Genomic DNA, 72,089 nt, shown 5'->3' on the forward strand with positions numbered 1-72,089 from the left:
TGCTCCTGCCAACCTAGCAGTTTGAAAGCACGTCAAAGTAGATAAATAGGTACCACTCCAGCGGCAAGGTAAATGGCATTTCCGTGCACTGCTCTGGTTTGCCAGAAGCGGCTTAGTCATCCTGGCCACATGACCTGGAAGCTGTACGTCGGCTCCCTCGGCCAGTAAAGTGAGATGAGCGCCGCAACCCCAGAGTCGTCCACTACTGGACCTAACGGTCAGGGATCCCTAATCTTCAGACTGGAAAAAGAAGAAACTGAAATTGACATATTGACACATCTCTAACCACTTCGTTCTTCAACCTGGATAATATTTAGGGTCATCTGGAATTGCCTTTAGTTTTGTTGCTGCTGCTCCTTACTGTTCCTTTTGGAAACCCTGAAATTTCAGCAATTTGTGTTGTGTCCCCCCCCCCCCCCGTGCTCACTCTCTGTGTCACCACAGATAGCTTTCCCTGTTCTTAATTTTGCATTCCTGTGCACCATTGCATACACACATATTAAAGGAGGGGTCCTTTTAGCAGTGTGTATTGCCATAGTTGAAACACTTCAGACGAACCCTCTGGATGTTTCCTTACTTGCCTTCTTGAGAAAAGAGAAAGGAGAAGTTCCGTAATGCAGCCATGGAAGGGTACACTCTGAACTGCGTGCTATTTATCTAAACTGGGTCAGAGCATTACCAAATGAGCAAACATGGGAAATATCATTTTATAATGATCCTTACCAGAACTTGGAAAAGTTATACTTCGCCTGGCCACCTCCACCTGCCCATCTCAATGCAAAGAAATTGATTCTTGTAGGAGAAACATTGCTTGTGTTTAACTTTTTTTAAATCAAGGAAAGAGCATTTGGACTCTCAAATAATTTGTTAAACCAAACAATTGAAATGTTAAAAATGTGCAGAATGTCATGAGAAGTCCTTATTTATGGTGCCACTGTCCAATATTTGCCCATGACAGTTGTATCATAGAATCACAGCATTGAAGAGTTGGAAGGGGCCACAAGGGCCACAACCCTGAGATTAAGAGTTTCATGCTTTACTGACTGAGCTATATAATCACATTCCACATAGCATTTGGTATTGTACTTGACCCCCAGGCTGTGCAAAGTTGCCCTATTCAGGACCAGGGAGTCCCCCAGACTTGCCTGCCCCCTGTCTCCTAGAAAAAGTACTTCTGTCTTGTCAGAATTCAACCTCCAACCTCTTCCAGATACAGGACATTCACCACCCTCACTGGTTCTGGTTTAAACAAGAGGTAGAGCTGAGTATCATCTGTATACTGATGAAGTGTATTTACCAGTGCACTTGTGTGCCTCAATAAACGTAATCATTAGTACACTCTTTGAACATTAAAATTGTGCAGCCTCCAAAACACATACGCTTCCAAAACATAGAGTGTGTCATAAACAATGATTGAACAGTACACTGCTTCTCAATTAGCTACATATGGCGGACCCCCTGTTTTTCAAAGGCCAAGTCACAGACTCCCTATTTTTGAAATTTTTGATATCTCTGTGGTAGTTTTTGTTTCATGAATGGTGTCATGGACCCCCTGGGTTGGTACACAGGAAGTCCACAGACCATCAATTGAGAATCACTGGCACGGTACATTTGTGGGATGATATTCCTTTAAGAAGTTTCAACAGGAGGATGGATGTACAGGGCTGGAATTAAGAGGAGGTCTTATGACACTTTCACTTTTGTAAATCCAGTGTTGTGCCAGCTGTACTTAGGAAGCCCAGGGACAAACAACCATAAAGAGTGAAGTGACTCAAGGGTCAGATTTTTGACATAGTAGGAGGATAGAACAGAAGAGAAAAGGCGCTTTTTGCACCAGTAGTCTGCTCTGCACAACTAATCCAGAATGTGAGTAATGCTTCTTTACTATTCTCTAGAAGTGTGAAATTATATTGCTGCATTTGTAACAACAACAGAACAACAATGAATTTTAAAAATGATTCCCCCCCCCCCCCCGATTTCCAGGCTCTGAGACATTAGCCTTCATATTTAGAGGGTCAATCTGTAGAGGTACCAAGGAAATTTAGGACTGCTCCAGAGATGCTTACCACAGTTACTTTGAACATTTCTTCAGGAGTCATTCCAAATCATGCAATTTATCAATTTATGTGGAGGCTATTTTAATCACTAGGCGGCAGACACATTTTATATAAATACTTTGATAAGTCTTAACCATGTTTACCTGAGGTAAGTCCCCTTGATAGCCTGCTTATGAATTCAGGCTAGCTGTATATTTTTAAATGGGTACTAAAGAATGGAGGCCTTGTTTGGTAGATAAGAGATATTTATGGAAACCATATAGATCCATGTTTTGTTAATTATTTTGGCATTGTGTGTGTGAAGGGGCTGAAAACACCACTCAGAAGCTGCCACTGAGTGACACTTGAAGGGGGCTCTGCTGTTGCCCCAAAGTTAGAACTTAGAACATCAGTTGGTGATTGTGGCAGGAAGGGAGCAGGCATGGCATGAGGCTGCATTATGCAGACATTGTTGCTAAAGAGTAGCTGGTAGAGCTACCAGGATGAGGCACAAGGCACAAAAGCACCTGCACATCAAACCAATCAGGTTTGTGCTGCTCGTAGGAGCTGCCCACTTACACAAAGTCCCCATGTACCATCTCACCCAACACAAGGCTGATGTGATGGGCTGTCTTGGGGTGAAAGCCCAGCTGAGCACAACAGTGCCTTTGGAATCCATCAGAAATTCCTTCCCCTGCTCAGTAGGAACCTCCAAATTCACCTCAAATTCTGCCATAGATGGAGTTCAACGACAGTCCAAGGATGTGCGAAATTCGCCTGAGGACTTGTATTAGTCATCAACATTATTTTTGCTACCCTTGAAATTTCTGAGATACTTTGCCAGTTCAGGAATCTTCAAATTCACCTCAAAATGTTGCTCAAATTGAAACTCAGTAACAACTCTGGGTGAGATAAGCAACCAAAGGAGCATCTGGTTCTCCTTTTTGTTGTGAAGCGAGATCATCTCCATCTATCTAATCTGAATGATAATGGTCACAAGCAGAACATAAAGTGTGTTGCAGAAAGGTGCTTGGCTGAAGGTGCACCATTCAGTAAGTCAAGTCAAAACATAGATCAGGGCCACAGTCATAGAATCATAGAATCCAACCCCCGCAATGCAGGAATATTTTGCCCTACTTGGGGCTTGAACCTATGACCGTGGGATTAAGTGTCTCATGCTTTACTGACAGCCAATGTAACTTGGAGGGGTGGGGATCAACTGGACCCAAAACAAGTGAATCACTTAATCCCTTAGCACAAGGTAAACCTACCCACCAAGTCATCATAAAGGAGTTTTTGTTAGACACAATTTCCCCAACATGCTGTAGTAATGTATGGCAGAACTGATGTCCTGACAGAAGAAGGGGGAAACTTTCCTATCACTGGATTGCAATTGAGGTCCACAAATTTCATTCAGAGAGCTGCCCTGACAAGTTGAGTTTTAGTGCTTTGGGGACAATATCTGGAAGGTATAGTGTATTACTAACTTTGCTAAACTTTAAATAGACTAGGTCTGCTGTAGTTCTTTTTGCCCCCAAACCACATATTTATTTATTTAAAAAGTGGGATATCAAATTAATCTGCCTCCAGATTTACCGTACTTTTACAGAAGTTTGGAATGAGGGATTGGCAGGTCCTTGTGGAAGGCAGGGTGTTACATCTCAAAGCAAGGAGAGAAGATATGTTTTCCTGTGGAACCATTGCTACTTTTCTCCTCTCTTCTAAAGTTTGAACTACTTCCTTTTACATCTTGGGGTGTGACAGAAGGCAATCAGTGTTTTAATGTTTGTGCACCAGGTTTTTAAAAATGTAAGTTGAGTGGTTAATGTACATAATAACCGGCCATTGTGTACATTCACCACCCAGCTTAAATAGTACCTAACATATATATCAAATTAGATACAAATAAATGAGACTATTATAAAGCAGCATTCATAAGGTCTGTCCCCCTTTATAAACCATATTTCATATTTTCTTCCACGTTTTTCCATTAATGTTTCTTTTTAAGGCCTAAGAAAGGTCTTAAGATAGAAGTGAAGTTAAAATGCAGGTGTGCAGTTCTCTGAATCATCTTTATTCCTTTTCTTGTGAAATTAACTTCACTTCTACCTTAAGAAGTTTCAAGCACACTTCCAATTCTTCTAGATTAGTTCTTAAATCAGATAACGTGCCCATAAGTAGGTCATTGCTGCTGTATTATTAACTCAAGAACAAAGCCCACTGTATGATGGTCACTCTATTATTTTTTTCATAACTCTTAAGCAATTCTATGCTCACTTTTGACTCCTATCATGATTCAGAAACAAAAACCATGACTGCATGCAAGTGATGAGCGGAGGGCACCTCATGAATATTCTAAAAAGTGGTAATGAGTCTGGTTTGCGACTTGAGATTTTTAGTTCATTTTTGCAAAGCTTTATGGCACTTGCATCCAATAAATGCAATATACTTCCTGAATGGAGATTGCTCAGTTGGTGGAGCATAAGACACTTAATCTCAAGATCATGGGATTCATTTCTGCTAGTGTGCTTACACCATGCCAACCTCTCCACCTCCTCAACCCTTCCCATCTGCCTCCTGGTAAGTAGCAGTTATGCAAGCAAATGGAGGTCTGGTGAGTGGCAGCATTTACATTAGCCCTTTTCAGACCTTCAAGCTGTGTTTATTGGGCACACACGAGGAGGGGCAGAATATGAGCAGCAGGCATTTTTATTTGAAAGCTATTGAGTCTACATACATGCAATTGTAGGTTCGGATCTGCATGGAACGAGGGCCCTATGAGTTGTATGTGTATAAATTCTATGCAGACATAACTGTTGAAAGTGTAGAGTTCAGCAGTGAGGACAGCATATAGAAATCCCATTTCTCCTCTCCTAGAGCTACAATCCCTGAAAAGAGGAATTGACTGTCAAACCACTCTGTCAAGTATAGCTCTGGGAGGGGAATAGGGGACTTCTAACAGCACCCAGCACACTTAAGAAGCTACAGCTCCCAGAATTCTTTTGTGGAAGCCGTGACTGTTTTAAAGTGGTATATTGTGGTACATTGCCTAACATTAGTTTTCCAATCTCAAGCCTGGCTGTGGGCCACTTCATTCCCCACAATGCTCAAATTCCGAAGAAAAAGAAGGGAGGGTTAGGGAAATGGCAAGTTTCTCATCCCAGCTCCACCCTCCAATTTTAACTTTCTAAGAACAGTACCTGAGGGGGAGGGGAAGGAGGGAGGGAGGAAGAGGTGGTAATACAGAATAGTGCACCCAGCAAACCAGCATTTGAACAGTTAGTCTCTTACCAGCACATGTGCATATAAAAAAGGCTCACAATGGTATGGACCAACTTGATTTCTTTTTAAACACTTCATATGCATCAGAATTTTGCAGAATAACCATTTCTTAATATGATTAAAGCTACTGTTATCAAATGAAGATTTAACAGTTATAGCTCAATGTGCTAGTTATATATATACAGTGAAGCACGTTCAGGTGTACATGTAATTGGCATTTGGTTATATGTTAACAATATATTTCACATTACTTCAATTTGACACTATTAATCTTATATGTATATATAGAGGTAGATAATAGTGCAGATAAGAGGTAGAAAACTGGGTGACTTTGCAGAAGTACTAAAACTGGAAATGTGTGCTTGTGGATAACATGTGAAGAACATGTGAACAGGAAGTTATGCATTCCCCACGCATGCAGAGGAGATGCTTGAGTTTCCCTTTCACAAGGGAGAAGTGTGGAGAGTTCAAGCATATTCAGTAATGCTTGCTGCTTGCATAATTCACATAATACATGAAGCTTCCTATAAACTTAGAATTGTAATTTTGATTCCAGGTCAGCTTGTACAGTGTACCTAAAACAACTTTGAAAAGGATAGTTAGCTGTATTGCTTCACTCCTATGAAATTCAGGTTTTGTCTGTATTTTCCCTTGATCAAACACATTATCGGAATAACTCATCTGGGGTAGAATGGGTATCCTTAACAGCCAGGACAATTTTGACAGAGATAAAATGAACTGTAGTTTCATAAGGGATGGTACATGGATTTTAAATCATAGGAACATACTGGGTTTGTGCTCGATGAACTCTTGAGATGTTTAGTTTGATTGTAAGATTGGCAATGGAACCATAATTAATTGATGAATTAATCTTCAAATTTGTGGAATAACTTATTTACCGTATTTACTCAGTTCTAATGCTTACCTTTTTTGGCCAAACGACGTGGCGAAAATTAAGGTGCACATTAGATTCAATGGCACATTTCACCAGCAAATACTTTTTTTGGTTTCAAGGTTCTGAAAATTGAGGTGTGCATTAGATTCGATGGTGCATTAGATTCGAGTAAATACTGTAGTTGTTTCATTTTTTTAAAGATAAGGTGTTTAAAAAATCTGAATCTGTTTTTAGAAGGCTTTATGATCAGCCCAGATTCTAGGGTCACGACTGCAAATGAGAAGTACTTTGTAACTTTCTACTTTATTAGTCTGTGATACTTTCAGTAATAAATTAGCAATGGCCTTTGGTCCACCTTTGTTCTAAAGCGTATCTTACAGGGGTTTAATTTTGCAACAGCCAAGCCTTTTGAAATCATCCATTTTCACAGTCAGTTTCAATAACAGAAATCAGGACCATTTTCCAAGCAATTCCCCATTGTTCAGAGTGAAGGTGGTTGCCCGGTCAAAACAATTATTTTCTCCTATGCTTTTGTGAATTGTGGTTTGAGGGTGTCTCTTGCTAGTTCACTGCTTCTTTTTTATAGTCAAGACTTTTTGTGCTTTTTTGTGACTTTGTATTTTTTTAAAAAAATTCTATACAGCTTTATATTTTTAATAAAAATCTCAAAGCGGTTTACAGCATATTAAATCAATAAAATAATAGCCGGATGATGTTTGTATTTCATTCCCCCCTAAACTGCCTGGTGAATATTAACTAATTGTGTGCCGGGAAATAAAAGTTTATAGAAACTGCTTAGCTCCGACTGTGAATGGTTAGGGTATAGTGGAGGCAGTGATTAAAAACTGCCATGGAAAGGCTGATGGAAGCCCTTCCATGTGTGGCCGTAATGGGTGAATCACCATATAATACAGGTCTGGGTTTAGTGCTGGATTTTGATCTTTGCAGCTGGGTTTCAATAATCAACAAGCTGTTATAGTTCTGTTATCAGGTTGATGGTGATTGTTATGATTATTATTATTATTTTGCAACCCACAGTGGAAAAGATAGGAAATAGCCATAAGGTGGTTGTGGTAAAGAATGTTACCTTATCTCTTTCCGGGCTTCTAGTACAAACATATATATTGTTACCAAAGTTGAGTGTTTTCCCCCTTTCCCTGCCAAGCAGTGGCCAGACCCTATGGGGTTCCCGGGACTCACCCAGGGTCTGTGGTCATTTGGAGAACTGAGACACCATGGAGACTGTCATAGCTTTGAGAAATATGATTTATTCACCTATTTACACCTTCAGTCTGCATGGAGGGAGTCCAGATCTTACAGCACGGTCCTTTCAAGAGGGGCTTGTCCAAGGCATCTTTCCCAGCCAGCTCTGCAGTCAGCCTGCTAAAGATGGATCCTCCTTCCTCCTTCCTCCTCCCAGCAACCCTTGCTCAAAACTTCTCTTTTCTTGTCACCACAAACACACAGTTACCTTCCAGTCTGTTTGCACCTCACGGAATGGGGGAAGGATTGTTCTCTTGCATGCCAATGACCCTCTATTGTTCCTTAATGGCCCTAGCTTAGCCAGGTTGCTTTGCACAGGCTAGCCCAGGAATTCCTCTGCAGTTTATATTTCTCCCTTCACATCCCAAATAATCAAAATCCTAGCATTTAATAATTTCTAGGGTTTAAGGGGTCCCTCCGTCTATAACAATATACATACATACATACATACATACATACATATCTGAAGGAGCATTTCCACTCCCATCAGTCAGCACTGAGGTCCTCTTCTGAGGGTCTTCTGCTGGTTCCCGCAAGAAATGAAGTTACAGGGAACCAGGCAGAGGGCCTTCTTGATAGTGGCAGCCTCCCTGTGGAACATCCTCCTTTCAGATATCAAGGAAATAAACAACTATCTGACTTTTAAAAGACATCTGAAGGCAGCCCTGTATCAAGAAGTTTTTAGTGTTTGATTGTTTTAAGTCTGTTTCAATGTGAGCTGCCCAGAGTGGCTGGGGAAACCCAGCCAGATGGGCAGGGTATGTATGTGTGTATGTATATGTGTATGTATGTATGTATGCATGTATAAATATATATAGAGGGAGACATATATACACATGACACATCAGAAGTGTGAATATGACTGCAACCTTTGTCACCACAGCAAACATGGAGATTGCATTCCCTAGATGTGGCTTTAGCAGAGCTACATACCAGGAGAAGGACAGTTTACACAGAGTCTTAGAATCTAATCCAGGAGCCTCACTAGGTCTTTAAACAATTTAGGACACAGGCCCATAAGTTATTTTCTCAAAACATTGCATATGTGAATGTAAATTACGAGAGGCAAATTTTGGCTGACTTTCAAGGTGCAAATTATAAAAGTTACACACCCACCTACACACCAATGTTCCTAGACTGTGGCTTGGGTGTGTTCCTGGATTCTTGGGAATTTCAGGTAGAAGCAGCAGTCAGGAATGCATTCTACCAGCCATGGCCCTATCTAGAGCAACCAGACCTTACCACAGTTATCCAAGCATTAGTGAATCTCAGACTCAGCTATACAGCTGAAAATAAAACATTTTGAATGTGTTGTAAAGTGCAATACAGTGGTACCTCGGGTTAAGTACTTAATTTGTTCCGGAGGTCTGTTCTTAACCTGAAACTGTTCTTAACCTGAAAACCACTTAACCTGTGGCCTCCTGCTGCTGTCGTGCCGCCGGAGCACAATTTCTGTTCTCATCCTTAAGCAAAGTTCTTAACCAGGTTATCTTAGGGACTGGTTGCCCCTGTATCAACTGGTCCCTGCCTTAAGATGTACTTCACAGACCCTGTTGAGATCATAGAATTGTAGACTTGGAAGGGGCTCTGACTCCCTGCAATGCAGGAATATGCAGCTGTCCTGTACGGGGATCAAACCTGCAACTTTGGTGTTATCAGCACCATGTTCTGACCAACTGAACTATCCACCTGCAAATACAATCATTTTAGCTGTTTAAATGATGAGAAAGGGATGGTTTTTAAAAAAATATATATTTGAACTAATCTTTTAAACTTTGATGATATTTTACTGAACTTACGTTGCATCCCTTTTGCACAAGCTGCCTGAAGAGGGCTTTTCTCTACAAGGCAGCACAGAAACCTTTTCAATAAAACACACATACTACTAGGAAGTGGCAGTCAGCTGTTTCGATTACAGAGTCCCTAGCAAAAGGTACGGGGGGGGGGGAGCAACTTCAATCTTGCCAAAGGCAAACAAAGCATAAAAGGACATATTGTGACTGATCATAACCACTCTTATGGGCATTAAACAAAAATTTTCTAGAATGTTTGTCCCAGGAGAGATGCTATTTCTTTTACCCACACGCTAGATTTTCACAGCAAATGAGGAGGGCAAGACTAGACTCTATTCTTCCTTGGATACAATGAAGGAACTGGAGGCCCCTCGACTGTCCTCGGGTCCAGTATTGGACCACTTTGACTGGATATACCCAGCCAATGTGGACAGACTCCTCTGAGCTGGAAAGTCCACCACTAGTCCTCTCGACCCGTGCCCGTCCTGGCGGATTAGAGCGTGTCCAGATGAGGTGTGGGCCCCCCTGGGGGATATCATAAATTTGTCCCTTGGCACCGGGACATTCCCAGGGGAACTGAAGGAGGCAGTGGTGCGCCCGCTTTTAAAGAAAACATCATTAGATCCCTTAGATCTATCCAATTACCGCCCAGTTTCAAATCTTCCATTCCTGGGTAAGGTGATTGAGAGAGCGGTTGCTGAACAGCTTGGTAGGTTTCTGGATGAAACATCGGCTCTGGATCCATTCCAGTCCGGCTTCCGCGCTGGTCATGGGACCGAGACAGCTCTGGTCGCCCTAACAGATGATCTTCGTAGACAGCTGGATCGAGGCGGGTCGGGGCTGCTGATTCTTCTAGACCTGTCAGCAGCCTTCGACATGGTCGATCACGAACTCCTGGACCACCGCCTTGCCGACGTGGGGATCCAGGGCACAGTCCTTCAATGGCTGCGCTCGTTTCTCTCTGGTCGGGGACAGAGGGTGGCACTTGGGGGAGAATTGTCATCCCGCCACTCCTTGGTGTGTGGAGTGCCCCAGGGTGTGATACTCTCCCCGATGCTTTTTAACATCTTTATACGCCCCCTCGCCCAGCTTGTCTGGAGTTTTGGGCTGGGCTGCCATCAGTATGCCGATGACACCCAACTCTATCTGTTGGTGGACGGCCATCCTGACTTGGCCCCAGACACACTGACCAGATGTCTGGAAGCTGTGGCTGGATGGTTACGTGGGAGCCGGTTGAAGTTAAATCCTTCGAAGACAGAGGTCCTCTGGCTGGGACGGGATGATATGGGATTGAGGGGGCAACTCCCATCTCTTGCGGGGGTGCAATTAGTGCCAGCACCGTCCGTTAAGAGTTTGGGTGTAATCTTTGATACCTCCCTCTCCATGGAAGCGCAGATTGCAGCTATAACAAAGGCGGCATTTTTTCATCTCCGCCAAGCTAAGCAGTTGGCTCCTTACCTCTCTCGCCCTGACCTAGTCACTGTGATCCACGCGACGGTCACCTCCAGACTGGATTATTGTAACTCACTCTACGTGGGGCTGCCCTTGAGACTGACCCAGAAACTCCAGCGGGTGCAGAATGCCGCAGCGAGACTCCTTACGGGGTCTTCGCTGCAAGATCACATTCATCCGGTGCTATACCAGCTGCACTGGCTCCCGGTGGAGTACAGGATCAGGTTTAAGGTGCCAGTTTTAACCTTCAAAGCCCTATACAGCCTAGGACCCTTGTACCTATGGGACCGCCTCTCCTAGTATGCCCCACAGAGGAACTTACGGTCTTCAAACAAAAACATTTTGAAGGTCCCAGACCACAGAGAGGTTAGGCTGGCCTCAACTAGAGCCAGGGCTTTTTCGGCTGCAGCTCCAACCTGGTGGAACGCTCTGTCACAAGAGACAAGGGCCCTGCAGGACTTGACATCTTTCCGCAGGGCCTGCAAGACAGAGCTGTTCCACCTGGCCTTTGGTCAGGGCGCAGCCTGACTCCCTCCTTTGGCAATCTTTACAAAACTTTAGTTTATGGTTGCCATCAATTTTGATTTTAATTAATTTTTATAATGTTTTTATAATGTTGCACTGTTTTAGTGTTAGCAGCCCTGAGCCCGGCTTCGGCTGGGGATGGCGGGATATAAATAAAATTTATTATTATTATTATTATTATTATTATTATTATTATTATTATTAATAGTTGGGACTGATAAGATCAGGGGTCGGCAAGGTTTACCTCGCCTGGGCCGGTTCACTCCTGCGGAGATTGTTCCGTGGGCCAGATTGCGTCTTCACAGATGTGATTTCCGGCCTTTGTGCAGACGCGATTTCCGACGCCGATTTAGCGCAGCACGTGGGGACTCACCAAGCAGGCGGATCAGTTCGGGGGTGGCTCATGGGCCAGTTAAATGACCCCTGTGGGCCGCTTGTGCCGACCCCTGGATAAGATGATGCTATTTTCTATAATAAAGCACACATTGTGGTGTGGGATTACTCTAAGACAGAGCTTTCCAAACTGTGTGTCGTGGCATGTTAGTGTGTCAGCTGCAGTGCGTAGGTGTGTTGTGCAAACACTCCCTGCACTCCTCCCGGGGCAGGAAAGGGGTTACTTTAAGCTCCGGTTTGCTAATCAAACTGTATTACTGTGTCGCGAAATGGTGAATATCTAAAAAGTGTGTCACCAACATTAAAAGTCTGGAAAGCTCTGTTCTAAGATCTCCAGCAAATCATAGATCACAGCACCTTCATAGAAATAGATAGATTAGATAGTATATAATACAAAATTTTATATAAAATTAATAATTGTTGATACATTTAATATGAGTTAGACTCCCCCTTTGAAGGAAATGAGTCACTAATGAAGTGACAGTAATAAGTGTTTTAAAAATACTCTAAACCACTATGCAGTCAATCTGTGAGAGAAGAGAAATGCAAATATAGCTGTCTGTCTGTTCAGGATAAAGCTTGTACCACAACTTCCCGCTTCCTGATATGCACCAGTGATTTAAATCTGCTAGTCAAATTTTGTTTGTACTGGCAGTCTCATTTTTTGCTGCTGCCAGAAATGATGATGGATCTTGTGTTACTTTGATTTATATTTTTCTTTTGATGTTTGAAGTCCTGTCACAATAAACCATTCTTTGCAATCCCAAATCCTAGAAATTTAAAGCAGAAAGCGTGTTCTCCCTAACAGAGAGCACGTGTTGCGGTTGGGGAGCAGGCCACCCTGGCATGATTAGGCAAATTTGGTGGAACCCAGCCTTAAAGGGTTAAGTGGGTTACTGGGGAAATTTTGATGTTGCTAATTTGGAGGAGGGGTCAGAGGCTTTAAATACAGGGGCCAGACGATGGGACGTCTTCTTGGCCGTTTGGGATCGGATCACCCGCCCTCCCTCCCTTTAATTAGGGTGGTTTCCTCAGTTGACCTTGCTATGCCTGTCATGGGGTCGTTCGCCTTGGTGCGGGGGCCTGGTAGGAATTTTGCCATTTGGCTGATTGGCTTGTGCCATTTGGTTTTTGCCTACTGCGTAGCAAATCGTCACAACTTGTAAGGTTGGCGGTTAGGCATTGGTTAAATGGTGCTTGGAGGGGTAAGTGCCTACCCCTCCAAATGATGCGAAGGGAATTCCGTTAAAGGAATCCAGGGGCTTGCCATTCTTTTCGTCCTTGTCCATGGCGTTGGACCTGGGCCGTGCAAGCCCCGCAGGAACATGAGGGTGAGAAGTGCGGGACTGGTGCCCAGCTCCACTTTCTCACCCAATACTTGTTTCCCACACTGGATTCCGTTGGCGTACGGATTGCCAGCTCTGTCCCTGAGGGCATGGACAGATAGTCATAACCAATGCCTAAGCAACCACTCACATATTTTGTATTTGAATAAAGTTGTGGCCAAAATTATGCCAAAAACCTAAACAAAAATTGAAGTGTGAAGTGTGAATTATTTGGGGGGGGTGGCACTGTGGAACTCAACACGCAATTACAAAATGCACCATATTCTGCTATTTTTATTCCTACACGCAGTGCTTTTCTTTCTGGGGGTACGCATACCTCTAAACATTTTGTGAATCTACGTTTGGCCTCATTGAGTCTCAGTATTTCAATACGAGTAGGAAAACGAGAGTACCCCTAAACTTTTTTTTAAATAAAAAAGCACTGCCTACATGTGTGTGAGAATGACTCAACACATTTATGTTGATTTTTAGTATATATTTCTTATTCCCTTGCAGAAACAAATGTTTGTTGAGATAAGTTCCTTTAATAAAATGTTTGGTATGAGATACACCAAAATTTAAATCAATGGAAGTTTACTTTTACCGATAAGTCTTAAAATTTAGGATATCAGTGAAAAGTCTCTGAGAATTCTCGCATTTACTGGTAAACCTCAAGGCCAAGCAAATGACTTTTATTAAATTTCGTTGCCTTTTCAGTTTACCATGGTATGCTGGACAGCGTTCTGCATAAGCATTGTGACACAAACATTTCTGTACATTAAAGAAAACTACTTCATTTCCCTTCAGTAAATAACTCAATTTTATTCACATTTCAGTGATTTAGACTGTTTTGCTTGTCCCTCTGCACTGATTGTCTGGCTACTGTGACAGTGCAGAAAATTCTGAACAGTACAGCTACTCAGAGAACCAAGTCACCAATGACTGCAGTTCAATTTTTGTGAGGAAAAGGAACATTGTTGGTTTGATCAGGACTAAAACCTGACATAACCTCTAGGTTGGGGCCAGCATCAGGGGTTGGCAATGTCTGGCACCTGCCAATGCCTACATTAGGGTCCTCACTGCTGATTCACAGAGCTCCCTGGTCTTGCTCTTCCTTTTCCTTTTCCTCTTTGTTGCCTGTCCTCTCACATGTCCTCTCCAAACATGCAGACAGCAAGAAGGTTAAGAAGAATGAGCAACAGCCTCTACTTGCCTCTGCTTCTGGTGCTGAATGGGAGGATGAGCAAAAGAGCAGTGGTGACAGTGACAAGGAGGCAGGCCCACTCAGATATGAGGTGCCATTGAAGTATCTTGCACAAGCCCACACACGCCCCAATCTGGAGACAACACTGATGATGGAAACTGGAAACCAAGGGAATGGTAGGTGTAGGAAGATGAGGCTTGAGGACAAGGGTAGAGGGGAGAGGACCTTGAGGCAAGATGGACTGGTGAGAATAGTGTATCTGAAGAAATCCCTCTGTAGCAATGAGGGCCAAGAAGTCATTGGATGTGGCATTATATAGTTATAAAATTGTAGAGTTGGAAGTGCTGCTTGGGGTCATCTAGTCCAATTCCCTGCAATGTGGGAATCACAGTCCCCAATCCAATTAGAAACCGTACCAGACCCTGCTTACCTTTGGATATTATGCAGGAAACAGAGAATGATATGTTCAAGTAAGAGGGCTTTTGTGAGAAAACCTATTTAATCAACTGAGAAAATATTTCAAGCTTCCAGAGAATGAGAGGACCTTGGTTTAAAATATTTTAAAGCCAAGGCCATCTTGTTGGTTTTATACCAGCCTCTAGCTGGGAAGTGTTATAGAAGACAGAGGCTCAGAATCTGAAAGGACATTTTTTTTCATTGTCCAGGAGTTAATAAATAGCCTAAGACAAGTAGCCATTGAGCAACATCACAGCAAGAGGAAGAAAGAACAACAAGGCATCTTTTATGCAAAGGAGGAAATAAAATATTTTCACTGCTGGGAATTACCCCTTATAACAAAGTCCATCACCTGATGCCCAGAGAATACATTCTTCAGGCTATTTGCACACTGCTTACTTGGCATTGGCTATAGTCTCTGCCTGCATGAATGCTGCAAAACACCCCTTCCTGGCTGGTAAGATGACTTGGCTGCCATGACTACACACGCGCCCCTGCACAATTGCACTCACACCTATGCCTCTTCCCATGCGATTGTTTTCAAGCCTTGAGGAAATACAGTAGATCAGAGCGAAGCTTCAGGCTGCCTCAGGCCATGCCTCAAATTCAGTGTGAAACACTTGCAGTGCAATCCTCTACATGTCTGCTCTCAGGGAAAGGAGGGGCAAGCAGAAATTAGTGGGTTTTCTTGGTTTGTTAAAAGCCTTATGGTGGAAGAGGAAAAAGCAAAGATTTTGGATGTACATTCCATGATGGGAGACTTTGCAGGAGGGTTAGTACCTTACAAGAACTAACTTACTTGCAAACTGAACATGAAGTTGAACTGGAATTGGGGTCAAGACTTGGAATGAAGTCATATGTTCAGGTACAGGTTCCAAGATAAACAGCTGATACCCATACCCTTAGCCTTCTGAGCCTTTGGTGTTGCCACTGATTTTGCTCCTGAATGCATATATTGTGCAGCAGTAGAAGAGCTGTGTGAACCCATCCACCCACCCAAGGTCATAATGGGTGCCAAGGTGCGAAGGTGCCAAGGACTCACATGGGCCCTAGTAGCTATGGAGGAATTATAGAGGTGGGAGGGATCTTGCAGAACAGCTAGTCCAAACCACTGCTTGATGCAGAACATTCAGAGCTACATGAAGACTGCAGTCATACTCTCCCAATGGCATACTCTCCCGATGGCAGTGTTACATTTGCCAGGATGGGGGGGGGAGTGCAGGTTGGGGGAACTCTGAATTGGTGGCAGCTTCCTGACTGTGGGAAGCTGCTGCCATCAACCCAGAACTTTCCCGACTTCATGGCCACCTCACCCCATCCTTATTTCAGAGAGAGGCAACACCACCGCTGCTGAAATTTAGCCCCCTAAAATGCTGGTGATGACCCCATGAACGGCTGTCCATTCTGTGCTTGATAAGCTCTAGCGAGGAATAGCCAGCCAGCTCTGTAGGTAATAGATTCCATTGTCAAACACCTCTTACCATCAATAAGATTCTCCTCATGTTCAACCAAAATCTACCTCCCCCTAACTGAAGATCATTAGCTCTCATCTTGCCCCTGGGGCAAAGGAGAAAATTCAAGGCAAACACTGCCCTCTAACCTTTGTGTTTCTGACTAAAGGAGAAGAGGTGTAAAGGTCAGATCAGCTGTAAACTTAGAATGTAAACTCTCAGGATTTTAAGGAGTGGTTTTTGGCAGCTCTTGAGGTGCCTAACATTTAGCCTTCTTTCTTCTTATGTCAGCACGTAACAGGGCAGCAAGGAGAGTGCCAGAAACACTATTTAGGGAAGCGAGAGGTAGGTGGCAAAGACCAGTCTTTGTTTGTAAATGTATGTATCACCCTATTAAAATTGGATGTGGGTGGAAGAAATCGTCACCCTTTTGGTCCGATCCCTGAAAGGTAGAGAGACAGCAAATGCCTACTGGAGGGATTATTCCCAAATTGGGGTCTAATTTGTCATTGATTCAGATTTCTAGCAATCGAAAGTTGGAACCCTTTGAAAAAGGGAACTGGGTCCCATGTTTTGGTTCAGTCCGTTGCCAAACTTTATCATATCTACTTGATTAACCAATTTCTATTTAGACTGCCTTGGCTGCGTGTCCCTATGTTGTTCAGCCCTTTTTATTTCTGAATAAATATTTGCAGGAAATTTAAGACAATGTGATGGGCAAGAAGATAGAGACAGGACAGAATGCTGTTCTGCAAGCTGCCTTGATTGTAAGCTCTACTAAATGTAGGCATTAGAAATATTGAACAAACACTCTGTGTTAGAAAAACTCTGCAGGAATATTGTGAGTGAATGAGGGCTAAGAGAGCGGTACTGGTTAAACGCTGCTGCCACACACACACACATTCACACACAACAATTTCCACCATCACAATCCTCTGCTCGAGTGGAACAGGATAGAACAGCAGGGGATGTAAGGAAGCAAACATTGAAGGTGACTCAAGATGGAACATGCAACTTAATTCTGAGCAGAAATCTCTATCAACAGATGACAGAGCTGCTAAGTTTGGTGGCTCCAAAAACTTCAACATCGTGAGATTTTAAATGTTGTCTTCTCAATTTCCAGTCTTTACACCATCTGCATCAGGAGTGGTGATGGGCCGGATGAGGGCCAATAATCTGAAGCTGAATTTGGGAAGGGGTTGTAGCACAGTAGTAGTAGAACATTTTCCTTGTTTGCAGAAGGTCCCAGGTTCAATCTTCAGCATCTCCAGGTGGGGCTGGGAGGACTATTTACCATATATCTGGAGAGCTGCTGCCAGGCAATGTAGACAATACATGAACTCAATGTAAGGCAGCTCCTTATGTTCCTAATCCTGACAAAATGGAGATGATGTGGGTCAGTAGTTCCTGAGCAGCTTGGATCTCAAGTGCTTGAAGGAGCGCCTCCCAAACCAGACTTTGCCAGCAGTGGAAGAGACCCTGTTCGTGGTTCAGGAAACGGTGGCAAGTGAGGAGGACAGTCACACAATATGGCATTCCCCATGGCAGCACCACACCTATGGAACTTCCTTCTGGGTGAAATCAGGCTGTCTCCTCACTTTGAAAATGCACTTGTTTATCCAGCTATGATTCGAGTTTGGGAGGTATTGCCTGTTGCTGTTTTATTGCTGGGGGGGGGGGGGCTGGTGAATGCTTTTAATGTGTTCTTTGACATTGTGTTATCTGCCTTGTGCTCCCTTTTGGAAAGGAAGGTGTGGCATGAAAATAACAACTAAATAAATAATTAACAACACACTTTTTAAAGCATTGATATATCCTCTTATTCATAACACCAGTTAGGAACAAGCATTATTATATTTTTTAAAAGCCCAATGAAATAAAAGCATCAGCTTTGGCTTAGGTCTGAAAGAGTCCCTGGCATTCAACAGCATCGGGCTGGAAACATCCTTTTCTAGCTCAGCTATACATACTAGAACCCAGTATCCCACTTTGCACAACACACCAGGACAAACCATGGAGTGGAACTTGCACGCACTTTCCTTTTTTTTTGCTGCTGCACTATGCTAAACCAAATTTTGGCTTTTCGGTGTTTTCTTGAACTGGGTCAAGGCTACAGCTCAAGACAGGGGATGAAAGAGCTTAATTTCAAGTCCCAGTTTGGATGGCATACTAAGCTAAAACATGGCTTAGCTCAGTGTGACATGGCAGAGAAGGGGATGGGGGGGGGGGAGCAAAGCGAGCTCCTCTTTGGGAGCCTGCACATTCACACAGTCTCACTAAGCCCAGGTTTGGCTTAGGATGTTGTGTGAATGAGCTCAGTCTCTTGTTTTTCTTATTATGAACAGCTGCTAGAAGTCTCATGGCACTATAACTATATAATGCTTCCTGACTTTTATATATGTTTACTTGAAATGCAGTTTTGAATCATGAGAGTTTGAATAGAGCAAAAGAAGAGCAAAAACTTGGAGGGACAAAAGGGTATAGAGATAAGGTTTGGAGAGGTGACCCAGCAAAGAGTGGGGCAGACCACCCATAAAACTGCCGCTCCTTGGCATGATGTGAGCGTCGCTTCTGTTCTGATGACATATGTAGGCAAGAACATTGTTGCCTAGAAAAGTTTCAGTGTTGACGAAAATGATAATGGGGCCTCTAGATAAACTGAGATATAACAATCCCTCCTTGCCTAGGGGTTCTTTCCACACATCCTGCTGGAATAAATAGCAAAACTGCCATAGATTTTAATAGAAATGGATTAGGTCCTATTAAAACAGTGGCAAGAGTGTTTTCTGGTCTTTGGTGTATATTGCCAGACACATCTGTACATTTCGACTGCCCTCTAGTGCATCATTTTAGAATGTTATCACACAGTCAAATCTATGTAGTTCATAAATCCTTTGAACTTCTAAAAGTTATTTAAAACTTCCAACCTCTCTAACTTTTAATAAATGAACTGGTTAGTTAATTAGTATAGGTATTACTGTATGCAATGAATTTTGAGGTTGTTTCTTCGAGCTCATTGTTTCTCTTAGCTAAATAACAATGTTATGGGGAAATTATCTCAAATTCATTAACCAGAACAAGCGATATTCACAATGCCAGGCTGAACATTGCTAATGATTCTTATTTTTTATGTTTTCACTTAAGATTCTATGGAGGATTATTTAGTTGATGTACTATTGAAGCCTGTTTAACACACACACACACACACACACACAAAAATATCCCTATCTTAGATGTTGCCTATTTACAGATGTAATTGTTTCTTTTTGAATTTCAGTTTGTATGAGAAACCTGGGATCTCAGGTTTAGGACCCTTGAGTAAAATGGCCGTCCTGGCCTTCATCTTTTTGTTGGCCTTTGTCCAAGCTGAATCTGCAAGCCGTGAGTATTTAACCAACCACCAGGATATTAAGAACACTATACAGTGGTGCCTCGCAAGACGAAATTAATTCGTTCCGCAAGTTTTTTCGTCTTGCGAGTTTTTCGTCTTGCGAAGCACGGTTTCCCATAGGAATGCATTGAAAATCAATCAATGCGTTCCTATGGAAACCGCCTTCAGACCAGACGATTTTAAAGCTCCCAGGAAGGCAGGCGGGGGGGAGCAAAGACTTTTGCCCCCCACCAGCCTTCAGAAGAGGTCCAGGACGTCTTCTGAAGGCCGGCGGGGGGCAAAAGTCTTTGCTCCCCCCCGCCTGCCTTCAAAAGCCGTCCGGGATAGCGGGAAGCGCTTCCCTGCTATCCCGGACCGCTTTTAAAATGCTGGCGGTGGGGAACAAAGCCTTTCGGCCCCCGCCGGCCTTCCTGGACCTCTTCTGAAGGCCGATGGGGGGGGAAGGCTTTGCTCCCCACCGCCAGCATTTAAAAGAGGTCCCCGGAGATTTCCCTATGGGCTTTCTTCTTGCGAAGCAAGCCCATAGGGAAATTCGTCTTGCGAAGCAACTCTCAAACGGAAAACCCTTTTGTCTTGCGGGTTTTCTGTCTTGCGAGGCATTCGTCTTGCGGGGCACCACTGTACATCTTCATAGGGCAGTAACCCAAAACATTTGTACCCCTTAATATAGTTTAACCAACAGGCACTTGTGAAGAAACAAATACATAAGGAATGATCTTGCAAATCCCAGTACATATAAGTCCCATGAATCTTAATGGATTGATTTAAATTCATGGAACGTAAATATGCCTAACTTTGTTTGGGATATGTTCCTGTATATTTTAGTGTTTGTTCCAGATGGTACTAAAATTAATTCTGCTTATTTTTAAAAAATTATGATAACTTGGGTGAAATCATATGTTGATGTTTCTGAAGTGTAAACTACGAAGAAGTGGCCTCCCTCAGTAATATGTTGTTCAGCCTAAAAAGCAGAGACAGGCTTTATAGATGGTTATTATATAGATGAAAGTGAGGTGCTGTAAAGGCATTTGATACTGTCCAGCTGCCCTTTCTGTTTGCAACACAACAAACCTTTAATGTTGGAAGAACTTTTAGAATGCAAGGTGTTTAATCAAATCTGAAATAAGAAATCTGTATAAATGGGATTATACCCCTAGCATTCAATTTAACCACTTTCCCTAAAGGGCTGCTTTCTCCCATACAAATCTGCAGAGATCCTGAGATCATAGAACCTTCTGTGCATGCCATCTCTCAGAAAGGTCTGGAGGATAGTGAGGAGAGCCTTCTCTGTAGTGGCTCCCTGTTTACGGAAGTCTCTCTCAACGAAGGCCTGCATGACACCAACTTCAGCACCAGACAAACATGTCAGACCTTCCAAGGGTCCCTATTTTCCAGGGATAGTCCTGGATTTACAGAAGCCGTCCCGGTTTCTGCTTCGATCCCAGAATGTCCTGCTTTTCCTTAGGATGTCCCTATTTTCATCGGAGAAATGTTGGAGGGTATGGAGTTATCCAACCCCCAAGCCATCTGAAGACAGCCCTGTATAGGGAAGGTTTTTTTAATGTTTAATATTTTATTATGTTTTGATATATGTCAGAAGCTGCCTAGAGTAGCTGGGGCAACCAGTCAGATGGGTGGGGTATAAATAGTAAAATTATTATTATGTAATAGGATGTACCTATTTTCATCAGAAAAATGTTGGCAGGTATGACATGCTTGCTTTCCCAAGCATTTGGGATGCACCAATATGGTACTGTAGCATTAAAACAGTTTTTAGTATGCTTACACCATTTATTATTACTTACAAAAACGTAGGATCCTCAACCTGTTTGGGGAGAAGCTACAGATATGCAACATATAAGGTGTCAGGGCAGGGCAGAACAGGATTTAAGTTTCATTGGTCAGCAGATCACACAATCTGCATATGGCAGGGGCTCAATCTTATTTAAGGCTTGTAGTTGACTCCATAATTTCAGCTTCTATTTTAGTGATGGAGTGGCAGCTAGTGATGTGAACTGTTTGTTTCCCTTTTCAGTTTTAACTTCAAGTCCCATATTTGGACCACGGCAGGTGACTGGGTTGCTTGGAGGCTCAGTGACTGTGAAATGCTTTTACCCTCCCACTAGTGTGAATAGACACAGCAGGAAGTACTGGTGCAAGGAATCAACACGGCAATGTTCAACCATCATTTCTAGCAATGGCTATGTTGCTAGAGAGTTCAAAGGCAGAGCCTTAATAACAGACTTTCCAGAGAATGGCATATTCACTATATTAATATCAGAGCTTAGAAGAGGAGACATGGGGATGTACAAATGTGGTGTTTCCCTAAATGACAATGGACTGTCTTTCAGAGTGAAGCTGGATGTTTCTGAAGGTAAATATATAATGCTACTTTATTTTCTGTCAGAAGCAGGCTACAAATATCCAACTATCTATGGCTTATTGGAAGATGAGATTTCCACTTTTTCCTGCTTCATCCTCTGCATAACTAAATAATCTTATTGTTTTATTGTTCTATTCTGGGACAAACAAATTCTGAATACATATGAGCTGTGGATGGGAATGTAAGTGAGTGGGAAGGAGGGTAACATTGTGGTAAATGTGTCACTTCTTGACATGAACAGTTGTAGATGGGGAGGGAGAAAGTCCTTGAAGTCTCCAACTGTTTAATTACTTTTTTTGGAGTGGGGGGAAGAAATGTAGGAAGTCATAAGATGTAGAACCATGGAGCAATACATAGTACAATGCAGAACAACGTGAGGTTGTAGAACGGAGGATGGAAAATTGGTAAAGCTATGTCTCCTTACTATAGATTCAACAGTTCCGGATGAAGCTCAACTCATTTATGTTGAGCAGCATGGATCAGTGACTATGAACTGTGACTTGGGTGCGCAATATGCAAGTGCTCGGAAGTACCTGTGCAGGATGTCAAAGAATGATTGCTACACTGTTATTGACTCGTATGGAAAAATTGACCCAGCCTACGAAGGAAGAGTTTTGCTGACCTTTCTCGGGACTCCTGGATCATTCAGTATCGTTATGACCCAGTTAAAGAAGAAGGATTCAGGGTCATATCTCTGTGGAGCTGGGATCTATGGGGCAGGGGGAGAATCCAAGGAACTGGATATACATGTCTATGAAGGTGGGTAATGGGCTGGGAATTTTTGCAGTCCTAAATGCAAACAATGTGCCCTCTTAATCCTTGCCTATCATGTCTGATAAAATCTAGTAGGAGGGAATTGACTGGATGACTCTAGGGAGTGGACAATGTCTCACTGTGGAAAGATGTTATGCCCACTGCCTTGAAGGAGGCCCCTCTTTAAGAGGTCCTCTCTGGATCCAGAGGTTTTAGAAAACTACGATCCAGTCTCTAATATTCCGTTACTGGGCAAGGTGATTGAGAAGGTAGTTGCCAGCTAGCTACGGGTATGTCTGGAAGAAGCAGATTATTTAGATACATTCCAGTCCAGTTTCAAACCCAGATTCAGCACTGAAACAATGGGAAATGCGATCCTGTTGGTTTCCTTGACATCTCCGTGGCTTTTGATACCACTGTCTATGGTGTTCCTCTGGAGCAACTCAAGGAAGTGAGAAGTGTATTACAGTGGTTCTACTCCTATCTGCAGTAGTAGTACAGTACTAGGAGAATGTTTCTTAGCTCCATGGCTTTTGGGCTATGGGATCCCACAAGGGTCCATTCTGTCTACTATATTACAACATCTCTATGAAACCATTCAGAGCTATCATGTGGGGATTTGGAGCATGGTGTTATTAGTATGCTAAATGTCGTTAAACGTGGCTTCTGTAGTTGACCACTTTTGTAATGTTTTATTTTGAAATCTTTAAGATAATATTTCAGTTTTCCGTTAATGATGTTGCTTTGAATATACACTTGACGTTATTCCATAATGTTTTATTCTATATTGTTTTATCTAATATTTTAATGTAAACTGCTTGAAGATTTCCCCCCCTTAAATACATAAAGGGGTATAGAAATGAAATTAACAACAACAGCAACAATATAATTTCATGCCTTCTCTTTCTCCAGGGACTTTGGTGCCCAAAGGACAACCTGTAGCAAGAGGAGTCCAAGGTGGATCAGTATCTGTTGAATGTCATTATGATCCAAAAGAGAATTATACACGCAAACAGTGGTGCAAGTTAGAAAAAAACAGGTGCCTTCCATTAATAAATGACTTTGGGTATGTGATGGATTCCTATGAGGGAAGAATAGTGATGCATGATAACCCAAGTAATGGAACATTCACCATCCTGTTGAACCAACTGAATGAGAAGGATGCAGGGTTCTACTGGTGTGTAGTAGATGGAAAAGAGGAAAAAAGATCAGCAACAGAGCTGAAGATTGTAGAAGGTAACAGACCATGTTTCTTCTAATGTGCTTCTCAGCAGAATTATATGCCTCTTTTGTTCAGTGTTGCAGAGCCTAAGCTGACACAGCACAGCAGGATCAAATGGAATCAGTCCTAAATATTATACTTGTTTTTCAAAGGGACTTTGTTGCAGATAATGAGAATAATCCAGACAGGAGCAAGCTGGATATGACATGAAATGCATTATCGCATAAAACATCCAGTCTTGTTTTTGGTTTGTAAAAAAGGGGCAATATTCACTGGGGGAGAGAGCAGGATTGGTTCAATGATAGGTAGGGTTTGGGAAGAAGAATGTAACTTCTTTCCTGAGACCCTAGTGAAAACAACCCTCCCCCATTTGCATTAGTGATAATGGGAACTTTCTTGTAGTGGAAATCCTACATAGAGTGTGGGAGGTGGGTAGATGGATAAATTGCAGTTGGTAGGTGGGTGGAATGGGTTAGACTGCCCTTCCCAACCCACTGGGGTTTTGATCCTTGTAGGATTATTCTCACAATGGTAGTTTACACTAAGAAAAAGTGCATATTAAATGTCCCATTTAATTCCCATTAATTTCAGTAAGAGAAACCAACTTAATTCTATCATTGAGATGAATCGGAATGAAAAGAGATTTACTCCTGCTAGATAATAGCCAGTTACAGATAGGTAGCCGTGTTGGTCTACCATAGTCAAAACAAAAAAATTCCTTCCAGTAGCACTTTAAAGACCAACTAAGTTAGTTCTTGGTATGAGATTTCGTGTGCATGCACGCTTCTTCAGATACCTAGTGTGCATGCACACTTCATTTCGTGTGCATGCACACTTCTTCAGATACCTAGTGTGCATGCACACGAAAGCTCATACCAAGAACTAACTTAGTTGGTTTTTAAGGTGCTACTGGAAGGAATTTTTTTTGTTTAGATAATAGCCAGTTCTTTAAAATCACAGCAAATAGTTTCAGACAAATTCATTTGTGGATCTGGCTGTCTACACGTCCTTATTAGGGTACATTCAGAATAGCAATTCTTTGCAGCATCTGCTAAAGAAAATAAGCCAAGGATATGCTATCCAAATTTGAAATTTAATCACTAACTCTACTTCCTGGTTTTATTGTAGCTGTTTACCTCCTTGAAGGACTGCTCTGATAACTGCTTGTCCAGAACTGCCATTGTTGTACTCCTCTTCTGCATCTTTCTTTTACAGGAAATGTGTACCCAGTGCAGCCATTCCACTAGATAGCTTGTTAATTTCATCTGCTAATTTCTTAAGAAGCTAAGATAGGCTGTCTACACACAGGGGCGAAGGAAGGGGGGTGCGGTGGGGTTCGGCCGCCCTGGGTGTTACTACTAAGGGTGTGTGTGTGACAAAATGCCAGGCGGCACTCTCCGCGGGGCCTGCAGCATGCCCGAGCTACGCGTCTCTCCTGGGAGTGACGTGGTGGCTTGGGCGCCCGCAGGCTCTGCGCTGCCTCAAATGGTCTGCCTGCCACCTCCCCCTCAGATGTAGGGCAGCTAAGGGGGAGGAGGCAGGCAGCAGACTCGTTGGAGGCCCCGCAGAGCGTCCTGCCCCGGCTGGCCCCACCCCACGATCGGCTAGCCCCGCCCCATGGTGCTCAATCAGCTTGCTCCGCCACTGTCTATACATCATATATTTGAAGCACATTAAAAGCACATTTCCCCCTGTGCAGAATACTTGCGACTGTAGTTTACCCCTTATAGAGCCACAATTCCCATTCCCACGATCCTATTTGGGGAGTGTGCATGCTTTGAAGGAACTTTAAAGGTATGGCTTATACATTGCCTTTGAGCCTAATAATCAGCTAGCAGGCCCTGCCACTTCATAGACCTATAAACCTGGGGTTGGAGGTTTCATTTCGATTCCTACTATGCCTTTTATCTTTCCGTTGAAAGGGAAAAACCCAAAGTACATTCTACTTGGGTTTTCTTCAGCAAATACTATCTATAATTGCCTAGTTCATGCATTCTGTTTGTCACATGACATATTTATCTGCTTAGGAAGGTCTGGTTTGGTCTGGTCCAGTTAGGGGTGTTCGATGTGATATATTGTATACCAGCTATTTCATTTAATAATGCTAAAATTAGGCTCTCTGTCTTTGGTTTAAAGTGATTTACTGATTGCCCATTTACTTCTAATGCTTTCCTGCTTTTGAAACAGGGAAACCCAATTTAGTAATAGATAATGAGATCAATGCTGTTGTCGGTGCCCCACTGAAACTATCATGCTCTTACACATGTGAATATGCTGATTATGAGAAGTATTGGTGTAAGTGGAAGAATACTGGATGTGAACCTCTCGTCTTATCCACCCAAAATGAAAACGGCTTGGTGGTTAACTGTGATGCAACCAATAGAATTTTGTCGCTGAACTTTGACCAAGTGTCACGAACAGATCAAGGGTGGTATTGGTGTGGAGTCAGACGCGGAGGTCACTATGCAGAAACAACTGCAATGCATCTGGAAGTGCAAGAAGGTGAGCTTCAGTTCTGATCAGAGGGACAACACAGTAGGTTTCATATCCTGTACTGTCCACATTTTAACAGGCCTATTATGGATCACTTCCAAATCTTGACACATTATAATTAGTGAGCACTTCAAGAGCATCTAAAGATGTCCACTCTCAAGTTATGGAGCAGATTTATGCTTGTGGGTCTTTGCCTTTCACGGATGACATGATTTAGCTATGCTCCCAGTTTGCTAGAGTGCCATAATTCATTTTTAAACTACTCAGTTAAACAATTCGGAAGATACTTTTTCTATAATTTGATTCTGCAAGTAACACAGATTGGCAGCAATTAAACATAGGAGCATTTAAAGGCACTTCCACACAACAGATTATTGTGGATTACTGAGGCATGCATGCTCTTTTAGCCTCTGCATAGAGCCCTTCCCCTTCCTTTGCCAATAATGAATGTTAGTTTACAACAGCTTCCCATTTTGTCTAAAGCAGGAATCTATCATCTTAAACCATGGCTTGGTTTAATATCCTGGTTTAATATCTGTTTCTACGATAGTAAACCTTTTGTTTGGACAAAATGAGAAACTACAGTTAATTAAAGCCTTCTTGGTTTTATTGTGAATAATAGGGCAGGAATGAAGGGGGGTCTGTGTGCAAGCAATAAGCCAAGATACAACCATTATCATAAGGTACTGACTATTTTATTTCTTTCCTGCTTTTTGTTTTCTTATATGTTGCTTGATACCAATTTCCCAAACATGCCTAAATAGTGTTTCAAAACCCTAAAGAAGATTCCAGTGCCGACAAAGAATCCAGTGATATAATTCCTGAAGTCAACCCTAGAAGCAGGGGCCTTCCCTTAAATGAAGCTAAGGAGGCAACTGGAGTTGAGAGCCCCGTAGACAGGTGAGCCACTGTAAAAGCCTTAAGGATGATATGTGAGTGCATTGTATAAGAAGAAACAAGAGGATCTAAAAGAAGAAGCAAGTCACATTTTGTTACTGAATTTATCAGATACATTTTGAGCAATCAGATAAACTGACAGTTGGCACTTGCTGAGGGCCAGGCCTGCTCCCTTTGTGTAAAAATAGAGTCCAATTTGAAATACAAAGAGAACACACAGGGGAAGAGTGCAGAGCCAGTTGTTACCCTCTTCCTGTGATCTACCTCCCTGCAGCTTTTCTCCCCAGACATTTTTCTCTTTGTCGGAGAAAAGGGCTTCAGCTGAGGAATGAGAAGCAGAAGGGTAGGAGAAGGGTCCTCTATTTCTCACCTGCATGTCCCTTTGCTTTCAAAATTAGACCTACCTCCCTCTTTCTGTGTGATTGGGGCTCTTCCATGTTGAAAAACTCATGGAGCTACCATAAGCATGTAAAGTTTGCTCCTAATAGATTCTGGGAATGTACCTGAAGTCTTTAAAATATCGTAAGAATATAAGTAACACCATGTCAACAGAATGTTTAGGCAAGTTTATCTGTTTCCTATAATTTGTATACACTGGCTATGCATTCTAAAGTTACTACAGTGCCAATTCAACTTCTCTTCCAGCCATGAAGATAGCAAAAATTCCTCAGTTCTGGTCTCCACTTTAGTCCCCCTTGGAGTTGTGTTTCTGCTTCTTGTCGCAATTGGTATTGTTGTGCAGCGCAAGGTTTTCAAGCATTCAGGTGAATCTATACAAGTTCTAGGCTGTGTGGAATATAATTGTAAATTTATGTACTTTTTGTTATAATTTGAGTTATAATTTTAATTTTGTTATAATTTGAGCACTTGAATTATCACTTCCCAAACAATATATTGTGAACATTAGCAAGGTGAACTTCAGAAACGTTTTCCTTGGGTTCATGTTGCCTTGGGATCTCTCTTTGTCTCTTAACTCCTGTTAGAAACAACTCACAGGCCATGAATGCCCAGATGCACTTGAAGGCTCATATACTCTATGAAGCTATACTGGCGTCCTTTTGTCTTCTGGATCACGGTTAAGAATAAGAGTGTAATGGTCCTGGTATGAAGTATTCACATGGGTGGCACAGCAGCACAAACACTAATTCTACCTGTTAGCCTGATGAGAGACCCACAAATATTTTCTCTGGCTCCAATCCTATGCTTGCTTTCTTTGTAGCTGCAATGAATGAAGAGGACCTTGCTTCAGAATTTGAGATTGGTGGATATATCTCAGTATTTTGGCTTCTCTCCATGTCTCATTTCCCCCTCAGTCTTAAGTTCAGTTATCCACATTTCTACATCGGTTTGCATTTATTTATTTTTAAAAAAGTCCTCACGAAAATCCATCAGCATTTTTGTGCAAATTTCTCCCACTATGTATGTTTTTTATATGTAATTTTGCATAAAGTACACATTTTTTGCAAACCATTTTTTCCCCTGATATAATGCATTATTTTCACCAGTATATGTATTTATGTGCACAATTTACCAGAGTATTATGGATTTTTGTTCACATTATGTGGCTGAAGAACTGCATTGCATTTCCCCTCTCCTTTCTACAGATTTGGTCTCAGTTGGAAGCTACAGGACAAACATCAGCATGACAGATTTTGAGAATGTGAGACAGTATGGAGCAAAGGACAATGTATGCATGGAAGATGCTAATGAGACCCAATTAGGGACCATGGATGGTAAGACCCTTGTATAGCATTTACTCTAGCTACCACTAGGTGTTAATGGGGAGAGACAATGCAATATAGTGATTCATTTAAGAAAGTTGTGTATTCATGGAAGAGCTTTCTATTACTTTCATGTTCAGCCCCTTAACATCTCTCATTCTTTACAGAGAATATAACCAGTGGCAGTCCTAAGGAGACTGGTAAACCAAAGAAGACAAAGAGGGTAAGAGCGAGATAGATTAACAGGACTATAATAGTCCCTTGGTAATCCCAGTTATGAAGCGGGGGGGGGGGGGTACTCATTTTAAAAGCTTCTAGTGTTCTTTGCATGTTACTGTATTAAGCAAGGACTTTGGGGGCAGTTCCCCCCCTAAACTGTTACAGTCATTCTCTTCCTTTCAGAAGGATGCACAAACCTCCAGTTAGTTTAATTTGTTATTTCTCTTCCATTTTTTTTTAAAAAAGTCTATTTTCTTTTCTTTTGTTGTCTGTTGATGCTGTTGATGGTAGTTTCAGAATAACTGTTGTTTAAATTTATGTTTCAGTTTGCTAGCCCCTTTGTGAACCATTATGGATGAAAAATGGTATAGACTGTTGCAGGCAGTAAACTAGTTAGATCAAACTAGTTGCCTTTATGTGTGCAGCACATGAAAGGGTGCCCCAGGGAATGCTGGGAATGCTGCTGGCCTCACCCCTGGATGGCCACACAATGGTATGGATGCCTGCACTAAAGGAGCAATGCGTGTGAGAATCTGTGTGCATGTGGGCTTCCACATTACTGATCATGCAGGGGTGCAAATCATATGAAAACCTACGCATGAGCAGCTGCTTCTTTGATGCAGACATCTAAGATGTCTCTGAGTGCCTCACAAACTGGAGTTCTCTCTCAGAAAGCGGCCATTTTGTCACATGGACCAAATTAAAATAGTACTGGGGTTTCTGTTTGTTCTTTTAGGGCTCCACGGAGGAAATTGAGATGGCTTATACCACAGTCCTGCTGAATGAAGGCAACAAGACCCCTGCAAGAAGAGACCAGGAACAATAGAGCTTTGCAGATGGCTGAAGAGTTTGATTGCAAACGCTTTGGAAGACTGGTGGAAGCCAATTATGCAATAATGACTAAAGACAGCCTATGATTAGAATAAGTGAATAGCGAGCTATGCTGAGATGCTAAGATTTCCCCAAATTGTCTCAGTTTTGCCACATACTATACAATATTTCTTGATCAGCATATACTCCTTTAAGGGTCAATAGTTTCATTTCAAAGTTATATAAATCAAATTAATAAAGTTTTGTGATTTAGGAGAAATGTACTGATGGTAAGAGCAGTTAAACAATGGAAGCAATTGCCTAGAGGGGTGGTGGGACTCTTCCCTCACTGGAAGTCCTGAAGCACAGTCTGGACAGTCAGCTGTTGGAGGTGCTGTAGCTCTGGATTTCCTGGATGAAGCCTGGTGTTGAATTCGATCCTCTACAAATCTGTGCCTGATTGATTGATCTTCTTTCTCTCATCACATCAACATTTAAAGCACTATTATACCCCTTTAAAAGTCATGGAAACTGTATTTTGTTATGGGTGCTGACCTAGCAGAGCTGCATTTCCCAGCACCCTCAACAAACTGCATTTCCCATGAGTCTTCATGACTGTTCAAATAGTACAATGGTGCTTTAATTGTATGGTGTGGAAGCCCCCCACCCTTTTCCCACTTCACCACATTTTAGAGATTTTCATTTTATGCAATTTTATTGAGAAAATGTAAAACAAAACAAAATGAAGCAATAATCAGAAAAGCAATGAAGCTAGGATCACATAATCATGCAATCATGAATACAAGGAAAGGGATGGGGAGGGTGGGAGGACTATGATTCTGTACCTGATTATATCTGTGAAACGCTGAAACATTTTAAACTAATAGGTATTGATTTGGAAACTTTATACAAATGTTGTGTCCATCTGTATACAAAAACAACAGTTGCTGGACTCTGGATAATGAGAAAAATAATTGTTTAAAAATTAATTCAGTAAACGCAAAACATAAAAAGATTATTTTTTTGTTTGTGAGCCTGACTCTGTAATCTATAATCATCTGGAATCTGTGACTTTATTATTATTTGTATGCAATGTTTTTGAGCAGTGTGTTCTGGCATAAAAATATCCTGAATGTGAATTTGGAAGTTGAGTTTGTTGCTGATTTTGAGAGAGAACTCATGATTTTGAGAGAGAACCACATTGCCAAGATCTGGATATATGTATCCATTACTGGATGAAGTGATTATATTTTACAACAGGGAGACATCCCTGAATAGCAAATGCAACATAGTTCTGTTACACACTTGATAGAGCAAACTGGAGTCAAGTGTTGAGCATCTGGTAGCCACTCTTTCGTTCGTCATTTTTGATCTGTGGCCATTTCAACAGGAACCAAATCACTGTCGGGGGTGGGGGAAGAAATAAGATTTGCTTTGGTAAGAGTAAAAGGGGTTGGGGGTGCGGACAAGCACCTTTGTTTCAGGGGCATGCCAGTAGCATGATAGTTATAGATACAGAATGGCTCCCTTACTGTGCCTCATATATTACATAGTGACAGAGTTTAAACCTTTGGTCACACTGCAAGCCTATAGTACTATATCTATTTTGTGAAATTGGTCTTGTTCTCCTTCCTTCTACTTGGTTTATTTACACAAATGAGTCAAGTTGCACAACTAGATCTACAGGCTACATGTAAACATAATGAATAGGGTTCATCATCCCATCTGGACAAAGGATGCCAATCCCAGCTGAAATATTCCTATGTGGTTGGCGCTAATGCATCTATTGACCAGAATTTTTATTGCTGCAAGGTAGCTATAGGAGACCAGCACACTCTTTCTCAAATATCACACCAACGGTTTGTTTCTAGAAAAGCCATCAAATAAATCAAAATACGTAATCATTTAAATACTAACTTTTGGACAATCTGAATTGCCAAGTCTGCTAATTATATCACATCATATCATCTGATATAATCAGTAGATACGATGCTACAGTTCCTCCAATTGTATTCATTTGTACAGAATTTCAGTTTCTATGCATTAGAACTGAAAAGAAGTGTGTGGGGGGGAATTCTCAAGTTGTTTTTGCTGACATTTGGTGAATGTGTATTCCGTGAGTTTGATTCCCCACTTTCCTCATTTTATCAATTTTAGACCAAAGCAGATGCTTGCAGAAGCGCTTTGGTGGCTGGCTGCTGTGAGAACAGGACACTGGACTAGATTGGTTATTGGTCCAATTCACCAGACTGTTCTTATGAAATATTTCTGGAAAACCATGACAGAGTCTATGCCAAAGTCTCTCATAAAACTTTTTCAATATAAGCCCCTTTTCTACCTCAAATACATCAATGGACCATTCTCAAACCTGCCCCTCTCTTACACTGCCAAGTTTCCAATCACCCCTTTGAATAATTTTCTACCTATAAGCCATGAACCTACTGCTCCAGTTTCTCATTATAAGGATGGAATGTGATTTAGTTGACTCACAGACAACATAAGGTCACAGTCTACCGAACTAACTACCAAAGTTGCTATAAAAGATTGAGACAGCATCTCTAATATTTGCACTTGTCAGTTGTAATGGCAGTTTAAGCCAGGAGGGGGTGCAAGAGGCACACAGACTAAGAATGATTAGAGGTGTTCTCATCCCTCTCTCTCTTCCTGGCAGGCAGAGGAAGTATATTGTGGTCATGGCAAGCGAGAGAAACTGAGGCAGGGAACCCCTGTTAGATAATCTGTACAAGAAGCAGCCACCCATCTGACACCACTGTTTCTGTAGCTTTTGCAGGCAGTGCTGGGGAAGAATAAGGTGGCAATAAGGTTGGGGCTGTCTGGATACACTGGCAGGAGCACCAGATTGGCTCCGACAGTACAGTACAATTGCATCTTGCACTAGGGTTGCATTCTGGGGATGGCATGTATACACAAAAACATGTACAGTGGTACCTCGGGTTGTATACGCTTCAGGTTACATATGCTTCAGGTTACAGACTCCGCTAACACAGAAATAGTGCTTCAGGTTAAGAACTTTGCTTCAGGATGAGAACAGAAATCATGGTCCGGCGGCGTGGCAGCAGTGGGAGGCCCCATTAGCTAAAGTGGTGCTTCAGGTTAAGAACAGTTTTAGGTTAAGTACAGACCTCCAGAATGAATTAAGTACTTAACCTGAGGTACCACTGTATGCACAAACCACTCCCTTGGAACCACTCCATGGTCTTTGGAGGCACTGTTGTTCCTGAGAGCTGTTCTGCCTCTTCTTCAGAGGCCAAGGTCCCTTCCTGCAGGGCGGGATCCCTGCCTGTCTTCTGACAGATCCCAAGGTCCTGGCTACTACAGAGTTGTTGTTATGGGCTGTTCCTAAATTTCTGGGATCCCCAGATCCTCCTTGGCAAGCTATTCTGAGGGAAAAGAGTAATCTGGCGAGGGAAGAATATCCTGCTATACTGCATATCACCAGTCAGATGCTTAGGACTAGAAGACAAAAGCTAGATTTATCCATCTTCCCAAGCCTCCCCTCCCTGCTTCACAGGTGGTGGTGGGGAGTAGTAAACTGATCATCTAACTCAGGCTAGATGCATACAATAACAGATGGGGGCCGGAAAGACCTATATAAATGTTAGTCTTCTTATTACAGTATTTGGATGTTTCAAGACATAGAATTCCTTCCAAACTATTAGTTTCAAAATAAAAATTGAGTCAATTTATACATCATTTATGAAGTGCACACTTGCTCTGTCTGCTCATCTGAAGACATATCCCAAAACTAGAAGTGCTTCAGTCTTAATCCAGATTGTTGACCCAGATGGATTTCTGCTTGTGTTTTATGTATGTGTTTACAGTATCAATACACCACCTTTAAACAGTGCTTCTCAAGAGAGGCTGCATGCCAGTATGTTCCCTTCTAATCCCCTTAGGCAAATATCTGCCACAGACAGAGACTACTTAAAGGATTGATTTTAGATCTCAGATTAGCCCAGGCTCTAAATTCCACCACTCACCACTGAGAGCTGTAGAATGTTCCCAGCTGCTAAGTCTTCTTATAGTATAGCAATAACAAGCCAGCAGCATCCTACACAGGAATCCCCCCCCCCCAAACATTGTATCTGGATCAAAAACATGTGAAAGTCCAGGAACATTCTTTGTCAGAGTGTCACTATTTATAGACTATTATTGGGTTTTCAAACAAATCTGGGTGAATAGGACTATTACTACAAATTACCCTCAGGCAATAATTGGCCAAAGTCTTGGACCTGATAAGAATTGAGGCAGAGGTAAGAATGGACAAAGTGAGACACTGAGAGAAGTGCTTTTGGGTTCTGTAAACTAATATTCTGGCATGGTCACTGTCTCTTTCTGGAGAGCTGTGGTGAGATAGAGATGGGCTTTGGCTACTTGGTGGGACTGTTTTTAAAAGCCTATACAGTGGTACCTCGGGCAGGGGTACCTTTACCTTTACCTTTACAGTGGTACCTCGGGTTACAGATGCTTCAAGTTACATACGCTTTAGGTTACAGACTCCGCTAACCCAGAAATAGTACCTCGGGTTAAGAACTTTGCTTCAAGATGAGAACAGAAATCGTGCGGTGGCAGTGGAAGGCCCCATTAGCTAAAGTGGTGCTTCAGGTTAAGAACAGTTTTAGGTTAAGAACGGACCTCCGGAACGAATTAAGTACGTAACCAGAGGTACCACTGTATTTCATTTCATGGTGACTACTGGAGTGTTAAGCTGTTCATCCAGCTCTAATTAGCCCGAGTATTTGTAATTTACCAGCCCTGCGTGACCTCCTCAAACATGGGTAAGCACTATGCCTGGGAACTTCTCACTGCTCAGAGAAGTGTAGCAACTGTAGCAATATGTTCCAAGTCAAAATCAAAACTTCCTCAAATCAGCAAGCCAAATTCTGTGCACTGTACAGCTCACACAAAGGATTATTGCATTAGATTTGTTCTGAATAATTAAAACAATATGCTAGAGAAAGGCAGTAAAGTGGAGGTGCATTTTTGATCTTTCAGCTGGCATGTTGTACATTGACTATAGCCTCTTAAAACAGTCTGCATAGACAATTTGTGTAGAGCTGGCTTGAAATGGAACCTGAACAGAGATCCAGTGTGGTGTGAGAACCAGTGTGGTATAGTGGTTAAGAGCGGTAGACTCGTAATCTGGTGAACCGGGTTCGCGTCTCCGCTCCTCCAAATGCAGCTCCTGGGTGACTTGGGCTAGTCACACTTCTTTGAAGTCTCTCAGCCTCACTCACCTCACAGAGTGTTTGTTGTGGGGGAGGAAGGGAAAAGGAGATTGTTAGCTGCTTTGAGACTCCCTAGGGTAGTGATAAAGTGGGATATCAAATCCAAACTCCTCCTCCTCCTCTTCTTCTATCAATAAAAAGTGATTCAGGGTGCCAGAAAGATCAGCAATTCTAAATTACAGTTTAGATGAGGAAATCACTTCCTGAGATCCACCCAGGCTTAAGAAAAGTAGCGTGGGTGTGCATTCCATTGGGTTTATAAATAGAACAGGAGTATTTTAAGGTACTTCCACATTTCCTTGTATTTTCCTTTCACTCGGAAGTTATCTCTTGAGTATAATTGCCTCATCTTCATGTACATTAATTGTCAGAGGCCTGATGTTTTCCAGATAGTTCCTGGTTCTTCTCCTTGTGTGGCCTGTTTCCCAACAGGTGTGTACATCTCTCTGCTCACCTCCGGTGTTGCATCACTTTCTGTTAAGGCAAGTGGCAAGCCAGGAGACTGCTATACATAGCTGGTGACCTGAATTTGACTTGGTGGTTACAAAGTGTGCCATTGCAATACAGAGAATACCACAACCAGCTTTGACCATAGTGGTGTTTCAACAGTTGCATCTGAAAAGATGAAGCTCAGAGCCTAAAAACCTATTTCGCATCAGTTGTTTGCCAACAGGAACCACACTTACCTTGGATTGTTGTTGTTGTTTAGTCATTTAGTTGTGTCTGACTCTTTGTGACCCCATGGACCAGAACATGCCAGGCACTCCTGTCTTCCACTGCCTCCCTCAGTTTGGTCAAACTCATGTTTGTAGCTTCGAGAACACTGTCCAACCATCTCGTCCTCTGTCGTCCCCTTCTCCTTGTGCCCTCCATCTTTTCCAACATCAGGGTCTTTTCCAGGGAGTCTTCTCTTCTCATGAGGTGGCCAAAGTATTGGAGCCTCAGCTTCATGATCTGTCCTTCCAGTGAGCACCCAGGGCTGATTTCCTTAAGAATGGATAGGTTTGATCTTCTTGCAGTCCATGGGACTCTCAAGAGTCTCCTCCAGCACCATAATTCAAAAGCAGCCTTCTTTATGGTCCACCTCTCACTTCTATACATCAATACTGGGAAAACCATAACTTTAACTATACGGACCATTGTTGGCAAGGTGATGTCTCTGCTTTTTAAGATGTATAAGTTTGTCATCGCTTTTCCCCCAAGAAGCAGGCGTCTTTTAATTTCATGACTGCTGTCATCATCTGCAGAGATCATGGAGCCCAAGAAAATAAAATCTCTCACTGCCTCCATTTCTTCCCCTTCTATTTGCCAGGAGGTGATGGGACCAGTGGTCATGATCTTAGTTTTTTCGATGTTGAGCTTCAGACCATATTTTGCGCTCTCTTCTTTCACCCTCATTAAGAGGTTCTTTAATTCCTCCTCACTTTCTGCCATCAAAGTTGTCTCATCTGCATATCTGAGGTTGTTGATGTTTCTTCCAGCCATCTTAATTCCAGCTTGGGATTCATCCAGTCCAGCCTTTCGCTTGATGAATTCTGCATATAAGTTAAATAAGCAGGGAGACAATATACAGCCTTGTCGTACTCCTTTCCCAATTTTGAACCAATCAGTTGCTCCATATCCAGTTCTAACTGTAGCTTCTTGTCCCACATATACCGTATTTTTCGTCCCATAGGATGCTCCGTTCCATAGGATGCACCTAGTTTTTTGGGGGGGAAATAAAGGGAAAAAAATTCCCCTTTATTTCCCCCCAAAAACCAGGTCGGGGAACAGCAGGATCGCGGCGCTGCACCTCCCCGCTGTTCCCCAAGCTTGTGGGGCTGGCCGATGTCTGCCCGAAGCACGGGGTGCTCTGCTTCAGGGCGCCCGCGCACCAGGCGGCAGGCTGCTATCCGCAGCGTGGGGAGCCCTGCGGGAACTCCCACGGGCTCCCCAGGCTTGCTGATAGCTTCATGAAGCCTGGAGAGCGAGAGGGGTCGGAACTCCCGCAGGGCTCCCCCGCTGCGGATGTCTGCCCGGCGCGAGGGGCGCTCTGCTTCAGGACACCCTGCGCGCCGGGCGGGAGGCTGCTATCTGCAGCGTGGGGAGCCCTGCGGGAACCCCAACAGGCTCCTCAGGCTTGCTGATAGCTTCCTGAAGCCTGGAGAGCGAGAGGGGTTGGTGCGCACCGACCCCTCTCGCTCTCCAAGCTTCAGCGAAAGCCTGTATTCGCCCCATAGGACGCACACAGATTTCCCCTTCATTTTTGGAGGGGAAAAAGTGCGTCCCATAGGGCAAAAAATACGGTAGATTTCTCAAGAGACAGATGAGGCGATCAGGCACTCCCATTTCTTTAAGAACTTGCCATAGTTTTCTGTGGTTGACACAGCCAAAGGCTTTTGTGTAGTCAATGAAGCAGATGTGTTTCTGGAACTCTCTAGCTTTCTCCATAATCCAGCGCATGTTTGCAATTTGGTTTCTGGTTCCTCTGCCCCTTCGAAATCCAGCTTGCACTTCTGGGAGTTCTCGGTCCACATACTGCTTGAGCCTTCCTTGCAGAACTTTAAGCATAACCTTGCTAGCATGTGAAATGAGCGCAATTGTGAGGTAGTTGGAGCATTCTTTGGCACTGCCCTTCTTTGGAATTGGGATGTACACTGATCTTCTCCAATCCTCTGGCCACTGCTGAGTTTTCCAAACTTACAATAGGACATCTGAATAAAATTGCATAGAATTATGTTTGCAAAAGGTGTGCTAAACTACACTGTGTGATTGTGTTGGGCTACTTGGACAATTCCTTCCCAAGGATGCATCAAAATCTGAGTTGAGGGACAGTGAATGAAGTAAATGGCTCAATGCAAATAACTTCACCCTCTGGTTCCTTATGTGCTCCAAAGGTGTGGGGCACCCTTGGAGCACATCGGGAGGACATGGGGGTTGTAACAGGAGGAGAGAAGGGGAAGCCCTGTTGCATCTTCTGGCACAATGTTGGATCATGCCCATTCAGTGCAGCCCTAATTTTTACTGGTTTAAGTAGTTTTGTATCAGAAGTGAACTCTGAGGGGGTTAGAATGACCAGAATTTGACATCAAATAAGTTAACCGGGGGGAAAGAAGCAAAAGGACAAATACAAAATAAAGTTGTCTTCCCCACAAAAAAGCCATAGTATACTGATATTTACCTATTATAAAAGCCAAGTGCTTTTTCGTTTAAGCAATAGATTTGAGGCACCAAACCTTCATCATATGACACCCAGAAAAGTTCCTGTTTATGCTGCAACAGAAGGAAAAGCTTCCAACTCCCTTCAATTCTTCTGGGGTAAAGATCACTCATGCATGTTTTTCTAAAAGTATAAGAAGAGATTGCTAGGCACAAAATGTGGCAGCCTCAGGGCAAGAGCCAATTATGACAGAATACAACTTGCTTGGGACCTTCCCATAGGAACAAAAGTTTATGGTTGTGCAATCAATTTAACTCTTCTAGTACAAGGGATTTCCAGACTTACATGAAACAAAGAACACAAGAATGTTGGAAGTGCTCTGCTGGTTCACACCAAAGACCTGCCTAGTCTGGTATCCTATTAGCCACTGTGGCCAGCCAGATTCCCTTTCCTACAGTGGTTCCCCAGCACCTGGCATTTGGAAATTTACTGCCTCTGATTTTAGAGGAAGTATAAAGTCATCGTGAACAGTTTCCCTTGATATGGGTATAGATAGGTGTATAAGTCTACAAACACAAGGGGTTATAGATGTTATCAACATAACAATGAGCTACCCCCACATTGCCTTATTTTTAATACATTTACCATTGCACAATATTCATTAACTTATGTCGACCAGACTGGCCTATTTAAAATGTCGATTTTGCCCTTAGGGCACGATTTCCATAGTGATCTGAAAATAATTGAAATGTTTTTCACTAGTTCCAATCAATTATCAACTTGTGTTTCAAAAGTCCTGGCCTGCTAAGCAATGGTGGCTGATCCATTAGGATAAAGGCAGACTGCCCTACCAACCTCAGCTTTCCTCAGCCAGTCCTCACCTGACCACCTTCTTCTTTGCAACCAGTCCAGCGGGTAGGACTGCCTGACAGCTTCCTCCTCTTTAGTCTCAGTGACTTCAAGACTTCAAGAAGTGTGACTAGCCCAAGGTCACACAGCAGCTGCATGGGGAGGAGTGGAGACGTGAACCTGGTTCACCAGATTACGAGTCTACTGCTCTTAACCACTACACCACACTGGCTCTCAGAGGCCCTAGCTGAAAGAAGGAGAAAGGGAAATGGAAGGGAAAGAAGGGGGAAAGAAACCAAAGCTGTGCGAACAAGTATGAGACTGAAGAAACAGCTTGTTTGTGTCCAAGCTTTTTCTACTGTGTCCTCCTTACAATAACATCAAGGCGAGGCCAAAAGATGCCTCTCAGTTTCACATGAAAGCAAAAGGGAAAAATAAGTGACTCTCAAGTTACACAGGGGTTTCGTCCCGGGGATAGTGCCTAAAGCCAAAATTGCATATAGTCAAAACACACTGGTGGGGGGGATTGCCAAAGACCCCCCCGGTTCCTGCCCCAGTTTCCTCCCCTTTTGAATAGCCAAGCATGTAAAGCTGAATACACACAAGTTAAATGCACATGCAATTTACCTGTGAGGTGTAAGAGGTGGAGCTCACCCAAACTTTAACACTACATCCCTTTTAACATCAACCAACCAACCAACCAACCAACCAACCAATCTTCAATGCGCTCCAGCTATATAGGACAGGAGGGCGTAACTTCCTGCCTGATGGCACTAGTTTCATCATAGACCCTGGCTACTCTTGGAGAGGAGATACTTGGGATTTTTGTCAACTTTGGAAGGTTTCCCCCTCAAGTTGGTCCCTCTTCATTGGCAGTGCACCCTCCTTCAAGTGGGCCCAGTGGAAGCAGCACCCAGCCTCACAGTAAGCCATTACTGCAACAAGCAAAATAATAATAATAATTTAGTTATTATTATGATTATGGTTATGATTATGATTATTATTATTATTATTATTATTATTATTAAAAAATGCTGGTCTAGCTGGCAAATCCCCACACAGTGCCTCTGGGATTTCAACATAATATGACTTACTAGCCACAGTCATTTCCAGTTGTGCATGGCTCAGCCCAATAACTTTCTTGTTGCCTGAGGCAAAGGATAAGATTGTGCCTCTTCCAAATCTGTGTACAAAAGCTGACTGGAATGGCAGCTGAATCTTACTTTAACACCGTCAATGAGACACCATCTGATGGGGCACCTGGGGGCAGGAGGCTGGCTTAGGGCAGGTAACGCACACAGCTTGGTCTTCCTACAGCTATTGCTGTCAGACCTGCAGCATTTGCCACCTAAGGTGACTGCCTCACTATGCCTGATGGTAGGGCCTGGGTTGTTGCAATCAACATTTTGGCTCAGTGGCAGGGTTCGAGGTGAGTTCTCCTGAAGGCTCTGGTCACTGACAACTGTCTGATGGTGCTGATCTGTGATGGCAGGCCTGGCCATACCTACAATTTTTTGTGGTGCAGTGGTTGAATATATTTCTGGACCCAGGTTACTCTTTTTCCAGCCCTACCTGGGAATGCCAGAAACTGAACAAGGGATTTCTGCATGCAAAACAGGTGATTTAAGCATCCATACCTGCCCAAAATCTATACAGTAACTGAACAAGATCCCTTGTCAATGTAGCATCCTTAGTGTGTGGCTGGGGCCCCATTGTCTCAGCAGAACCCAAAGCTAATGGGGCCTCTGAACAGTGCTGGCCATAGCAGTATTCTGGGGCTTTGAAGGAAATTTAGAAGGCAGCTTCCAGTCCTCCACTGGGGGACATCTTAATTTCCACAGTGCCCTGGAATAATGCCATGACTGGGACACTGTGGGAAATTTCAACAGCAGCTCACTGTTCAACATGGATTGGAATACTAAACCTGCCCACTGCTGTCAAGTAAGCCAATGTGGAGATGGGGGCACTTTGTGTATGTTGCAGAAGCATGGAAGCACCTCATAATCAAAGGTGGTCAACCTAACTAGTAACTGCATGGCTTTATTTATTTATTTGATTTGATTTCTTATCCAACCTTCACAATAAAATATACAACTATAAAAACAAAGAAAGGACCACGGGTGGTGCTGTGGGTAAAACCTCAGTGCCTAGGACTTGCCGATTGCATGGTAGGCGGTTCGAATCCCCGCGGCGGGGTGAGCTCCCGTCTTTCGGCCCCAGCTCCTGCCCACCTAGCAGTTCAAAAGCACCCCCAAGTGCAAGTAGATAAATAGGGACCGCTTTATAGCGGGAAGGTAACGATGTTCCGTGCGCTGCTCTGGTGCTGGCTCGCCAGAGCAGCTTCGTCATGCTGGCCACGTGACCCGGAAGTGTCTTCGGACAGCGCTGGCTCCCGGCCTCTTAAGCGAGATGAGCATGCAACCCCAGAGTTGGAGACGACTGGCCCGTACGGGCAGGGGTACCTTTACCTTTACCTTTTTATAAAAACAAAGAAGACCAATACAATGATAAAACATGGAAAAATATTTTGGAATGAGCACAGACTCTGTAGGAATTTCCAACACGGGTTTACTGGAAATGATTTTCTATTATGCATAATAGCCCCCACTTTACAAAGTGATATTGGCAAGTCACATCATATACCTTGATTTCCTTTCATGCTGTTATGCTTTTATTCTACCCCCTCTGGCTCCTGCAGGTGCCGAGCCTGATAGTGATGTCAATAGGAAGACCAGGAAAGCTGTCTCCTTGGAAAACACCCGCAGCATGCTTAGTGCACCTGAGTCAGCAATTCATTTTTTCCTGATATTACTTTATAATGCTACCAGCTGATCAGATTATTACAAGCTAGTGATGGCTGGAATTATAAATCCTCCTAGCAGAGACATGTCTTTAGCTAGAGAGTGATGCAAACCCAAGAAATGCTGGTTTTGCCTCCTGGCATGTTTTATGTAATATATAGCAAGCTGAGTTCCTGGCAGGAAAGAGAGGTTGCTGGTTTATTTTTTCTTCCTTCAGACTTCTTCATACTGTTAGTGGATTTGTCCAAGTTTGCATCATCACAGTTATGTCATCATCAGGGTTTCCTGACAGTTGGGTTGACAAAGGGACAAAAACAGGTGCTCCTGTTTAATATATCGTATTCTATGCATCTTCAGTGGGGCTGTTTTACAGCAATTTAAAGTTGACTGCTGGCTTGCTCCCGACAAAGGCAAACCTTGTTTTTATTGCACTTTGACTTATTGTGCTTCACAGATATTGCTCCTTACCAGGATGTGGGTGAAGCTGCAGAAAGCCTGGCCGCTTCTAGGAGAAGGAAGCCCACTGCCACTGCCCCTCTTCTGTCCATAGGAATGAAGCTGGCTAGGGCTTGAGCCATTCCTGGCCCTGCAGCCAAGGGGGGCTGGCTTAATCGTGTAAACATAACTTTCATATGCACTGGGAAACGATAACAATCGTGTGACTCACTTTATTGTGGTATTTGCTTTATTGCAGTGGTCTGAAACCAAACCTCCAATATCTCCAACGAATGCCTGTACCAAAATCTATTCTTATCCATAGATGTTATTGTTGTGTCTATTGGGCCCTTGTGCATGGGACACAATGTTGACAAGCAAAACTCTGATTGCAGAGATTGCAAGAATTATCCCTCAATGTAGTTTTGGGAGCCTGATGCCACCTACTGGCTTTATCTTTCTCACACAATAACATACCACTTCAGTCAAATCAGCTTTGCATTAATTGCCAGCTTTGCATTAATTGCCTATCTACCTTCCGCACTTCCATGCATACTGAATCTGTATGTGAGAGAGAACTGCATCACATTCCACAGCCAGAAACGCTGCAAACATAGAATAAAGAGGATGTCTTGCATTCTCTTTGCTTAAACAGTTTTATGCAATGCAGTTACTGTGTGTGTGTTAGTGGCAGTGCAAAGTGGCAAAGCAGTGGTCAAACATCTGCTGTGACAGCAATTCACTGGTACAGGGACTGATGGCAAGTGTCCTCATATGGAAAGTGAGGCTGTTAACGTCAGTCATTATGTATTCTTTAGAGCAGCTGATAGGATCAGGCCATTCAGGATAATCCTTGCAAAATTGCTGTCTATTCACCTGGCTCTAGTCTGCTGCAGTGTGGCATTAGTGTTGAATTGCCTAAAGGCCAAAAGGGAAGATGAGGGCATTTTTCAGCTTGGAATTCAGTTCTGGCACCTCTCAGGTGGGCACCATTGTCATTATAAGAGAACAAGGGAGGCATGGGCAATATGGAGAGACATAAAATATGGATTATGAAATAATATGCAGTTGAAAAGGTTGACAATAGGACCCATGGAGAGGATGGTGGGAAGTCTGGAGATTCAGAGAAATCTCTAAATAAGGACATGTATTTTGTATTGTTATAAGTTTGCACTTGTAAAATCGAATAAAAATTATTTTTAAAAGGGAAAGAGAACAAAGGGGGCATTCATGGTGAATTCTGGAACCTCTTTTTCTAGAAAAATAATGCTGGGGAAGATCTTAGATTGAATTGTAGTGGTATTATTCCAAGTGGTATTATTTTACCAGGACGAAGCTGCTTGTAGTATTCTTGGTACCTGAAAAGGTTTTGGGGTGGACATCTTGCTTTGTTTCCAGTTGGTAGATACCCAATAGCTTCCTACTGTAATTCTGCAATTTTGCATACCACAGTGGACAGGAGGAAAAACAGTATCATTTTTGGATGAACTGCAGAAAAATGAAAACAGTGCTGCAAGTGACAAATAGAGGGCAGAATGGAAAATGATGCCTTCTCACTACCTTACTTGAGTGCTCTTCTAAGAGAATTACATCCTAAAATCATATATTGTCAGGCTTGATGCCGGCAGCATCAAGGATCAAGGCAGAAGCAAGAAAGTTCGTATTTATGGTTTTATTCAGTTCTTGTGGTGCAAGACAAAGAACCCAGTCCTTAACTCCATAGTGACATTGCTTACTTAGAGCTCCTCTCCTTCTTTCCCCAGCAACAGCCTGTGACCCTACGGGTGGCCTCAGGAGTCAAACGTCTTTGAGCCCTTTGCTCTAAGTGAGCGACACGTCTGTGGGGATAGTGGTGCTTCTATACTTTCCAAGGATGTCTCTGCTGGCCATTCTCCCCCTCCTTCTCCTGACACCTCATAACTTGGCAACTCTGAGTTCTGCTGCAATTCAATCCTGTCTTCCTCTTCTCTTGAAACTGCTGGAGAAGGGGGCCCCAATCCCCCCACTCCCCCTCCTCCTCCGAGGGAAGCAAAGGAGGCGGCGGTGGCGTTTTCCAGCTTTCCCCCTAACATGAATGTTAATATGGAGATGTATATATAGCTCATGTATTGCTATGTTGCTCTTTTCACAGAAATTTGCATAAAAGGCCAATTGCTCCGTTATTATTATCTTATAAAGGGCAGTCATTTGATTTCTAAGTGACTTTTCTCTTTGTGGACTGAGGTAATCTGGTAATTGTGCAGTTTGAAAAATTTATAGTGGCTACTATTAAAATAAGGGTGAGTATTTGTAAATGTGTAATTTACGTAATTTGTAATTTGGCAAAAGCTGCTTATGTTCAGTTCTGTTTGCAAATGTTTGATATAAAATGCAATGGCCGGCGGTTGATCCAGCTTCATTGTAGGGTGGGCATTTTTCAAGTTTCTCAGGCTTGTTGTGATGATAAAATGGGGAGACAGTAAACCATGTAGAACGCTCAGAGCTCCTCGGGGGAAAAGTGTGGTGTAATTTTAATAAATGAATAAACAGGTGTCTATTCAGAGACTAAAAAAGCAATACGTCTAGATCATTATAAAAATAATATCACGTCTTTATTTAGGCAAGATAAAAACATTTACACTGTATCTAAAAATAAATTCAGAGTTCCAAACAATTTCAGACATTTAAGATAAAAAATAGGTTGGTACCAGACTTTGTTAATAATTAATAAATACATTATAACTCTTGCATGTTTTAAAAATGAAATAATTAAATATGCTTTTGTATAAATACATTTTAAATAACAAAGTAAGAAAAATAACCACATGAACAATTACCGGTAGTTATAATAACAGTGAAATGCACGAGGACAAATTTTGTTACAGGGTGAAGTAATTGGTTAATGGTAACCCTTTAGGTAAGGCAGATGGAGGCTTATTAGCGCCTCCTCATTCTGAAATATTAATGCTTTATGAATTTTCAAAATTACAAGGATGGCAATTCTAACCCTTCTGGATCTTTGATACTGGTGTTGGTTAGGATATGGTGAAGGCTATTAATGAAGGCAAACAAAGCCTAGTGGAGGATCTTCTCCCCCTTATCCTCTTTCCAGTTGCACAGATCAGGGGCTAGGATTGCACGGTAAGCAGTCCAAATCTTCATTTGCCTTAAATATGTTTGATTGATTTTGGTCCAGCAGCCTTGAAGCTACATCTTACCAAGGATTTGGAAAACTTTGTTACAGAATTTTTTTTTAAAAAAAGATGCCAAAATAAATAAATAAATAAATATTATTGTTATCTTAATATATATATAGACTATCTTTCATTTTGAGAAGTACCAAATAAATATACATAAATATCAATATTTTTACGTTATTGAAATGAAAAACAACTGTTGCATTTCTTGATGTTCTGAAGCTTGTGTTACGTGTGATTAGCTCTTGAATCCTTCCATCCAGGCAAAAAGAAGGTCCATCTCTCCCAGAGCTTTGTTTGCTGCTACATTATTATCAAGCTGCAGAAGAGAAAAGCAATTTCATACGTTCATTACTGAAGAATATATAAGCAAACAGGAGGGGAATGGATGTAAATGGATTATTTGTTGGCTTCCAACTTGATTTCCCTTTAACGTTGTTTATAGAGTCTGTTATTTCCAAATTTTTAATTCGTAATATATATTAATAGAGATACCCTTGATAAGAACATATGATCATCCATTAGAAAGGTTGCACAACTGAACAAAGACATTGACAACCGTTCAATATTTAAGTACAGTGTTAACAACACGTTTTACATATTATGGTAAAAATCATTGATAATGCGGTATATTCAGTATAAAGTATTCACTGGATCACTCTCAATACTGTTTTCACACTATTATTAACTACATGCATTTAAATATTGAATGTTGGCTATTTCTCTCATCATGAGACATTATTAAGTTGTGGTCTTCATGTCATGAAATTGGTCCCAGATTTATTGTTGTTGCAGGTCATGGTAATATGTGGAAGCAGGAAATGTGAGACGAGATCGGTGGATGTAGGGCAAATGGCTGAACATGCTATTCATCTTATTATTCAGTTCATATTCATAGGCCCTACAGTTATAGTTCAGTGAGGTGTTAATTCTGTCCGAAGCACCAAGGAGTAGTATAATGGGGTGATTGCCTTCCTAATAATGGAATTTTAAACAGGAGTCGTCTCAATATGCTATGGGGAAAACTGGCATTGTACCTTGTGATTGTGGTACGACAACCCCATTCCATGGTGGCCTCACTTGCATGTTTCTCTGATATGTAGATAAATGAGCGATGCAGAATTGACTTTCGGTCTAGCTCAAAGTAGTATAAGATAGACAATATATCTGAGATCCTGCCAAAGTCCAAAAGCTTCCTGACAGATCTGGCTATGTGTATTTATTAATGCAACGACTCAGTCTTAAATAGCAGAGGGGGGAAACAAGCAAGACAAGTTACCGTTTTGTATTCTTCCAGTATAAGTTTAAATCTTCTATGGGTCTCTTCTCCACAGGAACATTTGTTTTGATCATGCTGATTTCCCAAAAAAAACAGCACAAGAGGAAAAAATGATTAGGATAATTACATGTATAATAACAAGGCTGACAACTATTTATCTTACTTTCATCTTTGAATTTTGCACTGACATTTGGATTTAGAAAGAATCCTGGGTGCAGGTGCCCACCTCTCTTAACTACCAGTACAGCCATATTGCTTACTATGTAAAAATGCATTTCTATTCCTGTGACCATTTAGGATTTCTGGAATTGGGGTGCATAATGAGCCCACTTTTCAATGACAAGAGTCAGGGTCATGAATCATACTTACACACTTTCTCAGAATTGTCTTGATGCTGAGGAAGGCATTGGCCAGAGTGCTGGTTTTCCTTCTAAGCAAGTTGCTTGTTGGTTCATAGTGTCTGAAAACACTTTCAACATAAAACCTCAGCAGGTGGCGGAGTAAACAACAGCTTTCAGATGTCTAAAACAAGGGAAAAAAATATGTGGTTTGCATGGTCAAATTCAGATTTCCTTCAGTTGTGGGCTCAAATTGATAATAAGGCTCTCAAGGGTCTAGTTCACACATATATGTGTAAATATTTGATTCCTGAGCACTGAATCCTCTAAGACAAATGTGTGCGCTCTCAAGACATGACATGACAAAATTCAGGAGGGCAAATACAGATCTAGAACAACCTGGAATGATTTTAGATTTCTGAATGTAATTTGTCTTAAATATGCATTCTTGACCTTCACAAATTAGCCACTCAGAGCACTCTTGTGTGCTAAAAAAGCAATATTTACCGGAACATCTTGTAAGACGCCTTCCTTCAGCAGTATCACATCAGTCCTGTTATCTTGTGTTTGCTGCAATTACAAAAAGAAGAGAAATCATGTGAGTAGAAGACAAAACTGGAAGGTGGGGGGAGGTAGTGTGAAAGACAGGTATTACAGATGCCACAAATGAGTAGCTGTCATGATCACCTAAAGCAGGCTTCCTCAACCTCAGCCCTCCAGATGTTTTTGGCCTACAACTCCCATGATCCCTAGCTAGCAGGACCAGTGGTCAGGGATGCTGGGAATTGTAGTCTCAAAAACTTCTGGAGGGCCGAGGTTAAGGAAGCCTGACCTAAAGGAACATGAACTCTTTTACCTAAAGGAACTACTCCTTTACACAGTGTCTTCATATCCAAATTCTGACTAAAATCTCTTCCTCTGTGCTTTAGAATAAAGTTTATTGAATACCACCAGATCTGTCTAGGTTAATCAAGGTAGGGATTGCCCATGGGCTAAATTGTTCCAGAATTTATAGTCAAGAGGGAGGTCTATGACCCAACTTTGTGTGGTCTCAACTTTACCTAGTACCTTCTTCTCTTCTGACCACCACTAATGTTACTTGGCTATCTAGGTATATGGTATGTGTCTGAGGAGATTATTGAACTTGGTGAGCTACATCTATTTAGAGTACTTTTAAAAACCATTTTATTGAGAAGCAGAGACAGAAAATTATCAGCATATAGATGCAAGTTGACTTTTGACTTTCCAGTGAAGATACTAGCTTTTAAACTGGCTCTTTCAGTTCTCTTATTATTGCAAATAGTGCAAGAAAGGAGATCAGGATGGTGATGTTCCTTAGCAACCTCCATTCAACTGGACATGTCAGTTTGTTGCCTCATCAGGCTGGTAGAAAGTGCTATGTAGTTGAAGAAAAAATGGATGTGAGACAGCTGCCTGGGACACATCTTCAGTTTCCTGAAATTGCAATTGTGCCATGTTAACTGAAGGTGCTGGGAAATTAACCCAGGGAATTAACCAGGGACCATCTAAATAATTATATATTTCCATTGGCATCTTCATTTAAATGATTTGGTTAAGTATTATACTAGGAATTCTGAGTAATCAATGTCAAAACATGATGTCAAAACAAAAAAAAATCCTTCCAGTAGCACCTTAAAGACCAACTAAGTTAGCTCATAGCTCATACCAAGAACTAACTTAGTTGGTCTTTAAGGTGCTACTGGAAGGAATTTTTTTTGTTTTGACTATGGCAGACCAACACGGCTACCTATTTGTAACTAAAACATGATGTGTTTCAGACATCAATGCTATTTTCATCTTGGTTTCATTGATCAGGACAATGAATCTGCTATACAACCCAAATTTCAGATCAATGACCAAAAGTCAAATGTGGGTTGCCCTGTGATACTTACCACCATTTCTCTGATGGCACCAAAATAGTCCTTTAGTTCCCGCAGAGATACACCACTCAATTCACATTGGCCAAAGCTGAATCGTTGGGCTTCTGTGGTCACAGTTTTGCCAAAGAGAAACGAAAGAACAAGGCAAGAGAAAAAATGTACCGGTATATCCATCTTTGTTTGATAATCCACTCCTGTAAAAAGGCACAGATGGTTTAGTGGTCTGCTGATGAAGAAGTGTAGTCAAACTGCTAAACATTTCTCAAAATCAGGTTTTAAAGAGGAAAATATTATTTGCATCACTGATGCCAACAATGCGTTAAACTGAAACTACTAGGGTTGTACAGATTATTTTATTTTATTCATTGAACCTGCCCTACATGTCACCTTGGATCTAAGGCAGCAGATCATTATGCCTCACTTTCTGCTACTTCAGATGTCTTCTCCATTGATTACAGTGGATGAAAAAACAAATGCCTAGATCATTTTAATTTTGGGGAAGAATTGGATGACATTTGCAGGCATAATTAATGCCCATCCAAGGGGTGGAGCCTGTTAAATTTCAAAGAGATAACTGCAGGCAGTTGTGGTTTTAGGCATTGTGTTCTAAAGCACTGAGCCTCTTGGGCTTGCCAATCAGAAGGTTGGCGGTTTGAATCCCCATGATGGGGCTCCCGTTGCTCTGTCTCAGCTCCTGCCAACCTAGGAGTTCGAAAGCACACCAGCACAAATAGATAAATAGGTACCGCTGCGGCAGGAAGGTAAACGGCATTTCCATGCGCTCTGGTTTCCGTCACAGTGTTCCATTGTGCCAGAAGCAGTTTAGTCATGCTGGCCACATGACCCAAAAAGCTGTGTGGACAAATGCCGGTTCCCTTGGCCTGAAAGCGAGATGACTGCCGCAACCCCATTGTCGCCTTTGACTGGACTTTACCTTTTACCTTTTACTAGGCACCTTTACATCTTGAGAGTTTTTTATTTTAAGTGTATCCTTCCTAGTGGGTTTTTGTTGCGGTGGGAGGAATTTGCATCAACATGGCATAAAATATAAATTGGTTCACAGGTAAGCTCAGTTAATGAAGTGCTTTATCCCATTGATTTCAATGGGACCTAGTTGTCTCTGACCTTTTCTGAACCGAGTATATTATGTGTATGTAATCTCCCATATTAATTCCATATAAAGTCTTCAGTATCAGTACATTAGAAAAAGTTGGTCTAGACATCAGAGTTACTACTACAATCACATATTTTGAATAAAATGATTCTTTAAAAAAACAACAACAAAACATCCTAGTGCACAACTCAGAGAGGCACAATTCATATGACTTACTATTACACTCCTAAAACATTAACTTGCAAGGTTGTTGTGTTGACATGAATAGAATCATCTTCTAGTTAAATCTAAATCTAAATCTAAACCTATATTTAATTTTTGATAATAGTAAAAAACACCTGAAAATTAACTTAGAACTTGGTATAGATTAATAAAGCTCATGTTAATAGAAAAAGAGTAAGTCTTGTTCATCCTGTAAACAGTGAAATATATTGCTTATAATCTGTAAAATATCTGCCTTCAGATTTCAAGCTAATATAAGCTACATCTGACACATAAGTACACAGTGCTTACCTTAGTTACCTAGATGCTGTGATTTGCAGTGATGGATAATTGTCACTACCTGGTTCTGGCCCTTTATATATATGAAGGACTTTACAGGAAATTTCCTTTGACATACCTGTGGGTGGGGACTAGTCTTTACTCTCAATTTCTCTCTGGTGCTTCATTTGCATATTTTTAAAAAGTTCCCAAAAGAAAAACGAAGAGTCATGAGTAAGTAGCAAGTGATGTCATGAAGATGTCTTAAAATAGCTCTCTATGCCCTGGAGTTCTCAGAGTATACCTGTCAAATTTACAAACAAACAAAACAGAACTTTCCCAATATATTTCTCTGACATTTCACAGTAGTTAATATCACACACTGATATTTAGCTGGGTTAAAAAAGATCCCAACCAACAGAGCTTTACTTGTAAAACTTTTAGATCCTCAGACATTTCTTCTCTGGAAAAAAGTGTGCTTTACAATGAATGAATTATTCAGGATGTGTACTGCAGTGAAAAATTCATGTTGGTACACATATTGGAAAAGGAAGATCTCGAGGAGCTTCCTGATATGTATGCCCAGGCAAAGAAAAGAAAAAGAGTGTCATGGATGATATCATTCGAAATGATAGTGTGTGTGGCTTTTCTGACACCACTGGCAGCCTAATTGATGAACTGCTGGAGCTGCTAAAGAATAACTTTCGGTTTGTACAGTGCAATAGCATCTTAAGCACAATTAACTTGCTCAGTCTCAACCTTGCGTGTTTGAAAGCCGTCCGCCTGAAGTCGTGCAAATTAAACGCATGCAAGATGGGGAGCTTAAAAGCTGTTTTGTACCAGGTTTTCCTGGAGTGGAAAGAACTCTTAAGCTCTCTGCTTTGCGTACTGGACAAGTCCCACTCAGTGTGCAGGCACTGAGATGCTCTTGTGAGATCTCGTGGACACTTGGACAACCCTACAAGCTGTCACAGCATTATCTCAGAGCTTGTGCACTGAGCAGAACTTGCTGGGGTTGGGGGTGGTAAGGTCCACCTGGCATGCCAGCTCCAGAAGGCAAGGAGGCTAGCACAGGGGGCAGTTCTGGGGAAGAGGATTCTGAGAATAAGCCATCACCTGATATGCTTGCATGGTGTTTACATGTCTTCACATTAATCATTTGTTCATCAAACACATTTCAATGCATTTCCCCACTACTTTTCAGAACTACTTCTTCTTCTTCTTCTTCTTCTTCTTCTTCTTCTTCTTCTTCTTCTTCTTCTTCTTCTTCCTCCTCCTCCTCCTCCTCCTCCTCCTCCTCCTCCTCCTCCTCCTCCTCCTCCTCCTCCTCTGCATGTTTAAGATAGTCACCTGTTGAACAGTCATTTGTTTGAACTATGCTGGGATTGATACCAATGAGATCAATACATCTGATTTGTGTGCCTGTTGGGCTTCTGCTCCCCATTCCCACTTTAGAGCAAGCTAGGTTTCAAGAAAAGCCCCTGAGCCTTCATAATTTCCTGTGTTTCAGATGCCAGGCAATTTCCAACTTGTTGCATCTATTAGACACAATTAGAATACAGCTTCCCTCCCTGAGAGTATGTTGTGACATTCTGACATCATTTAACTCAGCTGCAGGATGTGCTTTTGTCTCCAGGATACTTAGATCCATCATTTCCTCATTATGTCATGCCCATTTACAGAAGAGATATGGGGCTGTATCCAGAATATTGAGAGTAAGCCCTATTGAATTAAACAGGACTTATTTCTGAGTAGAAATGGTTAGGAGTGTGCTGTAAATTGGTTGACTTTGGGTTCCACTGAAATTGATGATATTTTCAAGGAAATGATGATATTTTTCCTTTTAATTTATTCATTGTATTATATATATTTTTCTTTTTTCTTTTTTCTTTTTCATTCATTACATACATCTCAAAATTCTTAACATTTACATATATTCCTCCCTCCCTCTCCTCCAGGGCTTCCCCCAACTTTCACTTCTGGTTTGTTTCTCTTTTCACCCACTTTGCTATTTCCTAACAGAAAAAGTTATTAATAACATAACATCAAGCCTAAAAACATAAAAATAAAAGTAAATGCACCATAATATTTCACTATTTTCTAAACATTTTCTAATACTAATAATGTGAGTGTTTATTTAAATCCTGCCATCAGGGTTTATTCATTATATTATAGTGTTTTTGTTATGTTGACCCTCTCCCCACTTCATATGTCATTTCCCTGATTTTTTTAACCCCCCTTTTTATTTCACTTATTTGTTTGTTTGCTTGTTGTTACATGAGAAACAAGGATGTTTGCTGTATAATGGTTTTTGCCACATATTGTCACAACATAATATTCATAATAATAATAAAAATCAAAGAGGCAAGTTAACCATAACTTGTCCCATTGATTTAAGTGGAACCTCAATTCAACTAACTTCATCTGAATCTGGCCAGCACAGCAAAGCTGAAACCCGCCGCAAAGCTGAGATTCCCAGTGATGGCGACAGGAGGAAGAGGAGTGGCATTTGATTGGCAGAGACGTCCCTGCGCCGTGCTGGGGTAAACCAGGTGCAGTATTTGATTGGCAGAGCCACCGCTGTTCGGCCTCTTTCTCCCATCACTGCAGCCACCACCCTGGTGCTCCTGTGGGCCAGAGAGTGGAGCGGACGAGCTTGCTCTGCCTACCTGCTTCACAAGAAGCAGCAGCAGTGGTGGTGGTTTTGGTGGTTGTAGCCCCTGGGAAGGTAAGCCCAGGGCCTCTTTCTCTAGGTAGGGAAGAAGCGCTTCGTGCCGCCACCACCAGCCCTTTGGCGAAGGAGGCAAGCTGAAAACTGAGAAGGTGGCTGGGACTGGGGCTGGGGGGTGGGGAGGAGGACTACTTGCCCCCCTTACAGTGTGCAAAGGAATTCATATAGATAGATGATAGATAGATAGATAGATGATAGATAGATAGATAGATAGATGATAGAGATAGATAGATACATGATAGATAGATAGATAGATAGATAGATGATAGATAGATAGATAGATGATAGATAGATAGATGATAGATAGATGATATAGATAGATAGATAGATATAGATGATAGATAGATGGATAGAGAGATAGATAGATAGATAGATAGATAGATAGATAGATAGATAGATAGATGATAGATAGATAGATAGATATAGATAGATAGATAGATAGATAGATAGATAGATGATAGATAGATAGATAGATAGATAGATAGATAGATAGATAGATGATAGATAGATAGATGATAGATAGATAGTTGATAGAGAAATAGATAGATAGTCTGGCCCCCCACAAGGTCTGAGGGACAGTGCAGTGGACCGACCCCCTGTGAAAAAAGTTTGCTAACCCCTGTTCTAGAGGTTCAGGGTTAGAAGGATGTATTTACAAAAGGGGTGTGCCCAAGCAGTGCATTTCATTTGTTCTATATTCACAGAATTTTCGGAATACAAGCTGTTTCTTTTTTTATGTGGTGGGTGAATGAGATGTGTACAGATCTACCAAATACTTTCTTTTCTCATTTTTGGATGGACTCTGAAGACTGTTCTGGTTTCCAGGATTTTTCTGCTGATGTGCTTGCTTGGTTTTTTTTCCTTTTCAAATATTAGTGATTTTTTCTGATGTGAGCTGCTTTGGCAAGAAATTGTTTTTAAAAGCAGGATACAGATGAGATAGGTAGATGACCAAGAGAATTATATTTTTTTACCCACCACAATCCCGAAGTTTCAAGGCTGGGAATACCTAAAAACAATAAAACAACTCCTGAACAATATAATCAAACAGAAGTATATAGTTATACAGGATCTCAGGAAATAGAAAGAAATAGATGACCTTGGTTAACCCTATGCAGTTATCTTACAAAATGGACCATAACAAGTCAGCAATTTTGGCTTTGATTCACTTCAGCACCTCCAGCATTACACTTTGCACTCACTATGTCATATTTGAAATCTAAGTTGAGGGCTGATTTTATGTGGAAAAGATGGTACAGGTGTGTTAAAAATCTAAGCAAAACTCTTAGCTCCTGGGCACCTGTTGGAAGCCTGAGTACCTTGCAACTTTTGAGTAGTAGGAGTTGGAAAATGTTCTGCTTCCTCTGTTAGCTCATTGTGAGTTGATGATAGAGATAAAGAGATACATTTCTTTGACCCATTAAAAGTTAAGAAAGAGTTGTGATGAAACAGTTTCAGTGAAGCAGATGAAGACATGTTTTTCCATTTCAGCGGTCAGGGTGAGTGGGATGTGTAGGTGGTAGGAGGCAGGTGAACATTTAGTGGAGATATTTCAGCAAGTAAGGATGACAGTTCAATAATAGCAGTAATACAAAGAACCCTATTTCCCCCTAATCCTGCATATCTCACTTGCGTCTGATTTTTTGTTTTCAATCCTGTTTTGTATAGTGATTCATAGTTTGCTTTATCTAAAGACTCAGTAAAAGCTGGAGGAAGGGAGGGACTTTGAGATAAACAAAGAAAACACAGATACATGTCACCTTTGAATTTAACTAAACAGTTAAAAATATTTTAAAAACATTGATTGAATTTTTTCAGAAATTTTCTGATACCTTTTATAATAATTTTCATTGGGGGGGCTCCCCTGGAAATTTTGGAGAATGTCAGCAGTCAGCCCCAAATTGAGTAGTAAGTTGAACTCCAGCTCCACCCACAACCATGGATCTTTGGAATGAAACAATAGCCTTGGCTCTTTCTGTTTCAGTTCTGTTCTCTTAGCCCATTGCTTATTTCATCCTCTAGTAATCTAGTTTTCATTTAGTATTTACCAGGACAGCATATCTCATAAGAGACTTTTCTGAAAAGTTTCCAGTGAATTCTGAGTGGTATCCAGCTAAAGAGTTCTGCTAGCACAAATCACTTTCTCCTGCATAACAAAACCTCCACTTGCTCTCCTCTCCCTGCACTTATGGTGCACCCACTAAATCTGCTCTGAAACGTTGGAAGAAACCCCAGAATATATTTGAGGGGCACTCATTGGGAAAAGAGAATGGGAGGAAGTTTCACTGCACAGTCAAAAGTGTTTGTACTTGTAGAACTAGTTAGATACTGCTGTCTTTTTTTAGGATTCCCAAATTGAGACTACAGTTGTACCTTGGTTTTTCAACAGCTTAGTTCTCAAATGTTTTGGCTCCTGAACGCCGCAAACCCAGAAGTGAGTGTTCTGGTCTGTGAACTATTTTTGGAAGCCCAATGTCCGACGGGGCTTCCATGGCATCTGATGGGCTTCCTGCAGCCAATCAGAAGCCACTCTTTGGTTTGCAAACGTTTTGGTAGTCGAATAGACTTCCGGAACAGATTCCATTCAACTTCCAAGGTATGATTGTATTTGGCAACATGCCCCCTTCTTCCCAAAAAATTCACCACCATATTTATTTGGATCCAAATAAATATGGATCCAGGTATTTGCTTGGTCCAAAAATACCTGGTCATAGCCCTGCTCAGTCCTCTGCAGTTGTTTACCTTTCTTGTCCGTATATAATGAATCAGCAATGCCAGTAAAATGGCACTAGGGCAGGAGGTGTCGCTTGGGCATCTTGACCCTGAACTATTTAGACCATGGATGGGGAATCTTTTTAAACCCAGGGCCACATTACCACACAAGCCACTTTCCAGGGTCTGCATGCCAGTGCTGAGCAGGGCCAGAGGCAATTAATGTGACTCCTACCTTTGGTACAGAAGGCTGCATCCCAGCCATGCAATAGCCAGAACTGTCTACACATTCACCGGTGTCTCCAGATTCATCTGGCAGGGCAAGAAGCCTCGAATAAAATTTAAGATATTAACTGATGCTAAAGAAAGAGGTGGATTTGCTCTGCCAGACCTTAAACTTTACTATGAATCAGCTGCTTTTTTTTTACTATGAATCAGCTGCTTTTTGCTGGCTGAGAGAATGGCTGCTTCTTGAAAACACTGATGTGTTGGATTTGGAAGGTTTCAACAATGTATGGTACCTATTTATCTACTTGCACTGCTGTGCTTTTGAACTGCTAGGTTGGCAGGAGCAGGGACCGAGCAAAGGGAGCTCACCCCATCACACGGATTTGAACTGCCAACCTTCTGATCCACAAGCCCACAGCACCACCTGCATCCCTATATCCTAGTATCCATTTTGTGGGAAGGAGGAAGTAAGGCCAGATTTTGAGAAACTCAGTTTGCACCTTTGCTTGACACCTGCACTGTATTTCCAATGATACTTAGTCCACCAAATAAAAGAGATGGTGTGTAATTTCCTCTCTGAAGTAAGAGTCTTTCTACCTTTCCTTTCACATTTCACTTGCATTATTTATTCCTTTGCACATTACATCATCTCTCATCCTGTGTCATCCAGGGACAGATACAGAAGATTCCTTATTCAAGGAAGGATGCTTATTCCTGGGATTTTTTTTTAATACCTCTTTTCTATGGAATTATCTCCAGCTTCATTTACATCATCACTTTGACGTAGAGGGAAGCATAAAGTACATCAGGAAAAAGGAAAGAACGATGCAAGACATGTTGAAATATGTCATTCTAATCCCCAATAAATTAATTTTCCCCTGCCCTGATGCAAGGCTGGAACATTACAAGCCAGTATGACAGCCAGTATGGTACGGTACCACTGAAAGGTGTTGGGCTAAGGCCATGGAGACCCCAATCAGCAAAGAATCCCAATGGAGGACTTTGGCCAATCACTATTTCTCAGCCTCACCTAGTTCACTGGGTGGTTGTCAGGATAAAAGACACGGTGGAGAACTATGTATGCTACACTGAACTTCTCAGAGGTACCTGGTGGGCCACAGTGCAAACAGGATGCTGGACTAGAAAAGACTTTTGCCTGATCCAGTAGGGCTCATATTATATTCTTATGTTACCATGTTATATAAGCACAGGATTTCAATATTGCCTTTAACAATTGCCTGCCAGTTTACTTACAGTGTCAGCAGTTGCTCATAGTAGTTGCATTTCAGAATTTCAGAATGTCATACTGATATGCAACTGATCTAGAAATGAAATCGCTTTTTTTAAAAAAAATGCAGTAAAAAATGACCATCTTCAGGTGTATTTCTGTGCATTGACTTTCAATACTAGGCCCAGATTGATTTCAATAGAGGACCACACTGCAAGTGGAATAAGATGCACTTTTAAGGTTATTTTATGCGATAAATCTGAGACCCCTTAAATTTAGTTTTTCAGGCACTGAAATGTGTTTTATTGCAAAAAACAAAACAAAAAAATACCACCCAAGAATGCTAATGTGGCATTAGGAAGTGATGCTTCGAAGAACGTGTGTGATGAGACGGACTTTCCCTTTACTTTCTTGTTCTGAAAATGACCTTCCTGACTCCTGACCTTCCTGTCCCTTTAGGACTCTTTCCATGAACACACCTTTTCCCATTGCACCACCGACTGACTACCTGCTCACTTCCAGCAACTTTGTGCAGGAGCAGACATGTCCACTTGGCATTCGCTCTTACTGCTAGCCAAGCATGGGGGCCATACAGCATTTTGTAGAGGAGTACAAGGTGATGAGTCAAGTAAGAAGAATTTCAGAGTACAGAATCCTACACACACACACACACACACAGAGAGAGAGAGAGAGAGAGAGAGAGAGAGAGAGAGAGAGAAGCCCTTTCATCCCCCATCACTTAGTTAAATACAACCATGGTCCTAAAGGAGTCACAATGAACTTCCTTTCAAACAAACAAAACAAAATGTCCCAACATAGTTGGTACCACCATTGTTTTGAAAGGGTTCCCTTATCAAATTAAAGCTGATAGGAATTTATTCCAGAAGGTACAATAATGTGAAATTTTGGATTATAAATCCAAGCATGAGTAACTTGAATGCACAGTATTAAAGGAATAGCACAAAACATCTATGTCTATATATGGGAGACATGCACAGGCCTCTTATAGGAGGAAATGTCCAGACACATTGCTGGATACTTAGCGCTTAGTGCTTTAATTCAATGTATGAGTTTTTATTTGTTTCAGTCTATTCTAATAGACTTAACTTCTTGTATGTTTTAAATTGGGGGGGGGCCACAGGAGCAATTGCCCTGGGTACAAAGTTTCTTTTCTTTTCTTTTCATAAATTTATTTATTTGCTTTTTCAAATTAATGTTTTATTAACATGTTAGTCATTTCCTCCTGCATCTTTTATAATAATCCAAATCTTTTACATCTCCATTATATCTGAAATTCACCAGTAAACTACAAGTGTTACTCCAATCCTACTAACAACTTTAACTGTTTACAAAGATTTTTAAGATAAATTATAAATTTCCCCCATTCCTTATTAAAATCCTGGTCTTCCTGGTTTCTGATTCTTCCGGTTATTTTTGCCATATTTGCATAATCCACCAACTTAATCTGCCATTCTTCTCCGGTTGGGACTTTATCTACTTTCCATCTCTGGGCCAAGAATATCTGTGCAGCTGGGTGCAAAGTTTCAAAGCTGAGGAGTGCAGCAGCAGCAGCAAGGCAGAGACTGTGGCCATGCTGGACCCCTGGGGCTAGGCAGAGAGACCAGGGGGGCACAAGCACAAGGGTGCAGTGGCTGAGGAACCCTCTCCGGCACCCAGGGAGGCGCAGCCCGTATGCAGTGCGTATGTGCGGCATCCCGTGCGTGCGTACTCTGTATGGAATGCCGCACATGCGCAATCCGTACGGAATGCTGTACATGCACACTCTGCATGGGCTGCCACTCGCACATGGTGGCTGTACAGGCTGCCGCTTGCACGGCGACTGTATGGGCTGCCGCGTGAGCGGCATCCTGTACAGAGTGCGCATGTGCGGTGACCATACAGGATGCCGTGCGAGTGGCGCCCATACAGACTCCACATGTCCTCGGCTGCTCTACAGCTGGGCGGAGGCAGGGGCCATCTTGTCACCCCTCCCAGAGTAGCACCCGGCAAGGCCACCCCCTCCACCCCCCTTCCTATGCCCATCCCACCCCTAGGCAAAAGGGACAGATGTACCTCCTCAACCCCTTACACAGCCAGGCTGGGCGAGGGCTCATACAGTCTACTCAGTGCACATTCTGGAGGCAATGCATAAATGTGTTGATGGTTGAGGTGAAAATTGCGGGGAGAGGGTTCTCAGCTCTTCTTCCACAAGGCGGGTTTCTTCCACGCATAGGTTTTTTTTCTTTCTTTCTTTCTTTCTTTCTTTCTTTCTTTCTTTCTTTCTTTCTTTCTTTCTTTCTTTCTTTCTTTCTTTCTTTCTTGTTAAAAGGGTTGGCTGGGCACAAGCTGAGGGGTGCTTGGGAAAGACTGAGGTGACTGGCTCATGCATTCACATGACACAGAGAAGTGCCACTGCCTATTATTTCGTATCCCTTAGGAACAGTGCACTTGCTTCATTCACTTCCACTGAACACGCTGAGACAAACCTGTGAAGCTATCTTATTTTCATTTATTCTCATGTCTCATGCCCCAGCCTGCACAGCGCCAGGTATTGGGTGCAATACTTGCCTTGCCCCGGGTGCTGGCATTCCCCGCTACACCACTGAACCTACAGGCAGGACATAAGAGCAACAGCACTCTTGCTTATGTCCCCCAGCAAACAGTCTTAAGGAGAATATTGCCTCTGATCCGGTAGTACAAGGAGCCATTGGCTGTCTTATTCATCTAATTCCCTCTTAAAGGCACACCTCATTGCATCTTAGGGGTGTGAGCATCCCAAGGGGGAGGTGCTCACCCGCGGCAATGTCACTCCCCCAGGCTGGTATCCAGGGTGCTCCCCACCCCATTCCTCTGCCACTGGCTGGGGCAACTATCCAGGCAAGAGCCATATGAATGGATGGTGCTTTAAGGCATGGGTGAGATTTCCTCTTCCCAGTGTAGCAGCTGACAGCAGTTTTGCATGAGAATAGGGGAGTCCCAAGCATGCCTATTTTGATCTCTGCAATGTTGGAAGGAGTGTGTAGTAAGATCATGCTTCCCTTGTCCTTGTGCAACATCAACCATCCCTAGAATGTAATGAATAAAGGGATCAGCCTTCACCGTCAGAGGCCAGGAAGTATTGTACCCTGACACCTCTAATTTTAGACACAGAACATTGTTGGGGAAGTAGTTTTTAGAATGTTGTAAAGTTCTGAGCCTCCAGGGCTGGGGGTAATAAATTGCCTCCACCCCACCGTGCTGTGTCAAGCCATTAACTTTCACATTATATTGCATCACTGAACCACAAGCACCTTGACTCAAAGAGTGCTAGCTGCCTCAGTGCAGAATTACCATGAAGTTGCAAATCTTACTTCATGTTCCTTTACCTTTTCTGCATGGAAGCAAAGGACTGAGGAGTCAGCACACTCACCAAGTACAATTACTCAGCATATTCACAATTACTCAGCAGTTTAGTTCCGTAGGAATTTTAAGTGCACTTTTCCTTTCATATGTCAAGACAGAATACTATAGATGTGTAAAGTGACTCTCGTAAAAATGATGTAAAATAAACAATGCACACTACAACATAAAAATAAATGCAGGGCCAAATGCAAAACTATTAACATTTAATAATGAAATTATCTGTTAAACATTTAACCCCCTAGAAATCCTTCTGTTTTGAGTTGTTTGGCTCAAGGTTAATTAATTTAGTCATGTTAGTGATTTGATAATTTGTTAGAGATGCATTTTCTTTCAAGAAAATGAATATGAGAAGATAAAAATATGTTATCCTGAACAGAGCTGGAAATAGCTATTCTGATCTTAGGACTAAACTAGATGTGATGTGGGAGATCAGATCTGCCCACACATTTCTGGATCTCCTGGCATCTTGCCCAGTATCACAACCCTGGTCAAAACAGCCCCTTCTCCTGTGTGGTGCCAGCCCACCTATGAGGCAAGATGAGGCAATGACCTCAAGTGGCAGAATCTATGGGGGTAGCAGATCCAGCCTCCAAGCAGTACACTGCTTGCTGCCACTGCTGTAGTAGCAGTGGCAGCTATGGCACATTCCTTAGAGGCTGGATCTGCGACCTCCTCAGCAGACCCACCCCAATGCTGCCTCTACAACAACCTCTTGGTGAATAGGAGGCATTGCTTGTTCCCCAAGTAGATCTTTATATTCCCCCCCCCCCCCGATGTAGGTTTTATTCCCTTCTTGTTCCATCTTCATTTACCCATTCTTCCATGGCGGTGGGGAGGCACCATTTTGTGGTTTGCCTCAGGTGCCAAATTCTAATGGGCCAGCCCTGCTCCTGTGGCTTCCTTTCAGCTAAGGAAAGATGTTGGGAAAACATAGTCATGGATCTTCCATGTCACATCCATTGAGGGACCTATTTCAACATTAGTAAATGCAGGAATAAGGGACGCAGGTGGCGCTGTGGGTTAAACCACAGAGCCTAGGGCTTGCTAATCAGAAGGTCGGCTGTTCGAATCCCTGCGATGGGGTTGCTCCTGTTGCTTGGTCCCAGCTCCTGCCAACCTAGCAGTTTGAAAGCACGTCAAAGTGCAAGTAGATAAATAGGTACCGCTCTGGCGGGAAGGTAAATGGCGTTTCCGTGCGTTGCTCTGGTTCTCCAGAAGCGGCTTAATCATGCTGGCCACATGACCTGGAAGCTGTACGCCGGCTCCCTTGGCCAATAAAGCGAGATGAGCGCCGCAACCCCAGAGTCGGTCACGACAGGACCTAATGTTCAGGGGTCCCTTTACCTATACCTAAATGCAGGACTAGTTAGCTGTGTGACTCAAGTGGGTATTCAAGAGGGGACTCAAGAGGAGAATAGCAACCTCCTCATGTATCCAAATGATGTTAACTATTTTCTGCTGTGCCTGGTGGCCATGGTCCCATTGCAGGGCTTTCTCTATTCTTGGGCAGAGTGAGCCAGCTGCCTCAGGCTGCAGATGCTGGGCAAGGGACAATGGTAGTGGTCCTCATGACAGTTCCTCTTGAGCTCCCTGGTCATTTTCTGGTGGGACAAAACTCACTCACCTAAAAATATACTTTGCCCTGTCTGTGTATCCATTTTTTTCTGGTGTCACCACTGGGGAGGGGGAAGTTCCATTTGAAACCATACCGGACCCTGCTTAGCAAATATGCTAGCAGTTTTTTATTGCCATCATTCCATTATTAAATTGGATATCAGCCCTGATTGAGGGGAATGCCTTTACAAACAGTTGCATCTTCAAAGCTGAGACCTTTTGTAACACGTTGACATTTCATCAAATACCGTAGAATGCAAATACTCAAAAATCACCATCAGTCATGATTCTGCCCTTCACGATTTAATTATTGCAAAACATTTTCAGTTACGTGCAGGATCTCATTTTCCATCTTTTACAGTGAAATGTATGTGTTAATTTCAGATTACTAATTCCCCCTGATCCTGTTTTTCCATTGCTATTCACTGACAGAATTTCCCTTGTTTTCCACAATTGTGCAATTAATATCCTAACTGCTGGTAATAGAATAGTATATATCTTTTTTCCATATTTGGATCCAGGTATGGTCACAACCTTCACCATACTATTATCCTCCAGATGTTTTGAACAACTCCTCTCATCAGCCTAGAAAACTTGAGCCATACTAGTTTGGGGTGATGTGAGTTGTAGTCCAAAATATCTGGGGGGGGGGGTACCAGGTTGGTGAAGGTTGATGTAACCTAACACCACTATTCAGTGTTTTTTCTTTTGGTAAAAAGATGGTCTGGTACCCATATATTGATCAAAGTGGCACAGAATGGCTGCTATGGGCAGCAATAGAGGAGTTGCTGGTACTCCATACCAGTGAGTACTGTCTCAGAAAAGCCCTGCTACTATTATTAAACAAATTGATAGCGTTTATTTGAGAAATCATTTTTGAATCCAAAATATCTAAATACTAAAACTTTGACACCACACATGTACAATGTCAACCTTATCTTGTCCTACTAGTATTCTGATGGCACTTTTTTTTCAGAGGTGGCAACAAATTTCCCAAGCTTGTCTTGGAGAACTACAGAGGTTTATAAATAAGGTTCTCAAGTCAATGATTTTGCCTCTGGCCAGAAATCCAAGCCAGAGAAGAATTTCCTGCTCCCCTCTCACCCAGAGATCATTCCAGGGGACTGCGCCCACGGCTGGCGGCAAGCATCCCAGGGGAGTGCCGCGGCGAGCAGTGAGCATCAGGGGAGCATTGCCTGTAGCAAGTGTCCCGGGGGGGGGGGACACCACTCCTGGGATGCTTCCCAGGGGGGCACTGTCCATGGCAAGCAGTGAGTGTCTTAGGGGAGTGCCTCAGCAAGCATCCTAGGGGAGTGCCACAGCAAGCGGCAAGCATCCCGGGCAGGGGGTTTCCATCTGCAGCGAGCGTTCCAGGGCGACGACGCGGTGATGTCAACCCCCCTCAGGGATGACACCCGGGCCAGACTGCACCCACTGCACCCCCTTCCTCCGTCACTGTTCCTACCTCCTGCACCAGCCCTATCTGTCACAAAAATCACCCTGGATGAAGGGCAGTCTATCCTCTAGAGGGGTGGGAGGGCATGGGAAGGATGTGTGGTGTTATTTCAGCCAGAAGTAGTGGAGGAAACGAGAGAGAAAATAAGTTCATTGTTCCAATCCATCTTTCACCCCCTTGCTAAAGATGAATTCTGAGCCCCACTTACATGGAAGTAAGTCCCTCTGAATTTAATTTCAGCATCAGTTCTATCTGCCACAAATCACATACCCCCCCCCTCCGCCCCAATTGACCGCATAGAAATGATGTGGTTTTACCATCACAAAACAGGATTTTTGGAGGCAAGGGGATGGGAATTTATATGCAGCCATTTATATCTTATTCATTTATAAAAACTCACTCAGATGAAAAGCAGATTCCCTGGTCCTCGTAAGGTTGCAAATTTGGAGAGTACCTGTATGTGATTGTTCTACATGTTTTTAATGTATAAATATTTTAATGTGGTTTTGCTTATCACTTGTGTTGGCTACCCTGGGCTCCTTTGGGAGGAAGGCTGGGCTGATAGAAAGAAAAAAAAGAAAATAAAATAGTTTTTCATTGGAGAAAGAAATAGAATAATAGGACCAAAAAATTCAACTTGTGGCCACAGAGGAAACTCAGAAGGTCTGAGAGAAAACCAAGGGAAAGAACAAGAAAGAAAGAAAATGTGTTATTTCTAATCCTGCCACCCAAATGAGCAATCAATGTAATGAGCCTGTATAAATCTAGCCTGTTTATAATCCCCATATGTTTAACAAGCCCTGATTCTGATGAGCCAAATAGTAATACACTTATAATTGGAACCAATTACGGGCAACATAATTGTTGTTAATGAGGATTGGGCATCACTCTGTGGCCAAGTGCATACTTTGCATGCAACAGGCTCCAGTTTCAATCCCTTCCACCTCCAGGCAGGCATGGGAAAATCCCTCATTTGAAACCCTGGAAAATCGCTTCCAGTCAGTGTAGACAATACTGAGCTAGATGGGCCAATGGTCTGATTTGGTCTAAGGTAGCTTGCTTGCTTGCTTCTGTCTCTGCCTTCGAGTACCAAACCCCAGAAACCTAGAGATGGACAAATCTATCAATTTTGGTTACTCATTTTCCCACTCTTAACTTCAGCTTTCCCCTTTTTGTATTAGTTTGTGTGTCAGCTACAAATATTATGGCTCCAATCCAATGAAAAATTGTAGGTGGTCAAGCTGGTCAACTGAGGGAGGGGGTTCCCAATAAAGATATTACCTAACTCAGGCAAAGTAGCCTACTTACAATGCCATCGTGCATATATAAGCTGATTGGTACAAGGCACACTTGCTTTGAGAATGTCATGCATCATGGAGGAGAAGTGGGAGGTTTACCAAATATCACCTTTCACTTTACAGATGTCACCTTTCACTTTCTTGAAATTTACTTCACAGGTGAAAAAGGGCTGTAATGCTTGCTTGCCTGTGAGGGGAAACCCACACTTGTTAATACAACGAGGCTTCCTTCCACTTTCTCCCTATAGGTTCACATCAGTGGTGCAAGTGCCAGGCATAAATGGCATTTAAGAGGTGTTGGTGGCGCTGTGGGTTAAAGCCTCAGCGCCTAGGACTTGCCGATCGAAAGGTCGGCGGTTCGAATCCCTGCGGCGGGGTGCGCTCCCGCTGCTCGGTCCCAGCGCCTGCCAACCTAGCAGTTCGAAAGCACCTCCGGGTGCAAGTAGATAAATAGGGACCGCTTACCAGCGGGAAGGTAAACGGCGTTTCCGTGTGCGGCTCTGGCTCGCCAGAGCAGCGATGTCACGCTGGCCACGTGACCCGGAAGTGTCTCCGGACAGCGCTGGCCCCTGGCCTCTTAAGTGAGATGGGCGCACAACCCCAGAGTCTGTCAAGACTGGCCCGTACGGGCAGGGGTACCTTTACCTTTACTAAGAGGTGTTGGAAACCCAGCATAAAGGCAGGGAAACTACAGTATAGAACTGGATACAGGAAGGGGGGGTTACTGCCAGAGAAGGGGAGGAGGGATAATTCTATAGGGTTATATGGATTGGGCAAAAGGGGTGTTAGGTGTCGTGGAAAAGATACTGGTCAGAAGACACTAGAAACAGAAAAAACTATACTGTACATAGATGCAGTGATACGTGCCTATAGTTAGGTCTTTGGGACAGTTGGTCACTGTGAGGTCAGAAAAAGAAGAAGGCTGCTGGCAGAGAGAACAGTCACTTCCACAGTCTGTTCTCTTTTCAGGTTTCCATCTCAGAGCTACCATTTGGAAAAGCTGGACAGCCAAAATCAGGCAAAGAATGCCACCAGCGGCCTCAGATGTGGCAGTGCTTGCTACCCATCAGCAGTGCTGACATCAGATTTTATTTATTTATATACCACTTTTGGGGGGTGTATGGGGTGTCAGGGGAGGATTGCACCTCTGGTGGGGCACACTTTTGATCCACGTTTGATACCCACCCTGCACTCACCTGCGGCTCCTAGAAGCTGTCAGCATGCGGCAGCGGCCTCATGGAAGCGATTTCGGCTAGCCGGCTAAACCAGGTGTGGGCTGGTCTCAAACCCTCGATGTGTCAGGGACTTCCCCTCCATGAGAAGACATGCTTCAGTGGATTGAGTGGAAGAGACCAATAGTGGGTTCAAAGGTCAAGAAGGCAGTTTCTGTGTGAGTTGTATAGGGAAGTGAGGGGCAGATGGGGCTCCTCAACCTGGGAAGGGAGCCCATCTAGGAGACGGAAAACTCTGATCCTAAACCTCCACTGCCTTGTGGGATATCTTTAGGAAAATAAAGGGCCTTTAAGGAGTAACCCCTATACAAATCAGGAGTGGGGTCCCTAAGATGGTTGGATGGCGCCTTGCACACCTCCTTCTAGGAACTCCAGCAGCCAAGCTGGTGCCAAACATATTGCTCTGCTTTCATTTGGATCACATCAGTGAAGCTGAGAGGAGGGTCTTGTCATCTGGGCAGCCCAGGACCTGTGCAGGCTTATGGCCTGGAGAGGCCGCTTTGGTGCTACTACTGCAGTAGTGTGAGTTCACCCCTGGGCGCAGTTCATCATCTCTCGAGACAGATGCAAACAACAACAACGCTTTGAGAATAATGCTTGTAGCAGTGGCAATGGCCACTAGGTGGTAGCATGCCCCAATAGGTGTTCCACCCCGCCTGTCTTGCAATTACAAATTGCAATTGGCAATTTATGAATATGGCCCTTTATTATAATTTTTAAATGAATATATTTATTCTCAAGACTGCTTTTTAGTACAGCTGGTCCAAACATATTCAGACAAAAAAGCTATAATTTTAAAAATTGTTTTTTGTATGTGATTTTCTGTATTATCTGTTGAGTGTTTAATGTGCTTAACATAAAAAACATTATTACTTACATAAAATAAAATTGGTTGTAGTTAATGTTTTGTTCTGACAAGATCAGCACCAGAATATTTTTCTTCTCAAAGTGCTTTGCAGTTCATAAAAACTACTAAGAACAAGTTTTTACATTCCTTTTCAAAGTGCCTTCTCTTCTCTGAAACTCCAGCATGTCAGGCTTTCTGTAAATTTTCTGTAAACAGAATTGAAGACCAATGACTCAAGTTGGTTGCATCTAAGAGTGTCCCTGAAGAAGAGTTTACATTCAAATGTGCTGGTCTCAATAAGTAGCCAAAAAAACTGAGATCAAGTCCTGTGTGGCTGGTTCCTGAACCTAGGATCTAGATTAGTTCCTTGTTCTAGATGGAATTGTACTCTCTCTGAACAAATAGGTTCATAGTCCAGGAGTACGCCTGGATCCATCTTTGTCCTTGTGGGTCGAACTGGTATTAGCTGCTGGGGAGAATTTTATCAGCTTCAGCAAGTATGTCAGCTTCAACTGCTCCAGGACATGGTTAACCTGGCCACAGTTGCTAGCCACTTGAGCCCTTGAAATTGAGTACTGCAATGCTCTGTGTGGGACATCCTTTAAAAGCTGGTCTGTAAGCTACAGCTGGTGCATAATGTATGTTTTTGAGCAAAGCAACCTATTGCCACCATGTAACATCCCTGTTAAAGGACATGCATTGGCTACTGATATACCACTGAGCCAGGTTTAAAATTTTGTTATTAGTAGTGCTATTTTTTCTAGAAAAAGAGGTACTAGAACTCACCCTTGTTCTCTTATAATGGCAATGGAGCCCACCTGAGAGGTGCCAGAATTGAGTTCCAGCCATTTCTGGCTGGGAAAAAAGGCCTGGTTATTAGTATATACAGTGCTTTTTTCTACAAAAATGTTTAGGGGTACTCTCATTTTCCTACTCATATTGAAATACTGCCCCTCAATGAGGCCAAACTTAGATTCACATAAGGCCCTAAACTTGGGACAAGGTTACTAAAGAGAGCATTTTCTTCCTTAAAAACATGCCCTGTCGCTGACATCACTTGAAGAGTGCCTTCTAGTTGTGCTGCATTCTCATGAAATCCCTCTTGGAGTAGGGCCTTTAATATGGCAGAACTTGCCACGTGGAATAATAATAATAATAATTTATTATTTATACCCTGCCCATCTAGCTGAGTTTTCTTTTTTTTTTAAAAAAAAAATTATTCATTTTTCAAACACATAATAAAAAACAAACACAACACAAAACAAAAACATACACAACATTAAACATATACCGACTTCCCCATACCTCCCTTTCGCTGCATCCTTATTCCACAATTCTTTAGCAACCCTTTAGTCAATTTATCTATTAGTTCCCTTTCATTAAATTTCCTTAAACTTATTAGTTACAGCTGTAATTCTCTACTTCTTACCCCTTGACATCTTAACACTCCTCAATATTACAACAGTTTTTAAGATATGTTTTAAATTTCTTCCAGTCCTCTTCCACTGTCTCTTTCCCCTGGTCTCGGATTCTGCCGGTCATCTCTGCTAGTCCCATGAAGTCTGTCACCTTTGTCTGCCATTCTTCCAGAGTAGGTAGTTCTTGCATCTTCCAATACTTTGCCAGAAGAATTCTTGCTGCTGTAGTAGCATACACGAAAAAAGTCCTATCCTTCTTTGGCACCAATTGGCCAACCATGCCAAGGAGAAAAGCCTCAGGTTTCTTAGGAAAAGTCCACTTAAGGACCTTCTTAATTTCATTATAGATCATTTCCCAAAAGGCTTTAATCTTTGGGCAGGTCCACCAAAGGTGGTAAAAGGTACCTTCAGTCTCATTACATTTCCAGCATTTATTATTGGGCAAATGGTAAATTTTTGCAAGCTTGACTGGGGTCATGTACCACCTGCAAATCATTTTCATTATGTTCTCTTTTAAGGCATTACATGCCTTGAACTTAACACCAGTGGTCCATAACTGTTCCCAGTCAGCAAACATAATGTCATGACCGATATCCTGTGCCCATTTAATCATAGCTGATTTCACCGTTTCATCCTGTGTATTTCATTTCAACAGCAAGTTATACATTCTAGACAAGTTCTTAGTATTGGGTTCTAACAGTTCTGTTTCTAACTTTGACCTCTCCTTCTGAAATCCTATTTTCCTGTCCTGCTTAAATGTCTCATTTATCTGATGGTAATGTATCCAGTCTCGAACTTTGAACTTTAGTTTCTCATAACTCTGAAGTTTAAGCTTCTCACCATCTTGTTCTAGGATTTCACAGTATTTTGGCCAATTAGAATCCATATTAAGTTTTTTCACCGCCTTAGCTTCCATTGGTGACAACCACCTGGGAGTTTTACTTTCCAACAAGTCTTTATATCGAATCCAAACATTGTATAATGCTTTCCTGACAATATGGTTTTTGAAACTTTTATACACCTTTACCTTGTCATACCATAAATATGCATGCCAACCGAAGTTATTATCATACCCTTCCAAATCCAAAATGTCTGTATCTTCAAGAAGTAGCCAGTGTTTCAACCAGCAAAAGACTGCTGATTCATAATAAAGTCTTAAGTCCGGCAGGGCAAAGCCCCCTCTATCTTTTGCATCAGTTAAAATTTTAAATTTTATTCTGGGCTTTTTGCCCTGCCAGACAAATTTGGATATGTCTTTCTGCCACTTCTTGAAGCAGTCCATCTTGTCCAAAATCTGTAACGTCTGAAACAAAAATAACATTCTAGGCAATACATTCATCTTAATGACAGCAATTCGGCCTAACAAGGAAAGTCTCAGTCTAGACCATATTTCTAAATCTTTCTTTACCTCTGTCCAACACTTTTCATAATTGTCTTTAAATAAATTCACATTCTTAGATGTTAAGTTCACCCCCAGATATTTCACTTTTTTTGTTATTTCCAACCAACCCTGTTTCACTCTGAAATCTCTCTCTTTCTTCCATTGTTAATTTTTTTTCCAGCACTTTCGTTTTCTGTTTGTTCAGTTTAAATCCTGCTACTTGACCAAATGTCTCAATTAATTCTAATACTCTTTTGGTACTAGTGTCTGGCTGTTGCAAAGTCAACACTAGGTCATCTGCAAATGCCCTTAACTTGTAATTTTTGGCTCCGACCTGAATACCTTTAACCAACTGGTCCCTTCTAATCATATTTAACAAAACCTCCAGGACTGATATAAAAAGCAAAGGGGATATTGGGCATCCCTGTCGTGTACCTTTTTCTATGGGTATTTCCTCCGTTACCATGTTGTTTACAATTAGTTTTGCTTTTTGTTTAAAGTATATTGCACCTATACCGTTTTCAAAACCTTGGCCTACCCCCATCCCTTGGAGATTCTTCTTCATAAAACTCCAGCAAATGTTGTCAAAGGCTTTCTCCGCATCCACAAAGATCAAAACAGCTTTCCTGTTAATGTCCACCTCTAATAACTCCAAAATGTCTATAATGTTCCTCACATTGTCTGACATCTGTCTCCCTGGGAGAAAGCCTGTCTGGTCCTTGTGAATCTCCCCTAACAGCACTCTCTTAAGTCTTTTTGCCAGAATGTCTGCAAAAATTTTGTAATCCACATTCAGTAAAGATATAGGGCGGTAGTTCCTGACCTGGTTCTTTTCAGTCTCTGTTTTCGGTATAAGTGAGATAAATGCCTCTTCCCACGATTCAGGAGCCTTTTTCCCCTCCAAAATTTCATTGCATACTTCCTTCAATGGTTGTATTAACCATTCCTTCAACGCTTTGTAGTATCTAGCGGTCAAACCATCTGGTCCTGGTGATTTCCCCAGTTGCATGTTCTGAATGGCACCCTCTATTTCTTGTTCTGTAATTTTCTCATTCAGGATCATTTTGCTTTGTTCTGAAATTTTTGGTAGTCCATATTTTTTGATAAATTCTTCTATTTCTTGTTCATTTACTGGCCCTTGTGCATACAATTTCTTAAAGAAGCTTTGAAAACAATTACTTATCTCATTCGGCTTGTGGATGATTTTTCCATCCACTTCAATACATGTCACAGTGTTCAATTTTTGCCTCTTTTTCAGTTGCCATGACAGAAGTTTCCCACATTTGTCTGCCGATTCAAAAGTTTTTTGTCTCATTTGCTTTATTTTCCATTCTATTTCTTGATTCATCAGTTCCATATATTGCATCTGATAGTATTTTATTTCTCTCAAAATCTCTTGGGACTTTGGTTTAGATCTCAGTCTCTTTTCTCCTTCTTTCATTTTTTCCAATTTTTTTTCTTTCTTCTCATTTTGTTTTTTCCTCTTTATGGAGTTCTGTTGAATTAGGAAACCACGCATCACGACCTTGCTAGCGTCCCAGATTGTTCTTTTCTCCACTTCTGTTCTCAAATTTATCTCAAAGTAATCTTTCAGTGTTTTTTGAGCCTTCTTATAAATCTCTTCATCTCTAAATAGGATGTCATTCATTCTCCATCTAAAGGATCCAGTTGTTGTTAGTTTCATCTCCATCTTTACCGCGTTATGGTCGGAGCAGGTTTTTGGGCAGATTTCTGTTTTTTTAACTCTTGGCGCCAGGCTACTAGTAACCCAAATTTGGTCAATTCTTGTCCATGTCAATTTTGCTTCAGAGAAAAAA

The 72,089-nt window shown here is 42.2% G+C and overlaps 2 protein-coding genes across 3 annotated transcripts; one reads left to right on the plus strand and one right to left on the minus strand.

Moving 5' to 3' along the window:
- Nucleotides 1-1,709: 1,709 nt before the first annotated feature.
- PIGR (polymeric immunoglobulin receptor) lies at nucleotides 1,710-31,103 on the plus strand. 2 transcript variants are annotated; one of them, XM_081916346.1, is made up of 11 exons: nucleotides 1,710-1,866; nucleotides 19,353-19,456; nucleotides 21,502-21,840; nucleotides 22,279-22,608; nucleotides 23,515-23,838; nucleotides 26,012-26,326; nucleotides 27,082-27,217; nucleotides 27,860-27,978; nucleotides 28,819-28,947; nucleotides 29,103-29,158; nucleotides 29,891-31,103. In XM_081916346.1, exons 2-11 carry the CDS (start codon nucleotides 19,399-19,401, stop codon nucleotides 29,978-29,980), a joined length of 1,896 nt encoding a protein of 631 aa, XP_081772472.1. In that variant the 5' UTR covers nucleotides 1,710-1,866; nucleotides 19,353-19,398; the 3' UTR covers nucleotides 29,981-31,103. The 2 variants fall into 2 exon arrangements, with proteins under 2 accessions (XP_081772472.1, XP_081772473.1); XM_081916347.1 differs by lacking the exon at nucleotides 1,710-1,866 and adding an exon at nucleotides 16,328-16,420.
- A 14,748-nt stretch (nucleotides 31,104-45,851) lies between these two features.
- Nucleotides 45,852-49,305, minus strand: LOC309372157 (interleukin-20-like; the record flags this gene model as incomplete). The annotated part of the gene is made up of 5 exons (XM_081915459.1): nucleotides 45,852-45,932; nucleotides 46,893-46,967; nucleotides 47,262-47,414; nucleotides 47,738-47,800; nucleotides 49,144-49,305. The coding sequence occupies 5 exons, from the start codon at nucleotides 49,303-49,305 to the stop codon at nucleotides 45,852-45,854; spliced, it is 534 nt and encodes a 177-aa protein (XP_081771585.1).
- Nucleotides 49,306-72,089: the final 22,784 nt, after the last annotated feature.

This window comes from Podarcis melisellensis (assembly GCF_964234715.1).
Source record: "Podarcis melisellensis genome assembly, chromosome: 6".
NCBI lineage: Eukaryota > Metazoa > Chordata > Lepidosauria > Squamata > Lacertidae > Podarcis > Podarcis melisellensis.

Coding starts and splice junctions, on each gene's coding strand:
- PIGR (XM_081916346.1), top strand. CDS start 19,399: ATGGCCGTCCTGGCCTTCATCTTTTTGTTGGCCTTTGTCCAAGCTGAA. Junction 22,609..23,514: donor GGATATACATGTCTATGAAG/GTGGGTAATGGG, acceptor CTCTTTCTCCAG/GGACTTTGGTGCCCAAAGGA. Junction 26,327..27,081: donor GCATCTGGAAGTGCAAGAAG/GTGAGCTTCAGT, acceptor ATGCCTAAATAG/TGTTTCAAAACCCTAAAGAA.